We start from the raw sequence: 71,017 nt of genomic DNA, 5'->3' as shown, positions 1-71,017 counted from the left end.
AAAGATTGGGATTATTCCCTGCATATTTTCAGACCACAATGCTTTGAAACTAGAACTCAATCACAAGAGGAAAGTCGGAAAGAACTCAAATACATGGAGGCTAAAGAGCATCCTACTAAAGAATGAATGGGTCAACCAGGAAATTAAAGAAGAATTTAAAAAATTCAGGGAAACCAATGAAAATGAAAACACAACTGTTCAAAATCTTTGCGATACAGCAAAGGCAGTCCTGAGAGGAAAGTATATAGCAATACAAGCCTTTCTCAAGAAACAAGAAAGGTCTCAAATACACAACCTAACCCTCCACCTAAAGGAGCTAGAGAAAAAACAGCAAATAAAGCCTAAACCCAGCAGGAGAAAAGAAATAATAAAGATCAGAGCAGAAATCAATGAAATAGAAACCAAGAGAACAGTAGAACAGAGCCACGAAACTAGGAGCTGGTTCTTTGAAAGAATTAACAAGATTAATAAACCCCTGGCCAGACTTATCAAAAAGAAAAGAGAAGTGACCCAAATCAACAAAATCATGAATGAAAGAGGAGAGATCACAACCAACACCAAAGAAATACAAACAAGTATAAGAACATATTATGAGCAACTCTATGCCAGCAAATTAGATAACCTGGAAGAAATGGGTGCATTCCTAGAGATGTATCAACTACCAAAATTGAACCAGGAAGAAATAGAAAACCTGAACAGACCTATAACCACTAAGGAAATTGAAGCAGTCATCAAAAGTCTCCCAACAAACAAAAGCCCAGGGCCAGATGGCTTCCCAGGGGAATTCTACCAAACATTTAAAGAAGAATTAATACCTATTCTCCTGAAACTGTTCCAAAAAATAGAAATGGAAAGAAAACTTCCAAAGTCATTTTATGAGGCCACCATTACCTGGATCTCAAAATCAGACAAAGACCCCAACAAAAAGGAGAATTAGAGAACAATATCCTTGATGAACATGGATGCAAAAATTCTCACCAAAATCCTAGCCAATAGGATCCAACAGTACATTAAAAGGATTATTCACCATGACCAAGTGGGATTTATCCCTGGGCTGCAAGATTGGTTCAACATCCACAAATCAATCAATGTGATACAATATATTAACAAAAGAAAGAACAAGAATCATATGATCCTCTCAATAGATGCAGAAAAAGCATTTGACAAAGTACAGCATCCTTTCTTGATCAAAACTCTTCAGAGTATAGGGATAGAGGGTACATACCTCAATATCATAAAAGCCATCTCTGAAAAACCCGCAGCGAATATCATTCTCAATGGGGAAAAGCTGAGAGCTTTCCCCCTAAGGTCAGGAATGTGGCGGGGATGTCCACTCTCACCACTGCTATTCAACATAGTTCTAGATGTCCTAGCCACAGGAATCAGACAACAAAAAGAAATCAAAGGCATCCAAATTGGCAAGGAAGAAGTCAAACTCTCACTCTTTGCAGATGATATGTTAAAAGACTCCACCCCAAAACTGCTAGAACTCATACAGGAATTCAGTCAAGTGGCAGGATATAAAATCAATGCACAGAAATCAGTGGCATTCCTATACACCAACAACAAGACAGAAGAGAGACAAATCAAGGAGTCGATCCCATTTACAATTGCACCCAAAACCATAAGATACCTAGGAATAAATCTAACCAAAGAGGCAAAGGATCTGTACTCAGAAAACTATAAAATACTCATGAAAGAAATTGAGGAAGACACAAAGAAATGGAAAAACGTTGCATGCTCATGGATTGGAAGAACAAACATTGTGAAGATGTCAATGTTACCTAGAGCAATTTACACATTCAATGCAATCCCCATTAAAATGCCATCCACTTTTTTCAAAGAAATGGAACAAATAATCCTAAAATTTGTATGGAACCAGAAAAGACCCCGAATAGCCAGAGGAATGTTGAAAAAGAAAAGCAAAGCTGGCGGCATCACAATTCCGGACTTCCAGCTCTATTACAAAGCTGTCATCATCAAGACAGTATGACACTGGCACAAAAACAGACACATAGATCAATGGAACAGAATCGAGAGCCCAGAAATGGACCCTCAACTCTATGGTCAACTCATCTTTGACAAAGCAGGAAAGAATGTCCAATGGAAGAAAGACAGTCTCTTCAACAAATGGTGTTGGGAAAATTGGAAAGCCCCATGCAGAAGAATGAAACTGGACCATTTCCTTACACCACACACAAAAATAGACTCCAAATGGTTGAAAGACCTAAACGTGAGACAGGAGTCCATCAAAATCCTAAAGGAGAACACAGGTAGCAACCTCTTCGACCTCAGCCTCAGCAACTTCTTCCTAGAAACTTCGCCAAAGGCAAGGGAAGCAAGGGCAAAAATGAACTATTGGGATTTCATCAAGATAAAAAGCTTTTGCACAGCAAAAGAAACAGTCTACAAAACTAAAAGACAACCGACAGAATGGGAGAAAATATTTGCAAATGACATATCAGATAAAGGGCTAGTATCCAAAATCTATAAAGAACTTATCAAACTCAACACCCAGAGAAAAATAATCCAATCAAGAAATGGGCAGAAAACATGAACAGACTTTTTTCCAAAGAAGACATCCAAATGGCCAACAGACACATGAAAAAGTGCTCAACATCACTTGGTATCAGGGAAATCCAAATCAAAACCTCAATGAGATACCACCTCACACCGGTCAGAATGGCTAAAATTAACAGGTCAGGAAACGACAGATGTTGGCGGGGATGCGGGGAAAGGGGAACCCTCCTACACTGTTGGTGGGAATGCAAGCTGGTGCAGCCACTCTGGAAAACAGTATGGAGGTTCCTCAAAAAGTTGAAAATAGAGCTACCATGCGATCCAGCAATTGCACTCCTGGGTATTTATCCCAATGGTACAAATGTAGGGATCCGAAGGGTTACGTGCACCCCAATGTTTATAGCAGCAAGGTCCACAATAGCCAAACTGTGGAAAGAGCCAAGATGTCCATCGACAGATGAATGGATAAAGAAGATGTGGTATATATACACCATGGAATATTATGCAGCCATCAAAAGGAATGAGATCTTGCCATTTGCAATGACGTGGATGGAACTGGACGGTGTTATGCTGAGTGAAATAAGTCTTTCCGAGAGACAATTATCATATGATCTTACTCTTATGTGGAATTTAAGAAACAAAACAGAGGCTCATAGGGGAAGATAGGGAAAAATAAAACAAGAAGAAATCAGAGAGGGAGACAAACCATGAGACTCTTTTTTTTTCTTTTAAAGATTTTATTTATTTATTTGACAGAGAGAGACAGCGAGAGAGGGAACACAAGCAGGGGGAGTGGGAGAGGGAGAAGCAGGCTTCCCACGGAGCAGGGATCCTGACATGGGGCTCGATCCCAGGACCCTGGGATCACGACCTGAGCCGAAGGCAGACACTTAACGACTGAGCCCCCCAGGCGCCCCCCATAAGAGACTCTGAATCATAGGAAATAAACTGAGGGTTGCTGGAGGGGAGGGGCTTTGGGGGACGGGATAACAGGGTGATGGACATTAATGAAGGCGTATGATGTAATGAGCACTGGGTGTTATAAAAGACTCATGAATTATTGAACTCTACCTCTGAAACTAATAATACATTGTAGGTTAATTGAATTTAAATAAAAAATTAAAAAAAAAAAAAGAGCAAGACTGTGGAGTCAGAATGCCTGGTTTCAAATCCCGCCTCTGCCACCTGCTAATTGGGTGACCACAGACATACACACTTGTCTCAGGCTGACTTGCTGTCACCACTAAGTAAGGATACTAATAGTACTTTCGGCAGAGGGTCATGGTGATGGGATGAGCTCATTGCTGCGAAGGAATTAGCACACTGCTTGGCACACGCTAGGCACTTACTGATGTATGAATGTGGTGGTAATGATGGTGGCCCTCGTCATGCACTACATTAGGTTCTGGGGATACCAGCATCAGTGAGAAACGTCCCTTGCCCACAGGGGCTCACAAAACAACCATCAGATCTGGTAGGCAGTGGTGGAACAGAGAATTGACTGGAACAGGGATGGTGTTAGTGAGAAACCCATACCCTGGCCATATGTTCAGGTGAGGGCAGGTCTGCGAGCGGAGCACTCCCAGCCTCCTGGGAGAGGAGATGTGACCTAAGTGGGAAAGCTGTGAGATGCTGCTGCAACTGCCCATTCTCTCTGCGGAATGTCTTGCTCTGAAGGTGTGTTCTCTGCTTCTCCATGTATTAAGCCCACCTGACCTGCCGCATTCCTGCAGGGGGAGCTGTGTACTGGTAGGCAGCCTCCAAGAGGGCGCCAGTCATCCCTGGCTGCTGGCATTCGTGCTCTGTTGGAGTGCCGTGTTGTATCAGGGGGCCGTCTACGTGGCCATTAGCATATGGCAAAAAATGGTGGTGTCACTCCTGGGCTCTCTTTCTCTCTCCCCCTCTGTCATCAGTTGATTTGGGGGAAGCCAGCTTCCATATCATGAGCACCCTTAGGGAGAAGCCCACATGGCAAGGAATGAGGCCTCCTGTCAACACTAAGTGAGTAAGCTTCGAAGCAAATCCTCTAGCTTCAGTTGAGCTTTGAGCTGACCACAGCCCTGGCTGACCTCTTGACCGAAATCTCTTTTAGAGACCCGGTCTCATAATCACCCAGCTAATCTACTCTCAGATTCCTGACCCTCCAAAGCTGTGAGACAATGCATGTGTATTGTTGTTTGAAGCTGCTAAATGTGGGGAAAATTTGTCACACAGAAACAGATAAAGAATATAGTCTATTTCTCAATTGTTTGTACCCTCCAAAGGGAAGTAAAAGGTGTAATTGACTGACTGCCTACAGTTCTAACAGATGACAGGATCTGAGGGCTGACGCCCAGTAGACTCTGCTCTACTTTGGGAAGAAATAGCACAGGGTGCTTGAGCACACATCAGGCGTACCTGAGTTTGAATCCTGGTCCCTGCCATTACCTCCTGCCGCATGATCGTGGGCAACTCATGTGACCATGCAAAGTCTCAGCCTCTTCATTTAGTAAATGGAGGTAATTGCTACCTTGTAAAGTTAAGAATAAAATGAAATAATGCAGGTAAAGAGCATAAGGATAAGCGTCCCCTCATGTGCTAACTGTTCATGTGAATTCATGCCATCTCTTTTCTTTTCTTTTTAAAAAGATTTTATTTATTTATTCATGAGAGACAGAGACAGAGAGAGAGTGGCAGAGGGAGAAGCAGGCTCCCAAGAAGCAGAGAGCCCGATGCAGGACTCGATCCCAGGACCCTGGGATCATGACCCGAGCCGAAGGCAGACGCTCAACCATCTGAGTCACCCAGGCGCCCTATGCCATCTCTTTTCTTATCATGAACTTGCAAGAGGTGCTGAGGGACAGGCCTCTTCATTGCGCATCCCCCCACCTACCGTTCACCCACCATAGAGCGGGGGAGGGAGGGGGACCTCAGTTTTGCAAGCTAAGCGGGATGTGTTTATAAAATAGCAAATGTGTGGAAATCGCCCCACCCTCCACTTTAATTTGTGCAACCACAAAATAATGCCACACACGGGACACATGGACACCCAGCTCTACTCACTGATTTGGTTGGAGGACATTTGGGATAACGGGTCCCCTTCAGACCTTCAGAGCCAGTCCTTTTTTTTTTTTTTTTTTAATTTACAGGGAGGATAGAGTCTGATTATTTTATCGACAGTTCTTCTCAAGTGATGCCTCCCTAACAGACATCCAGGCGCTTGAAAGCAAGCATAATGCCCTGTATTAAGTTTACTTGGCTAATTTTAAATCTCTGGGCATCCATCATGTACTTAGCTCTAAATTATATGGTGGATCTGGGTTTTTCTTAGGCCTCATCCATGCAGCAGGTAAATAAAACAGCCCTGTGAAGGGACCATAAAAAGCCTTGTAAAGGCCCAGTGTTCTGTCCTCCCCTGGCAGGGGCTGCAAGTCGCCTGTCCAGGAGAGCTGTCCTTGTGCAGCTTGGCAGTCCTGGGATTTGGGACGATCCAGGATAAATAAGAGCCCAGGTTAGTGGAGGCCACGAGCCCAAGAGGCTTCAGCTCCCCGAACCTCTCTGGCAGCTCGCCCGTCCTCCTGGCTAAATCTTTCATCATCAAAATCATCCTGTGTTTCCCTCAGTCTGGAAAAATCGCTTCTGGGCCTATGCAATGTCCGTTCTGGCCACGAGAGGGCGCCGCAGGGCAAGATGCCGGGAGGACCCGTTTGGCCTGTCTTTCCAGTCCCCCACGATGACGCCTGGAGACAGGACAAATATAGCGTGAACAATCGTCGGAGGCTGCAATTTGGGCGCGACAGCCTCCGATGGCAGCCGGTTCTCTTTCTTTTTTTGACTTTTTTTTTTTTTAAGACCTCTAATGAGAGGGAAGCGTGCTGAATTTGGAACTAGAACCTCCTATTTCAGGTCAAGGTCTGGGCTCAGATTTGCTGGGTTCAAGGAGGGGCCCCGTTTCTTCTAACACGAATTAATAAACTCATTCACTCAACTGACAACTAATTATCACGCACGAACCACCAAGTGCCCCGCACTCTGCAGGACATCGGCAACACAAAGGATGCCCCAGCTGGGGAGGCAGTTACTCTCCAGGGGCAGGGGCAGGTGCTGCGGGTGGGGGTGGGGGTGCATAGGTGGGGCCCGCCTGCAGGGGGCTTCAGTGAGGAGGTGGCCTTTGAGGTGGAGCTGAGTGAAGAGTGTGAGTGTGAAAGGCAAATGTCGTGAGGATACAAGGTGTGCAGGAGTCAGGCGGGGAGGGCAGGGGATGAGTGAAGACCCTAAGGTGAGACTGTCTGCCAAGCCTTAGGGCTCTCAGACTGGTATTCCTTTTCTCGGGGCCCATTTCTCGGACGAGTGACCACGTAGTCACATGGAGCCTGAGCATAGATGGCCCCACACTTGGTTTAATGCTCTGCTGTCGCCATCTTGAAATGCTTCATAAGTTTGGAAACAAGCCCCACGTTCTCATTTCACCCCAGGGCCCCCTATATTGTGTGGCGGGTTCTGCCTCTTCCTAGAACACTCTGCTCTTGGCCTGTCTCCTTTAGTTACTGGAGTCTTCTTGGCTCAGATGTCACCTCCTCAGAGAGCCCTTCCCTGGGCCCCCTGTCCAAAGAGCCCCACCTGCTCTTTCTTGGTGGTGTCACAGGAACTGGGCCACATGATGTGAAGAGGTGGGCAAGTCCCTGTTCTTTTTAAATCTTCCCTGGACACTTGTGTGCAGGCTGGGCCAGGCATGCTCCTCTACCCAGCCGGCACTGTGTGTCCATAATGGGGCCCACTCCTTCCAGGCATGGCCAGTGTGAAATTCTAGACCAGAACAGGGGGTGTGAACTCCCCTCTGACGTCAGAGGTTGATCTGACCTGTGTCCTGAAGCCCGAGAAGAGAAGGAATGCGTGGCATTTTCTCTCCCTGTTGGCGCCTCTCCGAGGTGATCCCCGAGAGAGAGAGAGGGAGGACCTATCATCCAGGCAAGCCAGGTGATAGCTTCTGGGCACTTGGCAACTTGATTCAAGTTAAAACAGGCTTAAGTTATTGACTAAATGTTTGCACGTGCGGCTCCAGGTTGGAATTATCCAGAGCCTTCGAAGGGCCTCTGGAATGCAGATGCTGCCTCTGAGTCTATATTTTGCAGGTGGATGGGGTCAAGAATTGTGTTCTGAAATTTCTCCAGCATGAAAAAAAAATGTCTGAGTTAAGGCGCTGGCTTGTGAGACAAAGGGTCCCAACTGGACTGCATGCTTTGTCCTGTTCAGTTAAAAGTATGACTTTATTACCACGATTACTCTTACTGTTGTTGGCTGATTTGCCCAGAGCTGGAGGGCAGGGCTGTCTCCCTCTTGGAGAAATGGAGCCTTTCATTCAATGAATTGGAGAAATCCTTGCTGAGCACCTGCTCTGTAACAAGCAGGGGGTGGGGCTCGCCTGGGTGAACAGAAAGATGATCCTTGCTGTTGTTTAGGTGCCAGACACTGAACTTGGTACAATATGTGTGTGAACTCACTGTGAGCTCCAGCCACTCCAGAGGGGGGTGCCACTATGATTCCCATTTCACAGCTGAGGAATCTGAGTCCCAGAGGGAGGTAAAGCCCCCTACCGGCTGGCCCCACTAATGACATGGACCAGACTAGACTGTGCCACTCGTGTGCCCAAGCTCTTTTTTTTCTTTTTAAAGATTTATTTATTTATTTCAGAGAGAGAGAGAGAGCACTCAAGTGGGGGAAGGGGCAGAGGGAGCGAGGATTTCCAGCAGACTCCCCGCTGAGGCTCGATCCCACGACCCTGAGATTATGCCCTGAGCTGAAATCCACCCAGGTGTCCCTCCAGTGCCCAAACTCTTGGCCACCACACCGTCATGCCCTGCAGGTGTTTTCGGAGACAGGAAGAGAGATAATGACCTAAACCCTGGGGCTTTGCCTGAAACCCCAAGATGGGTCCACCAGCCCCAGTGAAAACCAGCCACCTTACCACCACCTCTGTCATTTGTAGTCTTTGGAGAGATATCTGCATTCCCTCATTTGTTCCATCCAGCAGAAAAACCTGGCATCGGGCACGTTTTCTGGTTCAGTCCTGGCAGGACCGCCACATAGAGCTGTGCGGGTTTTATACCCCACCGCAAGGGGGGCGCCATTCACATGGACAGCTATTCCCTGAAGTATATGACGGGCAAGCTCTCGAAAGAAAGCAACCTATATTAGTTTTCTTTGGCTGCAAAACAAATTAGCCCCAAACTTAGCACCTTGAAACAACTGTTTATTATCTCAAAGGTTCTGTGGGCCAGGAATCCAGGAGAGATTTAGCTGGGTGGTTCTGGCCCAAGACCTCTCTGGCGGTTACAGTCAAGATCAGATGGGGCTGTTGTCACCTGGGGCTGGGACGTCCAAGCTCACTTCCGTGGTTGTTGGCAGGAGGCTTTGCTTGCTTGCTTGCTTTTTTTTTTTTTTTTAAGACTTTATTTATTTATTTGACAGAGAGAGACACAGCGGGAGAGGGAACACAAGCAGGGGGAGTGGGAGAGGGAGAAGCAGTCTTCCCGCCGAGCAGGGAGCCCGATGCAGGGCTTGATCCCAGGACCCCGGGATCATGACCTGAGCTGAAGGCAGACGATTAATGATTGAACCACCCAGGTGCCCCCCCTTTTTTTTGAGGCTTTACTTTCTCACTGACTGTTGGTAGGAGACCTCAGCTCTTTGCCGTGGGGCCTTCTCTGTAGACTTAGTGTCCTCATTGTCTGGCAGCTGACTTCCCCAGAGAGAATGATTTGAGACAGAGAGCATGAGTGAGTGCCCGAAACAGAAATTGCAGTCTTTTCTTAACCTGGTACCAGAACCGACATGCTGTAAGTTATTGGTTGCAGAGACCACCTCGGTACAGTGTGGGAGGGGACTACACAAGGGTGTGAATCCCAGGATGGCTGGGGGGCGGGAACTACTGGGGGCCATCTTGGAGGCCAGCTGTCACAAGATGGCCAAATAGGAACACTGACATCCTTAGAAAGTCACATTTCAAAGCCAGTGACTGGATCCACCAGCTTGGGCTCCCCAGACTCTGTAGGCCTTTGGGGTTTTAGACGTGGAGATTTTGACTCCTGATATGTGCTCTGCAGATATGCCCCCACTCTTGTTCCTTTCCAGTTGAGCTTTGAGTGGGGGGGTCTTTGTCCTATCACCCATTCAGCATTGCCCAAGCTGTTAGGAAAGCCAACAGATTTCATACAAGGTTTGGACTCAACATCTGAGCAGCAAACGATGCTTTCTTACCCTTCTAAAGGACTCTTAAGAAAGAAACCTGTTAGAATCTGGGACTGAGATCTGTTTCATTTAGCAGCTGAGGTCGTTGTTGGGGTCATTTGAGTTTGGTGTTCTACTTTAGACCTTTAAACCAAGTACCTGCGGTGGAGGGGAAAATACACCAATCCCAGAGTGGCCAGACCTGGTTTGAATTCCCGCTTTGTCACTCTCAGTGCATGAACATGGGTAAGTGACCTATGCTCCGTAAACTTTCTTATTGCATCAAAAAGAAAAGAAAAGGAAAATAATAATAATATCTAGCTCACAGGTTGTTGTGGGAATTAATTTAGATACAATGTAAAAATGTCTCACCTGGTGCCCCAAACTTAGAAACTACTCAGGAGATGGTGGCTGACATGGAAGTTATTGTACCATATGGAGAAATAACCCTAGCATTTTATTTCATGTTTTTTAGTTTTTTGAAATGTATTTTTTTAATATAAGAAATTGGTCAGTTCCAAGTATAAATGTGATAATATTAAAAGATTTGCTGCAGTCTTAGCTGTAGTTTTATTACATCCTAGAGCTTTAGAATATTCCGAGGACCCATTTTGCAAGGAAAGTAATGGAAAAAAAAATGATTCAGGCTATAAAAATTCCAATTTGCAGTTGACTTCTCAGGAACACATCTCTTCCCTAAAGTGAGGGGCATGTGTATCCAGATGAGAGGAGAGGACCCCTTGTCCCCTTTCTGTTCATTCATTCCTTCATAATCAGACAATGAGAGTCTTTTGGCAAAATAGCTGCCTGTCTACAGGTACAATTTCTCAGAAATAGTCACCTCGAAACTTCTTTTCCTGAGAGTCTCATCTGCAAAGTGCTTTCTCATCAAAGATACATACCTATTTCCAAGGCAGCAGTGAGGCTATTTTCTTTTTTCAGTATGCATTGTCATTTGGTGCGGAGGGCTCTCTCTCTATGTTCTACACGTCAGGATATTGAAAGTTGCCGCAACTTCAAGGCAAGTGTCACCTATCAACAGCTCCCGAATAACTAATCAGGAGTGGGAGATGGAGAATCACAATGCAGAACACTCATTTTCTACTCTTACAGGGCTTATGATTAAGCTGAGGAAAAGGCCTTGATTCACCCTCTGTGCGTGCGTGCACAAGCTCGTGCCTTGCATTTGCTGGTGAAGGGTAGACCAGATGCCCAGAGGGACTTTGCCTGTCAGGCCGGGAAATAGGATGGGAGATGAGTAGTTAGGTATCACTTCCTATGAGGCATCCCCCTCACCTCTTCCCATCCTTTCAGGTGGTGAAATGTACCGTCTCCTGAGGTCATTTGCTCCCTAAAGAATCAGACGACTGGCCTCATAATAGACACTGGAGAGTTTCCAAATTCAGCATCTCCAATCTGATTTGAGTGGCTCTGCCTAAGTGCTTCCCCCTTAAACCCGGTGATGATTAAGAGCGTTTCCATGATGAGCCAGCCATGAGAAGATTAGAGTTTAGTGACTGCTGAGAACCAAGGACTCACGCCTGTGGTCCAGAATTGTGCCTACCACTGCCATCCTCTTCTCCCAGGTTCCTGGTCCAGGGCTAGTGCAGGGCTCTGCATGCACACAGGAGGTTCTTAAAAATTGCCAACTGACTGACATGTTTTCTTTATTTTTATCGACGAATAATTGACATACAATGTATTAGTTTCAGGTGTACAACGCAGTGATTGAGATTTATATACATTATGAAATGGTCACCACCATAAGTCTAGTTACCATCTGTCACCATACAAAGTTGTTATAGTGTTATTGACTATATTCCCTGTGCTGTACATTATCTCCCTGTGTCTTATGTATTTTTTAATTGGAAGGTTGTACCTCTTAATCCCCTTCACCTATTTCACCCACCCCCCCAACCCCTCCCATTTTGGTAACCATCAGTTTGTTCTCTGTATCCATGAGTCTCTTTCTGTTTTGTTTGTTTAGTTGTTTTGTTTTTTAGATTCCACATATAAGTGAAATCATATAGTATTTGTCTTTCCCTGTCTGACTTACTTCACTCAGCATAATATCCTCTGGGTCCATCCATGTTGTTGCAAATGGCAAGATTTCATTCTTTTTTTTTCCATTAGTATTCTGGGGTGTGTGTGTGTGTGTGTGTGTGTGTGTGTATCACATCTTCTTTATCTATTCATCTATTGATGGACATTTAAGTTGCTTCTGTATCTTGACTATTATAAATAATGCTACAATGAACATAGGGGTGTATATGTCTTTTTGAAAGCTTCATTTATTTATTTTAGAGGGGGGTGGGCAGAGGAAGAAGGAGAGAGAATCTCAAGCAGAGTCCTCACTGAGCATGGAGCCCAGTGTAGGCCTCTGTCTCATAACCCTGAGATCATGACTTGAGCTGAAATCAAAAGTCAGATACTTAACCAACTGAGCCACCTGGGTGCCCCTATATGTCTTTTTGAATTAGTGTTTTCATTTTCTTTGGATAAATACCTAGAAGTGGAATTGCTGGAGAGTATGGTAGTTTTATTTTTAATTTTTCAAGGAACTTCCATACTGTTTTCCATAGTGGCTGCACCAATGTAAATTTTCATCAACAGTGCACAAGGGGTCCCTTTTCTCCACATGTTCACCAACACTTGTTTCCCGTCTTTCCGGTGATAACCATTCTCACAGGTGTGACGTGGTATCTCATGGAGGTCTTAATTTGCATTTCCCTGATGATGAGTGATGCTGTTGGTCATCCGGGTATCTTCTGAGGAAAAATGTCTATTCAGGTCCTCTGCCCATTTCTTAATAGGATTGGTTTTTATCTTTATTTTTTGATATTAAGTTGTACAAGATTTTTATATATTTTGGATGTTAAGCCCTTACTAAATATATCATTGGTGAATATCTTCTCCCATCCAGTAGGTTGCCTTTCATTCTGTTGATGGTTTCCCTCACTGTGCAAAAGCTTTCTATTTTGATGTAGCCCCAATTGTTTATTTTTGCTTTTGTAGTTCTTGCTTAAGGGGGCAGATCCAGGAAAATACTGCTAAGACTGATGTCTAACAGCTTACTGCTTATGTTTTCCCCTAAAAGTGTTATAGTTTCAAGTTTTACATTTAAGTTTTTAATCCATTTTGAGTTTATTTTTGTATATGAAAATATAAGAGGTCCAGTTCATTCTTCTGCATGTAGCTGTCCAAGTTTTCCCAACACCATTTATTAAAGAGACTGTCTTTTCCCCATTCTATATTCTTACTGGCATAGTTCTTTACACACATAATTAGCTCATTTAGCTTAATCTATTCCTTTCCTTGAGTGATTTTAGGCTTACCTATGCTCACTCACCATTCCATTCCACCACCTGATCACTTCTGAGGTCATGCTCTATCTCATTCATCAACAAACTGAAATGCCCCTTGTCTGTAAAGTGCTAGGGAGAGAGCTAGTCTCTTGGCCACAGGAGAAGCCACGAATCACTGTCTCTTCCAGGCTCTGATAAGCTTATTTATTTCAAAGAAGGGCTGGGTAAAATGCATGAGCCTGCAGTGAAGCAGGCAATGCGAGGTTGAGGAGAAAAGAAGCTACCATTGACAGAACAAAGCTTTGTTTTGGGGCACGACCCTCCTAGCGCCTCCATGTGCTCACCAGTCCAGAAACTGTGACTCAAATTGTCCATGAGTTTTTACAGAGCTCAATCTGCAGCCTCCCTCCCCTCTCCAGAGTTCAGGGTTGGGGCTGAAAGTTCTTGGTCTTTCTGGTGACCAGTCCCATCCTGAGGCTGTCTAGGAGCCCCACCCTGAGTCACTGCATTGGCACAAATTCAGGTGTGATTTAAAGGGGTTAGTAATGGGGCGCCTGGGTGGCTCAGTTGGTTAAGCGACTGCCTTCGGCTAAGGGTCATGGTCCTGGAGTCCCAGGACCGAGTCCCGCATTGGGCTCCCTGCTCAGCAGGGAGTCTGCTTCTCCCTCTGACCCTCCCCTCTCTCATGCTCATTCTCTCTCTCAAATAAATAAATAAAATCTTTAAAAAAAAAAAAAGGGGTTAGTGATGAGTAACCAAATACACTCCTATCATTCAGGAAATGCCAAAGGTTTAGGAGCACTGTGCCAGGAAGCAGGAACAAAGACCAAATATATATTTTTTATTATACCACAGTGTCCAGAGGTGATCCTTCAGGTTACACAGGGGATGGGTTTTCTAATATTTCCAGTGGAAATCCCCAGGACCAGTGGGAATCCCCAGGACCTCTTCAGATCAAAGGCACTGACCATAGCTGGTCTGAGATGGAAGAAATAGTGAAACTCTTGTTCTCATAGAGTTGGTATCCTTTGTTTGCAGTTGTTTTTTTTTTTTTTTCCGAGTTGCATGGGACAGAAAACCCAGATTAAACTTGAAATTGGCCCAAGAAAAAAACCAGGATTTTATTGGCTTGTATAACTGAGAAGTCCAGAGAGACCACACATCTTTTCACAGGCCCTCCACTCTGCTTCTTTTTTTAAGATTTTTTTAAATTTATTCATTAGAGAGAGAGAGCGCGCAAGAGAGAGCACAAGCAGGGGGAGGGGTAGAGGGAGAGGGAGAAGCAGACTCTCCGCTGAGCAAGGAGCCCAACTTGGGACTTGATCCCAGGACCCTGAGCCAAGGGCAGACGCTTAACTGACTGACCCACCCAGGCGCCCCTCCACTCTGCTTCTTATCCATTTGCTCACAGGCTCCACACTGGTTCAGGGCCCTGCACACAGGAGGTGCTTAATAAATGCTTATCATGGCCACAAAATGGTCCCAGCAACAGCAAGCACTGTACCCTCACATCATAGCCTCTCAGTGGAGGGAGAAGATGCTTTTCTTTCTCAAAAGCCCCATCAAAACAGCTGCTGGCATCTTCTTGGAGCCAACTGGGTCATGTGTTTATATCTGACCCGATCACCTGCAGATGGGATGGGGTCTGTTAAAGAAAAAAAAGCCATGGCACTTGTTAAAATGGTAAGGCAGACTTTATTCAGGACTATAGAAATAAGTATCAGGACAGCTCCAATGGGGCTTTGCAAGAGAGGAGATAAATGGGGCTCGACTCCCAATACAACAAGAACAAGTGGGAATTTGTGGCCAAGGAGCAGTGGGGGGTGCAGGTGGGGGCGGTCAGTGGATGGAAAATGACTAAGAGGAAACATCAAGGTTAAGGGGGAATTCTGGCTAAACTGACTGGGCAGGATTCTTACTGAAGGCAGGCCAGGGTGGTCAGATGTCACCTGGGGGTTGGTGGGGGTGAGGAGTTTAGGCAGATACCAAGGGTAGGGATTCTAGCTAAATTGACAAAGCAGAATTCTTGCTCAAGTTGGACCCTTGAGGACATGCCCAAGGACGGGGCCCAGTGGAAGAAGAACTCAGAGGAACCTGCGTAGACTTTGGTCAAGGAGAGAATGTTCACCGGGTCAGTACCCCAAACACAGGGCTGAGAATGAGGAGGGGCTGAATCCACCAACAGGAAAACTGCTGGGAGAAGAAGAGAGGGGTGGAGGGGGACAATCAAAACATGTCCACCAGGGACATGGAGCCTATGGCCCTAACCTGCAGAAGCATGTTGTTCAGTCCCTGAACTGCCAGGGGGTGAGGGGGTAGGTTACTGTGGGTTTGTTTCACTCGTTTACCCAGCATGGCCGCTAATTAGAGAGAAGCTATACCAGGAGGGGACCTTAGACATCACCTAGCCAAGAGGCTCATTCTAGAGATGAGATCAAAGACAAGAGAGCTTAGTGACCCGCTCAAAATGACAAAGCAAGGAGGAGGCTGCACTGATCCCAGAACACAGATCTGCAGGTAGATGGTGACCACCAGCAGAACACTGGGGCCAGCTCCTGCCCACTCCCAAGGGCCAATCTTTAAATGTTCAGGAATGTTGCAGGTTGGTTGGCAACAGAAGCATTATCATCATCATCATCATTATTATTGTTATTATTTTACGTAGACTCCATGCCCAGCATGAGACTGGAATTCATGACCTTGAGATGAAGAGTCGCAGGCTCTACCAGGTGCCCCAACACAGGTGCCCCACACAACCATTATTAAAAATGAAATTGTATAAACTTACAATTAAGTAAATTATATTAAAAATTAAGGTCATCACAAATGTTCATAGCAATGCTATTCAGAATGGCTAAAAGGTGGAAACACCCCAAATGTCTGTCAGTGGATGAAGGGATAAATGGAATGTGGTCTATCTGAACAGTGGAATATTAGTCAGCCACAAAAAGGAATGAACTACTGATCCATGTTACAATATGGATGAACTTTGAAAACATCATCCTAAGTGAAAGAAGCCAGAAGTATCCAGGATCAGCAAATCCACAGAGATAGAAAGCAGACTAGTGGAGGGGGTGGGAAATGGCTACTTACTGGGTAGGAAGTTTCCATCTGGGGCCACGAGAAAGTTCTGGAACTGAGTAATAGTGCTGGTTGTACAAGACTGTGAATGTACTTAATGCTATTGGCACGTAAACATTAAAATTGTTAAAGTGATTTAAAACAAAACAAAACAAAAGAGCAGCGCCTGGGTGGTTCAGTCGGTTGGGCATCCAACTCTTGATTTCAGCTCAGGTCATGATCTCAGGGTGGTGAGATCGAGCCCCATGTCAGGCTCCACACTCAGCGGGGAGTCTGCTTGAGATTCTTCCCTCTGCCCCTTCCTCCCCTCCCCCACTTGCACAGTTTCTCCCCCCCAAATAATAATAAATAAAAAAGAAAGAAAGAAAAGGTAATAAATACTTAAAACCCATCATTTCCTAATTATATCACTACATCTTTTTATTATTTGTGCTTTTGGGGTTTTTTGCATCTACTGCGTCTACACGGTAGAAATTCTATTAAATGTTGTGCTCCTGCACATTTCTTCTCAATTCTATGCCCAGTGACAACATGTTGGTAGCTTGAAATCAGCTGTGATGCAAATAGTTCCACCACAGAAATTGGAAAACACTACCAATCAGGACTTAATTTGTCATTTTTAAATTGTATAGACTTTTAAAGGTGGTGGAAAAAACAGGGGTGTCTGGGTGGCTCAGTCAGTTAAGCATCTGATTCTTGGCTTCGGCTCAGGTCATGATCTCAGGGTCCTGGAATCTAAGCCCCAAGGTGGGCTCTGTGTTCCCCAGGGAGTCGGCTTGAGATTTTTCTCTCTCCCTCTGCCCCTCCCCCTACCTGCGTTCTCTCTCTTTCAAATAAATACACAAATTTTTTTTTAAAAATGGAAAAAACTTTAATAATGCTAATAAAATAGTTAATAATGCATTACTTAGTTATAACAAATACAGCAATGGGGGTGCCTGGGTGGCTCAGTTGGTTAAGCATCTGACTCTTGATTGCTGCTCAGGTCATGATCTCAGGGTCACGAGATTGAGCTCCGCATCAGACTCTGCGCTAGGCGTGGAGCCTGCTTGAGACTCTCTCCCTCTGCTCCTCCCTGCCCCAATCAATCAACCGATCAATCAATCAACATACCAATCAACTGATAACCTGAAAAGTGCGTTCTGTCTGTGACTATTCATTGAGACTAACACAAAGTACTGAGGAAATATTCTAGTATTTGAAAACTGATTCAGAAAAGAAGTTGCTTGCATCATTAAATGGAATTTCAACACGTGTGCATTGTTTTACTTTTATTTTACTCACTAATGCAAACAAAGAGCTCAATCAATAGTCATTATGTTGGAACTCCCGTCCATCATCAAAAATATAAGCAACTTCTTTGCTGAGTCAGATTAAGCAGGAATTTTGCCAACATGGTTGAATTGCAACCAGAGGTTTGCTATACATCAAGAGTTCTACAAAAATCAGTGAAAACATTTTGTAAGAATCAGTTGGCCGTATGGAATTTACAATAAAGTATTGTGGGATTCGTTATTTGTAAACTGTGTGCTATACATCCTTTCTGTCGGCAAAATTTTTACTTATTTATGTGCCTAAATATTGGTGTGTTTTTTCTGGAGAGCCAGATAATTAACATTTAGCAGCACATCACTGGCTGTAATACATTTCTAACATGATGGGGCCCAACTTAAATGGGCAAATTGCTTCAAAGATTCCCCCCAAATGTGACCATCCCACTAGAGCTGCCATAAATTATCATCAAGGCCCAGAAACAGAATTTTGGCAGCATTGAAGGTAAGGGGGACTGGCACTTCACGGAAAAGTAGGATAAATGGGCACAAGGCTTCTTGCTCAGAACTGGTGTAATTTATTTCCATCTGCTGGTGGAAATGAATTCATTTTCCCTGCTCAGAGACCAGGCTGCCGCAGAGTCTTCTAATCTTCTTGTCCCCCAGAGTCATCAGGGAACTAGGATGTTTGATGTTTGAAGGAATAAACAAAATGACACTTGTTTAGAGTACGTGGCAGAAAATTTAGAACAAAACCTTTTGGCACACACATAACCCATGAATGCCTTGCAGGCTTGCAAAGACATACCCGTCATCTTCTGGGTAAGTCAGCTGCTAGGATTTCCACAAAAGCACCGGTAGAAAGTGCACTTTCCCCAAACCCCAGAAAACTTGGGACTCATCTGATTTATCATGACATCCGAGAAAGGGAACATTCTTGGTGGAAAACAGGTGCATCTAACTTTTCTGCTCTTTCATACTCGAGTGAAGGATGGGTGTGTCATGGGCTTCAGAGGCATGGGAGAAAGAGGAGCTCACATTTGCAAAGCATTGCAGAGTTTACCAGGAGCTTCATAGATAATCATCCCATCTGATCCTTGCAGCAAACTTGAGAAGACAGTGTTCCTGAAATGCTGTGCTTGAGGCGAGCAGGGCAGGGCTCAGCAGGAGACCACTGGCTAGCCTCATACAACTTCAGGAAAGGTCAGATTCGAACTCAGCTGGAAAACAAGCAAGAGCCAACTGATAAAAGTAGGAAGGAGATAGCACCACGGATTTCCTAACTATTACTGATGCCCAGAGAGAAAAAGGGTTGCTTTGGGGAGTGATGGTTTGAACTGAACACCTGTATGGCTTAGAGAAGAAAGTGAGGAAGTGTAGTGTGTCCTGTTCAAGCTTGCCGGGAACAGACAGACAAAGGAGGAGGCATGAACGAGGAGGTAGTGGGGTTTGTGGAGGCCAGAAAAATACCTTCCTGCACCCCGACCTGTGTTCTGAATCAACTGAAGATAAGAGAACCATCAGTAGCCAGAGGAATGGAACATTCTCTTTATTACTAAGAAAGCTGACGTAGGAGAAAGGTGGCTTAAATTTGAGTGCACGTGGACATCCGATGATGGAAACAGGCAGATGAGCGTGCCCCTTTCTAAACCAGTGTTGAATCTGTGTTTGATTCATCACTTATAATATGCAGTCCAGTGAACCAGAGTCCCTTCCCACCCCCATGGCCCCATAAGTTAAAGAACAATTCTGTCTTTGCCTGCTCACCTTCTCCCTTGTCTTCGCCTTCTTGGGAGCGGGCTGTCTCTTCTCAGCTCTTGAGATACCAAATGGGGACAAGGAGTAGAGGAAAGCAGGAAACACTCAGGGAAGGACAGAAAAGGAAAGTGGGTGGAGGCCTCCGACAGCATTGAGGGTAAGGGATTTGGAGCAAGGGGTATTCTGGAATAGATTTGCAGATTTGAGAGAATTGGCCAGAAGAGAACCAGAGACAGATTTCTCAAGAGTTGCCCTGGCTTGTTACTTGCATCCCCTTTAATGCTATTTGAGAAGGGCCAGAGAGGTTGAATGTGTATTTTCATTACTGTAGGTTACCGGATGGCACTTCTTTGCATTTGACACCACAGAGACTCTTGACATGTATTCCTGGCTTATAATTGGGACGCCCTACATAGTAAAACAATGGGCTTTTCCTGAACGCCTAAAATGTGCCAGAGGCCAATGATCAGGGGGAGTCAGGGTCTCTCTCCGTACAGGTTTCATGTGGGAGACAGACCGGTAAGGAAATACTCGTAATTCAGTGAGGCTTGAGTTGCATTCACGGACCAGGTCAGGGAAAGGTTCACCGTGTCCCAGGGAGCAGTGGGGTTGGGAGGGGGCCCAGGAAGGAGGTGACACAGAGCAGGGAGAGGAGGTGCCTGCTGGATAAAGGTCCAGAAGGCGTATGACCAGCGTGTTTAGGAGCAGGAGGGAGGAGCTCCTGGAGATTAAGGTGGAAAGACTCGGGCTAAGGTCACCTCTGGACCCGAAAAGCCTTGGGAAGTGTCTGAACTTACTCGAAGGACAAAGGTAAGCCACTGGAAGTTTTCTATTTTGATTTTAGTATCTTTTCCTGCATGATCAAATCCCACTTAGAGATAAGCTCCGTGAATATTTCTTCTTTTTCTCTCGGTGCATATCTCTAAAACGAAGTTGGGACCACACTGCACGTAAGGTTTGTAACCAGCCCATTGCCACGTAATATTCACCTTGTCCCGGCAGAGTCTTCTGAAACAAGGTCTCTAAGCAGCACATAGCCGTTCATTATGTGGACATGGTGCACTTTATGTAACCAGTCTTCTATTGCCGGATATTTGCTATGGTCTGAATGTTTGTGTCTCCCCCCAGCAGATTCATATGCTGGAATCCTAACCCCCAAGGGGTTGGCGGCTAAGAGGTGAGGACTTTGGGAGGGCATTAGGTCATGGGAGTGGATTCCTCACGAATGGGATCAGTGCCCTTATCAAAGAGACCCCTTGGAGCTCCTCCACCATGGGAGGACACAGCAAAAAGACGGCCATTTATGAACCGGGAGGCAAGCCCTCGCCAGACACGAACCGACCGCTGACTTCCAGCCTCCCGAACTGGGACAAATAAACTTCTGTTGTCTGTAAGACAAGCATTTTGTTATAGCGGTTTGAATGGACCAAGACAATATTTCTGGTTGTGTTTTTTCTTTTCTTTCTTTCTTTTTTTTTTTTTGCCATTAAAAAGAATGTGATGAACATCTTTGTGCACATCTCCGGTCATCAGAAGGTTTTAGGCAAAGATCAGATCTCTCTTTGGAAGATCGCGGGGGTCGGAATGGTGAGTGAGATTTAGGTGGTGGCGAAGACCAGAGACGGGGAACCGGGGAGAAGAAATGTCTTACCACCGCCAGGATGATGAGGGGCACTCTCCCAGACCACGACTGTGGTCAGCTGAGGAAGGGGATCAGGACACAGGAAACACAGCGAGAGATCTCCAGGACTCAGTACCAGTGGCTGTGGGAGAAGCAGCAGCAGCTGGGGACACAATAGTGATAATGGTGAAGAATGATTATAATATTAGAACTCATACTTATCAAATACTGTTCTAAGCTCGTATTATTTTTTCTCATCCCCATGCAACGCTTGGAGGGAGGTACTATGGTTCCCACTGTGCGGAGGAGGAGAATGGAGCCCAGACCCTTTAAATAACTTGGGTTAAGTTCATGTAACTAGCAGGTGACGGAGCCGGGACTCGAATGCTGGCAGATAGCTGTCCCGTCTGCAAGCTTAGCTGAGCGCGCACAGTCCCCACCTGTCCTCCCAAACCCCCCACAGCATGGGGGCTGGTGGTCCTGCTTGCACGAGAAAGGAGGCATGGGGCAGAGCAGGCCTGTGGCCGTTTTGTCTCCGAAGGGAGCACAAAGTCTCTGGGGCCCCAAACAGCCCCGTGGGATACCTGTTTGTACTCCCAGAGCAGTGCTTAGCACCTGGAGGTTTGCACGGTGGGTAGGAAGCAAAGATTTGTCCAATGAATGCATGGCCACGTGATCAATGAGAGGCACTGCCGAGAAGCTGGGTGTGGCTGGAGCTGACTGGGACCAGTTGGGCCGTTTGCTTGGTTTGTGGGGTCCGAGTGCATCTGCAGAGCCCCATCCACTGAGTGCCCTTAGACTGGCAGCCACCTGGTCGGCCGACCCAGGGCCACGGCTCTCACCGTGATGGCAGCCCAAATGGGATACCACAGGGAGAAAATGCCACTGACTGGCTCTTGACAAGTAACTTCAGTGTCTCCTTAAATGTTTGCCTTCCTTTGTCATCTCTACCCCCTGCCAGGGAGGGGGTCAGCCATAGATAGAGGTGAAGTAGGCAGTCATCGGAAGTGCAGTGACCTCGAGGGACGCCCAGAAGCCCCCAGCCCCAAATCTGCCCCACCAGCCTCATGGCTGCCCGGGTCTCCATCCCCCACTGGCTTAAATCCTCCACTGTGTCCGCGAGGGTGCTGCTTCCCAAACTCATGCCCTCCCTCACCGCTGTCAGGAGTGGCCATCCCCTCCTATGCACTCCACCATTTTCTTTACATAAAAGTGTTTACGGACTTTGGCTTTGTGGTAAAAGCAGGAAGAGCTGTGAAGTGCCTAGCCACTGAATGCGGATGTCCTGCAGACCCACAGGTCAGTTCTGCAGGGGGCCGGTTGGTGCTGGGAGATACCGTTTGGTCAGCATCTCCAAAAAGACCTTATTTGTTGCAAAAAGCATTGCCTGCTAAGGGAAGCTTATTAATCCAATTTTACCCAGTAGCCGGATTCAAAAATGAGTGGATCCTCCCAAAAAGCAGGGACTGGTATATTCAGTCGGTTGGAATAGAGGATGGCCGTGGAGAGAAAGGAGGAGGAAGGGAGCCATGGAATATGGAAGGGGTATTGGGCATGCTCCTAGCTTCCAATGGCTGCCAGCAGACCTAGGAAAGCGAGCACCTCTGAAGTTTCTGGTGACCCATGAAGACAGATGGCTAGGGGGGAATGGTGGCTGTTGCAAAGGGTAGCCAAAAAATGGGAAGTCAAAATCTGGCACCTCCTGAGGATTTAATCCTTACAACGGTCATATGAAGGAGGGATGTTGGCCCATTTCATGGATGAGAAGACTAAGGCTCATAGTCTCAGCTAGTCTGCAGCTAGTAAATGGCTCTAGGGTACACACTCACCTCTCTGAAGCTCCAGCGCCCTGTGGTCTCCTGGGAAGAAGAGAGGACTGTGGACTGTCCACATGACAAGGTCTCAGCGCCTCCAGGCAGCCTGGAGCTGCACACCAGCCCAAAGTCCATTTGAGGTTAAGGCCAAGTCCCTAGAACTATACTCCCCTCTCCCCACGGTCCTCTTGGCTGCATCACGTCCCCCCGCACTAAGTCCTGCCCATTTCATCGAAGAATCCCATTTGAAGATGAAGTATTGAGCAGGGAGGACAAGAAAAGGCAGGGCAATGGGCTTTGGGGTTCCAAAGGCAGGTCAGTGGGACCTGTGGTGGGCACGTCCTCCACTCCACCCTTGTCTCTCACATCTGCCCCTTGAGAGATTTCCAGCCTCTCATCCCCCACTGTCCAGACCTCAGTTCCAAACCCCAACATCACCCTTGTTTTAAATAATGTTATTCAAATGTAATTCACATGCCACAAAATTCATTCATTATAAGTGTGCAACTCAGTGATTTCTAATGAATGTATAGAGTTGTGCAACCATCACCACAGTCGAGCTTTAGAACATTTCCATCACAAAAAGTTTCCTCCTTGCCTGCCTGTGTGTTAGTCCCCACTGCCGCTGTTTTCCATGGGCAGATGTGTTTTCTGTTTCTATAGATTTCTTATTCTGGACATGTCATGTAATCCTATAGTACATGGTCTTTCGTGTCTGGCTTCTTTCCCTGAGCATAATGTTTCTGACGTCTGTTCATGTTGTACTATGGATCAGTAGATCATTCTTTTTTTTATTGCTGAAATAGTTTTCTATTTTATTGCTAATTAGTTGTATGGTCACGCCAACTTTGTTGATCAGTCACCAGTTGGTGGACATTTGGGTTGTTTTCAGTTTGGGGCACTTATGAATAGAATAATGCTGCTGGGACCATTAGCCTAGATGGTTTGGGGTAGACCTACGTTGTCTTGGGTAGATTCTTAGGAATGCTGGTGACATCATCTTCCCCTTGAATTGCTGTGCAATTCTTCTAGAACCCTCTCTTCCGACTCCAGGCTTGCCTCCCTCCAATTCAAGCCCTACACTGTCCCCATAGTCATCTCTCTGAAAGGCATACCCAGTTATGGTTTTTGTCAGCATAAAACCTTGCAAGACCTCAGAACAAAGTCCAGACTCCTGACCTCGAAATATGCAGTGGTCTCCCTGGTGTAGCCTGTCAGCCCCTCTCTAGTCACCCCCTCACACTGGGGATCAGGCCAGCCCAAGGATGTCATCGTATCCCCAGTGTTCAAGTCCATTTAGAAGGTGCTTGGTCAGTATTATTGGATGAATGCACGGCACTAGTAGCTCTGTGATCAGAGCTTTTCAAATACTTACTCAACACCCAGGCATCTTGGGGGACTACATCCCATGTGCCTTCTTATCCCAGTTCCTTGGCACACAGGAGCTGGATACAGTTTACTTTTTAACTGAACTGAACACTCTCAAGCGTCAAGTTCCCTCGTTGTCAAAAGGGAATGACGATATTTGCCCTAGCCACTGTAAGGAATTTCTAAAATGAGAATAACATGATTAATAAATAAAAATACCTTGAAAAAAAGGCACGAGAGACTCCCTGAAGGTCAAGTCCGATAACCTGTGGCTTGGCCAGAGCCTCTGGTTACTCAGCGGGACATGACTTGGCCTTACTAGGTTCAGGAAGTGCTTGGGGCTCTCCTAAGCCTGCGGCACTGTCGCTGTGAACATGGGTGTGGTTGGCAGTCAGTTCAGCACAGTGATTAAGAGCTCAGGACTATGGGCAGATCTGTCCCCATCACCCTCCGGCCCCTTCCCCTGTTTCATTTTTCTTCATTGCCCTTATCACTGCGTGACATCATCCAATAGAGTTATTTGCTTGGTGAATGTCTTGCTGTGGCAAAGGCTGCTTGTTGCCCACCCAAATCCACTCTCCCGTCCTCCTCGGCCCCCGGACAGACCTTGTTCCCCAGCCCCTCTTGAAGTTGGATGTGGCCACGGAACTAGGTTTCATTCACAGAAAGGAAACAGAAATGATTGTTGCCTTTGCCCCCAGGGCTAGGCTTCAGCACACTGGGCTAGCCCCTCCATGCTCCCTCCCACCTTCCAACCAGGTGAAGACAGTGTCCGAGGTGCTGAGCAGGGCAAAGCCTTGGAAGGAGCCTGGGTTCTCCCCAGTGACCAGGTGGAGCAGGGCGACCCCCCCAACCTGGGAAACACACCTTGAATTACTATTCAAGAGAGAAATTCACTTCTTTGTTCTTTGATTTAATAAATTTTAGGGTATTTGTTACAGCGACCCAACCTCACCCTAACTAATGCACCCTAATGCTTTGTGACAGCTAGGACTCTCTTTTTTTGTTGTTCGCTTCAGTGTTTCCAGGGCCTGGAATAATGCCTGGCTCATAGTAGGTGCATGAGCTAAAATTTGCTGTATAAATGAATGAAGCCAGATATCTATGTTTGAATCAGTGACAAGCCATGTTACCCTAACCCTGTGGACCTCAGTTTTCTCACCTGTAAAATAGGGATAGTGATGGGACTCACCATTTGGATTACTGAGATTCAGATAATATAGTTACCAAAAAAAAAAGATGATATAGTTATAGCTCATAGAGCAATGCTTAACATATAGCAAGCTCTCCGTGTTAGAGACTATTATTATAATTATTATTATTATATAAATGTCATGTTTTCTGCACCCTTTGAGGTCTTCAGTAATACTGAAAATGATTTCTTTTTTTTTTAAGATTTTATTTATTTGAGAGAGGGAGATAGCGCGAGAGAGAGCATCAGTGGGGAGAGGCAGAGGGAGAGGGAGAAGCAGGCTCCCCGCCGAGCTGGGAGCCTGACATGGGGCTTGATCCCAGGATCCTGGGATCATGACCCAAGCTGAAGGCAGACGCCCAATCAACTGAGCCACCCAGGCGCCCCCTGAAAATGATTTCATGCTAAATTGAGAAATTTCAGGGAAAAAAATAGCCAGTGCAGCTAGGATAGCAGATGTATCTACCTCTGCCATTGGCTGGCATGAATGAAGCGGATTCACCCATTAATGGTTTGCTTCGTGAGCTCAGTGTGATGGCTTTGGGAAATACATGCAGATTTATGCAAATCACATACAAATTCACATAAAAATAACCTCCTGTGGGCCTCTGCATTTACTAGAAAGAATTCTGGAGGCTTTATACTATTTGTTTCAGGAAGACACACCTGGAACGAGGGACGTGCGTGGGAGCACGTGGAAGTGGGCACGTGGGGCACCCACAGGGCTGTGTGCACTATGGTGGGGGGAGGGCAGGGAGGCTCCTGAGGACAGCTTAAATACTGCTGTGCAATCAGAGATGTGTGGCTGGTCCAAAATAAACTTTGAAATGCCAGGCTCTGAGGACCTGCATCCAATCAGTGTCTCCACTTGGCAGCCACGGACTCATCTCCCGTCATTATAGAACCACACCTGAGGACACGGGAGGCTCAAAAGGAGCACAGGAAGCCTGTACCTGGTTTGAAGGAGCTCACCAGCTGTGAAAAGCAGAGCCATCTGAGTCCTGATTTCTGTAAAACAGACACAGTGACCCTGTGCACCTAACAATTGCTTTAAGGGCCAACCGAGATCCTGGGTGTAAGGGGCTTTGCAGTCTTATAAATGGTTAATGGTTAATGAGAGTGCTTGGGATCACCGTGCTTATGCTTGTGAGGGAAGGTGTGAGCGAGGAGCAGAAGCTACAGGGCCACTGAGCAGTCTGCAGGATTTCTGCAGTTGAACAAATAATTTGGTAGCATGATTGCAGAGATCCATACCTCTTGAGCTTTCCAAAGCAGTTCAGACTTCAAATACTTTGTTCCAATTATCATTCCATATGGCAGAATCACTCATTCATACATGTCTGCACTCATTCACTCATTCAGCAAAGACACTGAGCTGGGTTCAGTGTCTTCAGGGCCCTTCAGGGCCCTATTCTATGCTGGGTTCCAAGATTTTAAAAATGGAACAGACACGATCTTTGTCCACAAGGACCTTTTTCTGCTGTCCTTGCTCACAAGGACCTCTTCTTCTCATGCTAGAGCTCACTAACCATCCAGCAGGGGAGACAAGCATGTCATCAATAAATGTCACATTGCTTGCAAGGAACAATAATAGAAGCCCAGAGAGCAAGAGATGCAGAGGAGGAAATATCTGGCTGCACCTGGGAAGGTCAAGGGCCACTTGGAAAAATGCATGGCGTCTTCAAGGGGTGAGCAGGAGTCTGCCAGGTGGGCTGGCAGAGGGAACGCTGTGTGCCAGGGTACAGAAGCATGAAGCCACATGGCCATGCGCTCTAAGATCTGATTTGGAAAATATGGCCAGCAGTATCAAGACGTACCTTTCTCCACTCACACCAGCCCAGGCATCCCTGTCTCCTCCAAATGCCCGAGACATTTATGAACCCATGAGATTTTCTTGGCAGTTACCATAGACAGCGAGGGAGGTCAGTGAAGGCCAGTCTAAGTAAGTGGCAGTTGGGCTGAGTAAACCTGATGACCGGGATGCCTGGGTGGCTCAGTCGGTTAAGCATCTGACTCTTGATTTTGGCTCAGGTCATGATCTCAGGGTCGTGGGGTCAAGCCCCAAGTCTGGCTCCATGCTGGAGCCTGCTTGAGATTCTCTCTCCCTCTCCCCTGCCCCTCCCCAACCTTCACTCAGGTGCATGCACATGAGCTCTCTCTCTCTCTAAAAAAAATAAAAAAGAAAACCTGATGACCACATGGCACCAACCATGCTAAGAACTGGGGGGAGTGTTCCAGCCAGAGCACACAGAAAGTGCAAAGTCCATGGGTGCAAATGAACGTGATGAATTAGAGGTATCAAGGACCAGAGTGGCTGGAGGGTGGTGAGTCAAAGGAAGAGGGGTCCCAAATGGGGTGGGAGAGGCATGTGGGGCCAGACTGCACATGGTCTGGTAGGATTTTACTCCAAGTGCTGCCCTGTATTAGCTAGCTATTGCTGTGTAACAAATTACCTCCAAAATGTAGCAGCTTAAAACAGAACATATTTTTTATCTCACAGTTTCTGTGGGTCAGAAATCTGGGCATACCTTCACTCTGTCCTCTACTTCAGGGCTTTCACAGGCTGCCATCAAACCGTTGGCTGGTTTCGTGAGGTGGCTTGAAGCTCATGTGGTTCTTGGTAAGTTTCATTTCCTCACAGCCTACCAGTTTGAGGCCATCCTCACTTCCTCACCATGCAGGCCACGCCAATGCAGCAGCTTGCTTCATCAAAGCACCCAGGCCAAAGAGGGAACAGAGAGAGTCTGGTAGCAAGACAGAAACCACTGTCTCTTGTCACCAAATCTTAGAAACGGCATCTATCAACTTGGCCATATTCTATTCATTAGATGTAAGTGACAGGCCTTGCCCCGAGTCAAAAAATACCAGGGGTGGGGGCAATAACAAGGGGGGGTGTCGTTTTAAAAGTTTGTTTATCACACCCCAGAAAGTCATTGGAGGTGTCTAAACAGGGAGGTGAGATGATCTGAGGTCTATCTTCAAAGGATCCCTTCGGCTTTCTCGAGTGTTGGGAGTGTGGCCAGTGATTGGGCAAGAGTGAAAGCAGGAAGGCCAGTGGGGACTTCTGGGCAAGATGATGCTGATTTGGACTAAGGAGATAACAGTGGAGAGGCAGAGAAGGACAGCCAAGGGTGCCTTGCCAGTGCATAGGAGGGGGTGGGGACAAGCAAAGAGGAACTGGGGATGACTCCTCTGAGTTTGCTGTGACATCATGGCATGAGGGTGCCTTTGATTCTTGGAACATGTGCTCTGCATTTTTCTCCTCCTAGGAAAGACAGGGTGGCACTATCACCATCGTCCTCTGGCTCTACCCAAGGTCATACACTTGCTGGATGGCTAGCTAGCATTAGGAGCGTCGGCCGTGAGCAGAGAACAGATGTCTCCTTGTGCGGAGCTGAGGGACTGACCCCACGTCCTCGGTCTTATTAGTCTGCCCGTGCTCAGACCAATCAAGCCAGTGAACTGGGGGTGTGGTTGGGGAACCACTCACCTATGACCGTGCTAACAAAGTCAGCCAGAGCTGGAGAGAGCAAAGGTGCGCGTGAGTGCCTCCCTGCGTGCGTATGGGCATGCGTACGTGTCTGTCTGTCTCTCAGATGGTCTACAGTTGGAGTGGGGAAAATAGCTCAGGGAAGGGAGACTTCTGAAAACTGACCCTAGAACTTTAGGACATTCCGAACAAATAAATTCCAGACAGACAAGCACTTAAATACTTGACCTGAAGAACACCACCTCCTTGGGTGAAAAGATAGAGAAGTAGATAATTATGTGGCTGCCCTTTGTTGTGATAGTCTCACTGCTAAGCCCTTGATAGATACCTCATTTAATCCGCATAACAACCCAATGAAGTAGGCACTAGGATTATCCCATTTCACAGATGGGAAAACTGAGGCTTCGAGAAGTTAAGCAACTTGCCCAAGGTGATGGAGCCCATGAATAGGAGAGCCAGGATTTGATCCAGGTCTAACTCCAAATCCACGTTCCTAACCACGACCACTTCACTGCCTCTCATTTAGGCTGGTTGAAGATTCGTTTCCTGGTTCCAGGGATGAAACTAGGGGCAGGAGCTTTTCTTCTAAGTAGGTCCAGGCTTGCCAGAATTCTCGTCACCCCTAGACCTAGTGGTTAGGAGAGATGGATCTGGGTTTGGCTCTCACCAGTGCAGGCGGCAGATAGTGCCCCCTGGTGGTGGTGGTGAGAAAGGGCAGTGGGTGAGAACAGAGGAGCTTGGAGTTGGCCCATTAATTGGGGGGACAGAGTCACAGCAGGGTCCATGGAGCAGAGAGCTGGTTTCATGGATTCAGGATGTCCCAGGCAAAGGGCCAGAGCATCTCTCCTTGGGACCCTTGGGGTGTCCTCCTGCAGGTGCTCATCAGAGGTAATACACACCAGTAACACAAATGATGTCACCAAACACCAGCCACGCTCATCATTCAAACCTAGCATCTGCACCTAGAAGCAGACTTCTGCACATTCCATATCGGCATCATCTTGTTTATAATGTAGGGCCTAGGATTTTGGCTAATTTAGAGGTCAGTCTGCCAACCAAAGGGGGAAAACCTCGTGACTAATTGTTTCTGTATACAGGGAGCAGGCCCCACATAGGGGATTTCCTGGGGGCTGTCCACATAGCTTCCCAAGACCCAACTTCACAGGGAGACAGACAGGGGCCACTTATGAAACAAGACAGGAAGGGCTACAGAGCTGTAGCTTGGGAGCACCGGAGGAGTGGGGAGCTCTGCTTGGCGAGTTGGGGAAGGCATGACACCAGGTTTTGAAAACATCAGAATACCTTGGGTATTTGCCACACCAGGTTCTGAGCCTCTTGAATGGGAATCACAAAGAAGGTGCTGACAGTCTCTGAAGTTCTGTCCCTGTCACCGGCAACGGTTTCCCATCCGGCTGTAAGAGGTCCCCTTCCTGGGGCGGTGGGGGAGCAGGGTGAGTGGAGCAGCTGGGGAGTCAGGATGCCTGTGTTCTATTTCCAGCAGCTATCACTGACTCATGGTGTGACCTTGCTGAGGTCAGAGCTATGTTTTTCTTGCCTGGGAAAAATCAGAGGTGGCAAAGTTTGCATTTTCCCAAGGGATAGGAATCCTGGAACATCGGGGGCCCCTCCCTGCTCCCCATGAACCCCGACCGAGTCTTCTCCTGCTGATATTAATGAAAAATGCTGAGATTTCGATTCAAGGGACTTTGGGGGACACTCAAAGCAAGAAACAAGGAGTTCCTGCCATAGCGAGACTTATGGCCACGTTTACGTGCAGTGTTTCTCTAAATCCTCTTCAGATCATGTTTCCTACCAGTATTTCCCTACGTGGGCCTTACATAGTCGGTGGAAGAGGAGAGAGCCGGTATTTTCTCCCAAGTTCCAAGATAAGAAAAATCCAGGCCAGGAGTGCTATTTCTCAACATTTTCATTAGCAAGAGCCCCCTCGTTTTACCACCAAGCACCCCCTTTCGAAAGCCCTTGCTAAATACTCTGCATTTATTACGTAGAAATGCATCTCCATTTTCATTAATCAAAGTCATCCGTGAGTGCCAGTGTCTGCTCAGCACAGAAGAACTAGGGCTACCGTCAAGTCCATTACCAAGAATTGCAGCTTTTACTCTGGGTAGCCTCCTCGCAGTTAAAGATCTGGTTTTCACCAGATTTTTTTTTTTTTTAATTCTGAAAAGTGGGGGTGCCTGGGTGGCTCAGTTGGTTAAACGGCTGCCTTCAGCTCAGGTCATGATTCCAGAGTCCTGGGATCGAGCCCCACATCGGGCTCCCTGCTCACCAGGAAGCCTGCTTCTCCCCTCTGCCTGCCGCTCCCCCTGCTTGTGCTCTCTCTCTCTCTCTCTCTCTCTCTCTCTCGCTCTCGCTATCTCTCTCTGTGTGTCAAATAAATAAATAAAATCTTTAAAAAAAAAAAAATTCTGAAAAGTGTTCATCACCAAGGGGCCCAAGGACCCCAGGCTAAGAAGTGCTTCCCCAGAGAGATCAGGTGGCCCGTGAAAGTTTCTGTGACTAGCGGTGGGGCCAGGACCAGGTCCAGGAGCCCGACTCCCAGGCCAGGGCTGCAGGCAACCAGACTCCTTGGCAGGAAGGGCTGGTGCACACGAGACACATGGCGCACTTGTGAGATGGGAGCCCAACCAAACACAGACGTCCTGAAGCAATGATGCCGAGGGCTCCAACCAGTGATAAATGGGTTCTCCTTGGTACTGGAGTGAGCAGCTGGAACCCAGCCTGAGACTGGAAAAGCGGAGGATATCATGGATGGGTTCAGGGCGTTCCTGGAGAGTTACAATAGGGGGACCTGTTTATTCTGCCACCTGCCTGTGCTTTGTCTGACACTACAGTAGTACATCATTTATGCAGCCTGGGGTACTCTCACCCACTCTAGGAGGATTTAGATTATTCCCCCTGCCCTGCATCCGCCTCTTCAAGGGGATGATGCCAGAGTGGGGGCTGAACCCCTGCACCTGGGGATGATAAAGGCGGGGGGGTACCCTGGGAAAGTAGGGACACAGACAGAGGATTCGGAGGTCTGGCATGGTGGCCTGTAGTATAAGCAGGGAAAGAGCTGCAGGACCCCAAGAGCTGTTCATTGGAACTCTGTAGCCACCCCACCCCCCACCCCGGTCTTCTGCAAACACTTGTCATCTGTTGAGCTGTTGGCTTCGTCCCAGAGGCTCAGGTTTTTGATCCATCAGAAGGCATCAAGACTGCACGTACCTTTGGAAAAAAGCTGGGGCTTAGCTCTTATGGTTTTAGAATCTGAGCCTCCACCAATCTGTGTAGGGGCCAGGGACCCGGGCAGGGTCTCTGGGGGCCTGCTGCCCAACAGCTGTTCCCTGGGTTATTTTGGTTCAGTGGGAGCTTATCAATTCCAGGATATTTGGACCAAAATAGCCAGCAGCAGGACAATCTCTTGGTGGCTCTGTGGGGACCTCTCAGCCATTTCTGAAAGGAACCGGGGCCAGGGGAGGAGTTTGGCTTGAGTGTAGTTTCTCCCAGGAGGGAAATCTCCTGCCAGTATCATACTTACTACCCTTTCCCGTTCTACAGATGGGACACAGGGGGTCCAGAGAGATGGAGGCACTGGAACTGAGGCCACACCACTGGGAGCCAGGCCTCTGCCCCCAGGCCACAGTGCCTCTCCCTTGGGCCTCTGGTAGACCAGCAGCCAGGTCTAATCGTGCCCGGGGGGATTCCGGTTCCTGACAAGCTCGGGCCAGCATGGAAAGTGCTGACTGGCCCTGGCTTCCTTCAGGCCACAGCGGGGGCCCAGGCAGCTGCCCGCCTCACTTGACCCCGCGTGTCTCCCTGAGATGGGTCAAGTGCAGGTGGGCGGAGTGAGGAGGAAAAAACGAGCCACTCGGGAGCTCCACCCAACCCTAGGTCAGCAGCTCCTGGAGTGGCCCCCTAGAGCCCGCCGGGATTGCCCGGGGCGCAGAGCCAGAGGGACGCAGGTCGCATTCCTTTTGGCAATGGAGCTGGCGAACGGGGAGCGCGCTTCGGCACCAGGCGGGAGTCGGGGTGTGGGGCACATGCCCCCAGCACGCCCTCTGGCAATCGCTGGGGTGGGGGGCGCTCGATAACCGAACTTAGTTGTCGAGCGCTCCTGGCCAAGTCCGCGCGACAGGTCTTATTACCCTGTCTCAGAAAAAAGCTGCCCGGGCCACTCGGCCACCTCTATCGCTCCCCGCCCCTCCCTGGGATTTTCCAGAGGGTTAATTTCCTGTCCCGGTAAGTCCTTCGCGAGTCCTCGCCCTCCCTCCCGGACTCTCCCCTCTCGGTCCCTGCCGCCCCGGACTCCCCGAGTCCGTTGGCATCGCGCTCGGTCGCCCCCGCGCGCCCGGGCGCACGCCCTCCCCGCCCCGGCCGCCTTCCAGCTCCCAGCGCCCGGTCGCCGGGACCCCGCGCGCCGCACCCCTCCTCCCCCCGCGCCAGGGCTCGCCCCGAGAGCCACGTCCGCGTCGCCGCGGCTCGCGCGGGTCCTCCCCCAACCCACCCCACCCCGGCCCGGCCATGCGCCCCCGCGCCGCCCCCCGCAGCCCCGCCGGCCGCGCCGCCGCGCTCGGGTTCTGCAGCCTCCTCCTGCTGCCGCTGCTCCGGCCCGGGCACGCGTGCCCCGCGGGCTGCGCCTGCACCGACCCGCACACCGTGGACTGCCGCGACCGCGGGCTGCCCAGCGTGCCCGACCCTTTCCCCCTGGACGTGCGCAAGCTGCTGGTGGCCGGCAACCGCATCCAGCACATCCCCGAGGACTTCTTCATTTTCTACGGCGACCTGGTGTACCTGGACTTCAGGAATAACTCGCTGCGCTCACTGGAGGAGGGCACGTTCAGCGGCTCGGCCAAGCTGGCCTTCCTCGACCTCAGCTACAACAACCTGACCCAGCTGGGCGCCGGCGCCTTCCGCTCCGCGGGGAGGCTGGTCAAGCTGAGCCTGGCCAACAACAACCTGGCGGGCGTGCACGAGGACGCCTTTGAGACCCTGGAGTCGCTGCAGGTGCTGGAGCTCAACGACAACAACCTGCGCAGCCTCAACGTGGCCACCCTGGCCGCCCTGCCCGCGCTGCGCACCCTGCGCCTGGAGGGGAACCCCTGGCTCTGCGACTGCGACTTTGCCCACCTCTTCTCCTGGATCCAGGAGAACGCGTCCAAGCTGCCGAAAGGTGAGCCTGCCGGCAGACTGGGCTACACACCAGGCTGGGGGCGAGAGGAGGGGAGCAGGGAGCGTCCCCGGGCAGGGGGGCTTAGGTCCAGCCTGCAAGCCGTGGGGGGGCGGGGGTCTCGGGTGCACCAGGCACCCGAGCAACTGCCCCAGGAGAGTCGCTCAGGTATAAGCCTGGCAGGTTCCCAGCCTGAACTTTGCCTGGGAGTCGGCTGGGACAAGTGGGTGGGGAGGGTTACTATGGATTCTCTGGAGTTTCTGGGCCCTGATGCCTTGCTTCTCCACCTGTTTCTCCAACAGCTCCCTTTCTGGAGCTAGGGACCTCCCATTTCTGTTACCCATGTCCGAGTTCAACTCATCAGGTTTTGGGTCATAGGACTGGTGGGTGCAGGTTTTTTATGGGACCCTCCTAAGTGGAAGACACCCTCCTGTGTGGGAAAGAGCTGAGTGCCCTTCTCGCTACACTGAACATTGAAAGATCCAGCCAATTCTAGGGGCTCTCCAGCAGCTTCCAGAGCCTAAGCAGGCCTGTTTCTCAGCTCCCAGGTTTGTTCTCCTGTCCAAAAGGGATGAGAAATATTTCTGGTGAGGAATACTGGCAGCCTGCTAAAAGCCAGTGATGCAGTAAAGATTTGCAGTTCTGTGGTTTTTTTTCAGCCCAGATGTGAAAAGCTGAACACAAAAACCTTAGCAGGCTGGTGCACCCTTTGTTTTCCTGGTTTACTTTTCCTGTGGTGACACGGATGGATGTACAGATCCCTTTGGCAGATGGAAACACAGAGGGCACAGACGTTAAGGGGCCGTGCAAAGGCCAGCAGAGGGAAGCAGAAACAGAGCTGAGAAAAGGGGGACCCCAGCATCCATAGAGATGAGCCCCAGGACGTCCGTACCCTCCGTGGATTCCAGCCTTCCACCGGTAGGCATGTGAGCCTCAGTCCTAGCAGTGACCTGGCACAGCCAGACCTGCCTCCCGCCTGGCCCCCGAGGGTTTGGCAGAATAGGATCCAGAGCTGTAAGACACATGTTATAAAAAGTGACATAGATGTGGATTTAGCTTTGGTATATCTTTTTTCCACTTCCTGGATTTCAAGGATGTTGCTCATCTATGCCCTGAATTCCTGTGACCACTTCTTCACTCCATACTTTACTAAGCATGAACCCCAGGCGTCAGGGCCATCACTCCCCAGCAGACGCAGGCCCCTGAACTGGCATTTTCAGCCTGGGCTGGCTCTACCAGGGGAGCAAGTCCTAAAAAGATCTGACCTGCCCACCCCACCAGAAGATTGTCCCAGAGACAGGAATGTCCAGATAGAAGCCTCATTGTGGAATGGGGGTATGCCTTGGTTCTGATCGCTCTTGCCTTTGGTTTTTGATGGAGTTGGCATCTTTAACCTCTGTGGTTAGCTGAGTTGGTATAATTGGTTCCATGTGTTATTGCAGGAGGGCAAGGTGTTAGAGGAAGCTGTAGATTTCAGTCTCAGTTCTGCCACAGACGGATGGCTGTGACCTTGAACAGGCCACGTGTCCTGTCTGGGTTTCAGACTCCTCATCTTCTAAAGTGCTTTGGTTGACCTCTGAGGTCCCTACACAGTCCTGGTTGTAGAGTCAGAAGACAGAGGTTTGAGTCCTGGTGGAAAGCCTGGGTGAGTCTGGCCGGGACCCTTAACTTTTCTGAGCCACATCTTCCTCCTGTGTGAAATTAGGACACGGGTGATGCTGGATGGTCCATCTAACCCGGTGCTTGTCAGCATCAAAACCAGCTAATGTGGGTGAATGTAAAGAACAGTGAGACCTTAGGATGTTATTCCTCCTACGGCCTGTGATGTGGGGAAGGAAAGGGACACCAGGTGGAGATGTGTGGCCGGGAGGGGGAAAGGATGGGCAGGCTCAGAGCAAGGAACAGTGTCCAGGCCCTGGGTGAGGGTTGGTGTGGTCCAGTGGGGAGAGACGGAGGCAGCGAGAAGAGAGCATGAGGGCTTCGGTCACCTCACGGCAGGTGAGAGGGGGTGTGCCAAGAGTAGTGGTGGTCTCACTGCGGGCTGCCATGCATGTGTGGCCAGAGCAGTGTCCGGAGAATGTGAACCAGAGCAGGGTGGGTGGTGAGGGGACAAGCACGGGCCTTGATGCGAGACAGCTGAGGTCTGATTTCCACTCACGTTTCTCTCTGAGTCTCAGTTTCCCTGCCTCTGACTTCAGCACGCGGTACCAGTATGCCCCACCTTGTTTGCAGTGAAGTTGGAACGAGATCAGCTCTGTCGGGGGTGCAGGGATGCTTAGCACAGCCTAGGTGCTTGCTAGATGCCGGTCGCCCCCACCCTCTGCCTGCTGCCCTTGTGCTCCTTGTACCTTCACAGAGGCGCCGGGCAAAGCAGCTGAGGGCCCAGGCTCCGTTTAAATCCTGCCTCGACCTCTTGCTAGCTATGTGGCCTTTCTGCGGCCCCGTTTCCTCGCCCGTGAAATGGAGATGATGCCAGTGCCCACCTCCTAGGGTTATTGGGAGGATTAAAGAGGCGTTATTTATGAAGTTCTGAGAACAGTGTCTGATACGCAGCGGCACGATCGAAGCGTTAGCGCTGTTGTCACCCTCCTGTTTTTTTTTTTTTTTTTTTTTTAAATGTATCACACTGCATGAACTGCCCATGAGTGGTTTCTTTTTTTTTTTTTTTTTAAGATTTTATTTATTTATTTGAGAGACAGAGAACGAGAGATAGAAAGCACGAGAGGGAAGAGGGTCAGAGGGAGAAGCAGACTCCCTGCTGAGCAGGAAGCCCGATGTGGGACTCGATCCTGGGACTCCAGGATCATGACCTGAGCCGAAGGCAGTCGCTTAACCAACTGAGCCACCCAGGCACCCGTCACCCTCCTGTTTTAACTGGAAGGCCCAGAGGGGTGATGGCACAGAGGGTTAACAATCGCTGGGGGGGCAGGGGGGACCTCAGGACTTCCAGCCGTGGCCGCCCACTTCCTGCCAGGGAAAATCGGGCTCCGTGGGGCCCAAGCTCCAGGGGTTTGTAGGCAAGTGGCCCGCCTCTCCCAGGAGAGGGGATTCAAAGGCAGGAGCAAAGGGGTTCTGTCTTCATTGCCGTGTCCTTGGCTCCCCGGCCCCCCTCCCCCAGAGAAGCAGAACAGAGCAGAGCAAGTGACCTTGACTGGCTCCTTCGGTTACAAAAATGCCTTCGTCTGCCAGGCGAGCCTCCTGTGCGGTCACCGTGCTGATGGGAGCACTCCGCCACCGAGCACACCCCCGTGGGGAGGAAGGAACGCCTTGGAGGCGCCGGATCCCCTCCACCCAGGCTCCTTTGGGGGTTGGGCAGGGCTGGGTCTGGGGACGCAGGAGGATCTGTCCCGCTGGTGCTGGGGCTGAAGGAAGAGGGTGAGGGGTGGCCTGCTGGAAGGCCCATCAGCCAACTTAGCAACAAAACAAAGCAGACACACCTAAAATAAGAAAACAAACAAGGAGACCCGCCCGGACGCCTAGTTAACTCTGAATTTCAGATAAACAGTGAATCCTATTTTAGTATAAGTATGTCCCATGCAGTATTTGGGATATACTTGCACACAAAATTATTTGCTGTTTTCTGAAATTCAACATATAAATGTGCCATCCTGTATTTTACCTGGTGGCCTGACCTGGTGGTGTTTGTCACTCTGTAGTGTACTGGTGCCATCCCCTTTAATACAACTGTGCCTGGCAGGTACCTTAACCCACGGTTCCAACAAGGTGCAAAGAAGTGAGGTGGTTTGCACAAGGTCATGTGGTCAGTGGCTGAGATGAGTTTGCACTCAGGAGTGGCTGACCCTACACCTAATTCTTTTTGATGGGCATCGATCAGGAGGGAGGGTGAGGCCATCCCCAACACTGCCCCCTCCCAGTCTCCGATTGCTCTGGGTCACAGCTGGTGGACCTCCTTCCAGCCCCAGATCCTGAACCTGGGCTGGTGGTTCTCCCGTGAGATAGTGGATCCCAGGCAATTTGGGACAGTGACCATCCCACTTGAGGTAGAAAGGACTCCAGACTTGGAAGCAAGCGTCCTTGGAAATCACTCAGGTGAGCCATGGGGTAGAGAGGGAGAGGGTGGGAATGTCTGGGGAGATGGGGAGCAGCAGGGTGACACCCTTGAGCTTTAAAGCTTTTCCCTGCTGGCCTAGCACCTGGTCTCCTTATAGCCCAGGGAAGTGGGTCTGAACGAAGACACACAGGGAGCTTGGTTGAAATGCAGATTGAACCCCCAGGCCTACTGAATGGGTCTGCATTTTTAACACCGTACCCCCGCACCCCTGGCCCAGGGACTTGCAGTATACACGGAAGCTTGAGAACTGCCTGGAGGTGGGAGGGCCTTTTGGTGCATCTCTAGAAACCCAAGGTCTTGTCTTGGTTCAGTAGCTGAACCAAGAGAAACATCTCCGAGATTTTTCTCTTGCGAGCAAAGGAGTGTGAGTAGGAGCATTTTAAGGCTCCTCTAACTCTAAAAATTCTATGGTTTCAAGGGAAGGGAATATTGTCCTCATATTAAGGGTTGGAAAGTTGAGGCCCTGGGAGGCCAGGTCCCTCTAGAGACCCCTCTGCTGGAATCTCGGGGGGCCATGTCTCTGTGTAGCAGGGTGGGGGCAGAGCACCCAGACCACTCTGGGCTCATGGGACACCTCACTTGCACCTAGCGTCGCCCCGGGAGCTACAAGAAGGAAAGGCTACTGGGTGTGAGAAACCATAGCGGCAGGCAGGGGGCTGCCTCCATACCTGGCTTCAGAGGTGCGCGGAGCGAGCAGATGACCCGGGTGACACAGCCCACACCGTGTCTGAGAATGCGTCACAGGAGAGGCATATGTAGGTCCCAGAGTGGGAGGCCCAATTGCCCAGGCATCTTCTATCCCTTCCCTCTCTAACCACAACACACGTGGCCTGCAGGTCACAGCCCACAGTACCAGTGGAGAGATCTGGGCTTATCTTGCACCCCAAGACCTTGACACATGTAGCTATGGGGCGGGAAGGGTTGGGAGCAGGGAGGGGGGGACCGGGAGCCACAGGTCATGTTTTGGGTCTGTAACCCTGGCCCCTTGGGGGACAGCCTCCTAGAGAAGGTCCACTATAGTGCCTGGAGCCTCCAAGCATTTGGGGGCTCAGCCCCTGCGTGTTCCCGAGCCCCTCTCTAAGAAGGGGTGTCCTGGCAGCAAGGTCCTGGACGAGTTCCATGACTAACCCCTCCTTCCAGGCCCGACTGAGTGCTCGCTGGGGGAGCTGCCCCCTGCTTGCCAGTAACCCCACTTCTTTTTCTCATGTCAGACACAGTGAGGGCCTGGCTCGGTCAGATGAGTGGGGACATCTTGTCATAACGACAGTGTAAACCGTATTTCAGCCAAAGGGACAAAAGCTGATGCTTCCTGGAGGTAACACAGGTCCTTTCTCCCAGGTGACTCCAAGGTGACTCTCTTTTCCTTTAGAAATCAAAGCAGTTTTATTTCTCCAATTATAAAGTAACAGTCTCCTTGTATATGTGGGAAACATAGAGAAGTATCGTGAAGGAAACGGAAACCACCCAGAATCCCACCACTGTTAAAGTTTTGCTGTATTTTATTCCAGTTTTATTCTTATACGCATATACATTTTTAAACAATGTAGATGATACAATGTAGATCTTATTACTGATTTTATTTTCTCTTATTGAGCTGTGAGAATTTCCTGCCATTTCAGTTCTTTGAAAGTGTAACCTTTCACGGCCACGTAATACGTCATTTTGTGGATCTATTCGTTGAACCCGTCTCCTGTTGTTAGATGGATGTTTTGGGTGTGTTTATACGCCTAAGAAAATCATGTTCCCGGCAGAGGTGGGCTGAGGTCTCACCCCCTCTTGCAAGTGGCCTCCCTCGTGCCTTTGACAAGTCTGTACCCGTCCTGTGTGCACAGGCTAATGCGTTTTTAACTCGTCTCAATCAGAGCGGAGTGACGGGGTGTCACCTTTCCCATCATTACAGCGTCCGGGCCGAGCGTCAGCTCTGACGGGCCGCGGGGTCTGGACTGGAGTTCTGCTGGGGAGTGAGCCGCAAACGGGACCTAAGGCAACCTCGCCCTGTCTTGTTGGCTCCCAGGGGAGCCCGGCCGAGCCCTGCGACTCCGTCCCGAACACTGATGAAAATGTCACATTGGTTGTGCCATTCGGTCAGTTAACCCAAATTGCAGCTGGGTGACGTGGGCCAGTGGACCTACCTTCCTGCCCGTCCAGGGCAGCCCCGGGGGCACGCAGCCGGGGATCTGTTTTGGAGAGGCTCGTGTCCCTGTTAGCTGAAGCTGACGGGTTGCCAGGTGACTCACAGCCCCGGAGCGTGAGGCCTTGCAGTTTGCAGTTTCTGCTCTTGCGGTATTCGGTGTGCGGCGTTCGTTGTGGTTTGGAAGGAAGGGCTGGGCAGGCCTGGTCACCTCCAGGCTGGCAGTGCTGATGATGGAGACTGTGGGGAAGTCCTGGGAAGCTGTCCTGGGCTCCTGCCCTCAGGCCTCTGCCCTGGCTGTTACCAGGTGCCCGGATTCTTCCCTCCCCATCCCTGCCTTTACTTCTTTACCTTTCTGGTTCCTACTTAGCCTTCCAGCCTCCAACCGTCTGGGCCCCTGAGGCTGGGTGGGGAGCCTTTCCTGCGTGACCTCATTGGATCCTGTACTATCTCTATGACCACAGCTTGACATGACTGTGGTTCCTGGGTCTGTCTGGCCTGTTTGGAGGACACAGAATATGTCTTTTTCGTCCCTCAATTCCCAGAGGCTGGTACAGTATATGGCATGTTTGGAAACCTTCTGATGGCTTCCACTGCACTTAGAAGAAGCCAGCTCCCTCTCATGTCCCACAAGCCGTTCCCCACCTCCTTGTCCCTCCCTGCCCAGCCCCCCTTCCCCAGCCACACAGACCCCCATCTGTCCCTGGAACACACCAACTGCCAGTGTCCAACCAGGACCTCTGAACTTACGGCTCCCTCTCCTCCTAGGACATTTCCTCCTCGAGTGGCTGTGTCTTCCTCAGGCCCCCAGTCAGATGTCCCCACCTCCGAGAGGCTTTCCCTGACCACCCTGCCTGGGCAGTCCTGCACCACCCCCGACTCATCTTGGTGGAGTTTATGTCATGGCACTCACTGAGGGCCACATCACCTTGTCCACAAGATATCTGTGTCCCTGCAGAAACACACGCTCCCAGAGATCAGCCTGCTCGCTGCTGTGTCCCTAGCAACTGGGGTCACGCCCAGTGCGGAAGGGGCTCGGTGGGGCTGTGGGCACGTGTGAGCAGACGAAGGCACACCCCCCAAGGCCTCTGTCACACCACTGAGGAACAGGCCAAGATCACTGGCCTTGGCTTTTGTCCTCAGCAAATACCCCTCTCCAGCTGTAGTCAGCAAAGGATACCCAGAGCATCTTTCAGCAGAGGCGGAGGCCTGGCAGGAAGGTTTTCTGGAGCGATCCTGGTCAAACGCCATAGGCCCCTGAGCCTCAGGCTCTCCACTGTGAAGGAGGGAGGGAGCCAGCTGTGCCTGGCCCTCTGCTGGCAAGATGAAGGGGCAGCCATCCGGGAGTCTTGGGGTGGCTGGTGTGCTCGAATTCTCTGCCCTGCAAGGCACACCGTGAGTGGCTGGTGCGGGTCACCAAGGACACACATCTCAGTTCACCCCGCTGAACCAGAAACCAGCTCCACCTGGCATAAGCAAACAGAAAGGTTTCTGCTAAGCATGTGGGGTGTCACCAGGAAGCCTGGGTCCTGAACCGTTGGGCCCCAGGGAGTACTGCGGGTGAGACCTCCTGGGAGGCCACAGGGGGCACAGAGCCTCCCCCGTGCTCTCATCTCTGCCTCTCATGCTTCTTTATTCTCCTCTCCACATGCTGATGGACTTTCTTTACGTTCTCACCTGCATGGCAAAAGCACCCTCCTCCATTCAGGAGACCAGCTGAGGCCCAGAGACACTGGGCTCTGCTGGTCCCGATTTCCGGGTCCCAGGAGGAGGCTGCGTCTGGCTCCGTTTGGGAGATGTCCCTCTCGGTCCAGGCAGGGGAGGGGATGGCTGCAGTGACATGGTACACGGGGGCTGCTGGGGCGTGGGGCGGAGGTTAGGGAGGGGGCTGGGCAGGCCATCGCTAGGCGTCCGTGACCAGTAGCTGTGCTTCCAGTGAACTGTCTGATGGCAGGTACGTCCCCTAATGTTCCTGGGCCCCAGTGTCCCCCCAGTCCAATACAGGTGATAGTGTCGGCCCTTTGACCTCAAGGGATGTCATATGAAGAAGCTCAAAGTGCGGTTTCCTTCACCGCTGCACACAGAAGCGATTTTTTTCTCTTTATGCAAGTCATAGAAGTGCAGATGCACAGATCAGCCATGCACGCAGCCTTGCAGATCCCACTGGATTTCAGCATTGCCAGTCAAATCCCAAGTGTCTGATGATCCACGCAAACGGGCACTCTGTCTTCACGGCACAGCCTCCCACTGGCTCGCAGCCTGGCCCCTCTGCTTCAGAGGCTGCTGATCAGGGAGCCCCTGGTGCCCCATCTCCCCCATCCTCTGGGCTGGTTATGGGATGAGTGCCAAGGGCACGGGTCAGGACCTCGAGGGAACTGCGGGCCCCTCGGGATTAAAGGGAGGATTCTCAGAGGCGAACCCAAATCAAAGAGGCAGGAATCGGGGTGCTGGTCCCGGCTCCGTCCATAGCTAGCAGTGGGACCTGTGAGTCTCGTCCCTCCTTCAGTTGCCCTAGATCACCTCAGATGCCCCTTGGGGCAACAGGTGGGAGTCACTGGAGAAGGGGGGCAGGGGCAGAACTGAGAGCACATGTGCATGAAAAACAGTTTAGAGCACCACACTGGCCGAGCTCCCTAAAACATGTCAGTGGCTATGTTCCTCCTACTGGCTTCCAATTTTTGGCCCCTGGGTCAGGTGAAGACTCCTTCTAGCTCTGATTTTCGCTGATTCTGCACCCTCCTGAGCCAGCCTCCGCATGGGGTCACAGGATGAGCGGGTCTGAAGCCCCCAGCTCCTAGCAAGAGTCTCTGGGGTGGGTTCCCTTGGCACAGGTCCTACCCCCCAGCAGCTGTGTTTTAAACAAGCAGATGCAAGAGTATGTTCCCTTCTTCCTCTTCATATCAAGAAAAGATCCGCCCCCCAGTTGTTAGAATAGCCTTGCTTTTTATAAGACACCAGTGAGGTGAGATCTGTTTTAAACATAACCATCATAAGTGATTATTTGCATCAGAAATGAAAGCTGCCCATGGTCACGTTGAGGGGCTAGGAGCTTAGAACGAAGGGTCAGGACATTCTGCCTCTGCTGCCTCCTCCTTGACTTGGGCAGGTCACTAACTCTTCTGGGCTTTGATTTCCTCGCCTGTCACCCCCTGGTGACGGACACCTTGCATTAGTGCGGTCCATTGAGGAACCAACAATTGAGGAACCAACGTTGATACTATTACATTATTATTAACTAAAGTCCACAGCTTATGGTAGGGTTCACCCTTTGTGATGTGCATCCTGTGGGTTTGGACAGATGGACTATGTCATGCATCCACCATCCTGGTATACAGGTAATTTCACTGTCCTAAAAATGTCCTGTGTTCCACCGGCTTATTCCTCTCCCCTCCTCCTGAGCCCTCTCTGGGAAACACTAACTTTTTGCTGTCTCTATGGTTGGCCTCTTCCAGAATGGCATAGAGTTTTTCACTTCTTTCTTTTCTTCCGTGGGCTCTTCCATGTTGGTACAATGGGTAAGTACGATGTTGCCCCTCCCCGACCTTACCTTTATTTTAATATGACCCGAGCCAGACAAACAGGTGCACACATCTACCTGTTAGTCACAGCTCTGTCTTCCTGCTTCTTCAGGTTTGGATAACTGCCCACTCCCCTTATACCCCCAGGGAAGGCCGCCCCTCCGCACTGGTAGGGCTTTGGGGACTGCACTGACCCTTGTCGCCTTCTAAAGGCTGGTCCACATGGTTGTAAATAGCCCCTTTGTTAGACTCCCTTCAAATAACCGGGTTTGGGTGGGCGTGGGTGGGCCATGCTCGCCTGCTGGGACCCTGACTTGAGGAACTCTTGCAGACTCTTGAGCAAGGAATGAGGGGAGAGGGTTGCTATGGGTTAAATTATGTCTCCCCAAAATCATATGTGGAAGCCCCAACCCTCCTGTACTTCAGATTCTGACCTTATTTGGAGATAGGGCTGTTTTAAATGTAGCTGGGATTTGTTTTAATCAGGCATGGTAAGACATGCTGACACAAATGACCTACGAAGGAGGAAGTTTAACACTCACAGATCTCCAGAAACTCTAGAAGCGTGGACGCCATGCAGGGCCATGCAGGGAGGCTCCACGGATGGTCAGGGGGCAGAGGGACCGACAGGGCGTGCGGTCAAGAATCTTTATTGTGGTTTTTGCAGGAGGAAGGGGCACGGTAGATAGGCTGGGTAGGTTTGGGATTGGCTAGTTTGAATAATTTGGGCAGGCTATGGGCTAGACGGCGGGGGGGGGTCCCCTAGTGTCCAGTCCCTGGCCCTGGTGTCATTCAGGGCAGGAGAGAGTGTTCCAGACTGCAAGAGTCTGACAAAAAAAGGTGGGTGGCCATGTGGACTGGGAGTGGTCAGATTGCCTAGCAAAGGTGCACTTTCAAGCTGGTTGATTACTGTCTCTAGGAAGTGGAGAACCCTGGGTGAGGCCCCAAGATGTCGAAGCTAAATAAAACACAGAAAGTCCAAAACATGATTAATACAAGGGTCACTGCCGATGTAATTAGTTAGGATACGGGCGCTAGGGCGGGCCTTAAACCAGAATGATTGATGTCCTTATAAAAAGGGGCAATTGGGACACGCTGACAGGGAGAAGGCAGAGGTCAAGGTGAGGCGTCCACAGGCCAAGGAATGCCAAGGATGGCCCCCAAGCCCCCAGGAACTGGGGTTCAGTAGCCTCCAAAATGGTGTCCAGCCGTCAGATTTTATGATGTCAAAGCAAATTGCCCTGCTGCGTTTGATTAAGGGGAAATAAACACTAAAGGTACAAAGCAGGCTTTGGCTTATTTGATCGGGGGTTGTCCCTACTCTCTGCACGAGCAGGCTGCTCCCGTGGCTCATTAACTGAGTGTCTGACTGTGTTCCAGGCCCTGAGCTAAGCACCCCAGGGCAGCCCCACCCTGTGGAAAGACAAAGAAGACACAAATGAACCGGTGAAATTAATTTTAATATTTTATTGAACCCAGCAGATCCAGAAGGTTATTTTTTTCAACTTGTCATCAAGAGAAAAGTCATTCATGAGATCTTTTTTCATTGTGTTTTCACACCAAGTCTTCAAAGTCTGGGGTGTATTTGACACCTACAGCACATCTCAGTCCAGACTGGACATATATGAACTTGTCAGCATGTGGCCAGAGGCTACTGCAGTGGACAGCAAGAGTTCCAGTTCTGTTAGTGTCATCCAAGGAGGATGTTTCCAGCCAACATCACCCCATTTGACAGGTGAGAAAGCCAAGGCACAGACAGGTTACATAACTCAGCTCGGGTCACCAGCCAGAGTGGAGGTGTGACCCAGAGAGACTGGCTGCAGGATCTTTGTCACGAGCCGTTGTGCAGCTTCCCAAATCTCATATCAGAAACTGGGGTCCTTTAGTGGCAAGCCTATCCTCTTGGGTCCAGAGCCTCTGCTTTGGGCTCAGAACCTAACCTAGTCAATGAGCTTTCCAGATTCGGAACCTGGCCTGAATCCAAAGATGCCCTGAATGTCTTCGTAGAAACCAGAGCAGACTAAACGTGTGAAAACAAGTTCAGCTCCAAGTGTGAAGGATCTGGCAGCGATCTGGACAAAAACTCTGCTCTCTTGGAGGGAACATTCCAGAAAACTCAAGTTTAGCTTATAGGGTGATCTAATTTATCCTTCTTCATGTACAGATAGGAAATCATGGCTCAGAGAGATTGAGTGACTTGTCCAAAGTCACACAGCAAACTAGTGAAAAGCAGAGGAAGTCTAGCCCAAACCCCCCAGTTCCAGGCTGCGGCTGTGCCCTCATATTGCTCATCAGTCACCAGACGGGGATATGGCACAGTGGCTGAGAACTCAGGCTTTGCATTTAGAGCCCCCACCATTTGAACCCCGTTCTTCTACTTACTAGCTGTGTGAGTCTGGGCAGATCACCTAACCTTTCTATGCTTCAGTTGTCCCATGTGTAAAATATGGACAATGATATTCGTAGCTCGGCATGGTGCCTGGCACACAGAAAGCCCGTAATAAACACCAGCTGTTATTATCATCAGCTATAAATCAACACCCGGGTCACCTCCCCAAGGACCCAGTTCAAGAGGCTCACACTGAGCCTCCGCTGTGTCTCAGTGAGGTACTCCTGCAGGTGCTCAGGACGGAGGGTCCGCTCCCAGGCGGGGCTCTGCCCCTGACTCGCTGTGTGATCTCGGGGGCTGTGTTAGTTTCCTGTAACACATTACTGCAACACTAGGGCCTTAAGCTCACAGAGATCTATAATCTTACAGTTCTTTGCGTCCGAAGTCCAAAACAGGTCTTGCAGGCTGAAATCGAGGCGTCTGGGTTCCTTTGGCCTTTCCCGGCTTCCCCTGTCTCCCCACCTGTGAGAGTAGAGGCTCAGATAAAGGTGAGGGTCTCTCTGCCCGCCCAGGTTGTTTCTAGGGACGTCCCCTGCCCCCCTCCAGCCGCCGCCCCTGCGGTCCCTTCCAAACAGTCCGTAGCTCTAGCCCCAAAGACAGCAACTGTCCCCAGTGCTGGGAGCTTCTGAAAACTGCACGGGCAGGCGTCTGCTTCTGGGACCCCAGGTCTACCCGTGCCCCACCCCCCCCCAGCTGCCGAAAGAATCATAAACATAACAAAAACCCAACCTGATTCCTGACCTTCCTGGAAAATCAGAATTGCTGTGTTGGCTTCATGAAGAGACGTCTGAGGCGGGAGAGAACTTAGGGGCTGAGAGGGACGGCCGGCGCTCACGGACAGCTATCCCGGGGTGACTGTCAGAAGCAGCGCAGATCCGGCTAGTCACCAGGGTCTCCAGAGAGAGGCAGGCCTCACATGCTGAGGGAGCACGATGGACGGGGTCTGGAGGAGAGAGGGAAGGTGGCACCACTGAGCAGACCCGGGGGACACGGAGGCCGCTTTCACCGCTGGGATGAAGTTGTCCCCTGGAGAGTGGCCCGGTGAAGTCCCACAAATGGCCATGGGGTGAGCCCCCACAGTACTGATGGTGCCACGGTGTCAAGGAGGGGGGATGGGCTTTGGTGACAGCCAGGCCTGCCTTTACATCCTCATCCTGCCAGATGAGCTGGATGACTTTGGGCAAGTCACACGGCTTCTCTGAGCCCCGGGGCTCTGCATCTAAAAAATACCTCACGCCCATGTCCATAGCAGTATTGTTCACAATAGCCCAAAGCAACCCAAGGGTCCACTGAGGACTGGAGAAGCAAGATGGGGTCTATCCATACAATGGAATGTGAGTCAGCTTTATTTAATTTTATTATTTTTTTTAAATTTTATTTGTTTATTTGTCAGAAAGCACAACCAGGGGGAGCAGGAAGCAGAGGGAGAAGCAGGCTCCCCACTGAGCAGGAAGCCTGATGCAGGACTTGATCCCAGGACACTGGGATCATGACCTGAGCCAAAGGCAGATGCTTCACTGACTGAGCCTCTAGGTGTTTCATGATGTCCCATGAGTCAGTTTTAAAAGGAAGGACATTCTAGGGCGCCTGGGTGGCTCAGTTGGTTAAGCATCCAACTCTGGATTTCAGCTCAGGTCATGATCTCAGGATCATGAGTTCAAGCCCCACATTGGGCTCCTTGCTCAGCAGGGAGTCTGCTTGAGATTCTTTCCCCCTCTCCTTCTGTCCCTCCCCCACACAAATAAATAAATAAATAAAATCTTCAAAGGGCTGTTAAGAAAGAGGACCAAGTGAGTTGATAATGGTGAAGTCCTCATCACAGTTCCTGGTAAATAGTTGGAGCTTCAATAAATATTACTTCCTTATCGAATGTCATCTCAACAGTGTAATTGGATGGGGCCCACTTCCCATGCACACCCCTCCTCACCCCCAACACACTCGACACATCACGTTTTGCACCTGGCCAGTGATGAGAACTCCTAAGGACAGGTCCAGAGAGAGAGCCACATAGTAGGTGTCTCTGAGTACTCCACGGCAGCATGGAACATTGATCACCATGAGTATGGGAGGTAACCAGTCTTAGACTGGGGCCAGTCTTAGACTTCCTCACACAGAGGAACCTGCCAGAATGTTCTCTTTAACCAGATCATCAATAATAACTAGACACAGATGGGTATCCCTAGCACTGGCAAATAACTGGTGTCGATAACTGAGGTGGCAGTGATGGTGGTGGTAGAAATGGTGGAGGTGACATCATGGTGCAGATGGTACTCATGGGACAGGTGGTGGCCATCATAGTGGAGATGGTGGAACCAGGACAGGTGGGGGACATCATGGTGGAGATGGTGGAACCAGGACAGGTGGGGGACATCATGGTGGAGATGGTGCACATGGGGCAGGTGGAGGGACATCATGGTGGAGATGGTGCACATGGGGCAGGTGGAGGGACATCATGGTGGAGATGGTGCACATGGGGCAGGTGGAGGGACATCATGGTGGAGATGGTGCACATGGGGCAGGTGGAGGGACATCATGGTGGAGATGGTGCACATGGGGCAGCTGGGGGACATCATGGTGGAGATGGTGGAACCAGGACAGGTGGGGGACATCATGGTGGAGATGGTGGAACCAGGACAGGTGGGGGACATCATGGTGGAGATGGTGGAACCAGGACAGGTGGGGGACATCATGGTGGAGATGGTGGAACCAGGACAGGTGGGGGACATCATGGTGGAGATGGTGCACATGGGGCAGGTGGGGGACATCATGGTGGAGATGGTGCACATGGGGCAGGTGGGAGACATCATGGTGGAGATGGTGGAACCAGGACAGGTGGGGGACATCATGGTGGAGATGGTGCACATGGGGCAGGTGGGAGACATCATGGTGGAGATGGTGGAACCAGGACAGGTGGGGGACATCATGGTGGAGATGGTGCACATGGGGCAGGTGGGGGACATCATGGTGGAGATGGTGGAACCAGGACAGGTGGGGGACATCATGGTGGAGATGGTGCACATGGGGCAGGTGGGGGACATCATGGTGGAGATGGTGCACATGGGGCAGGTGGGGGACATCATGGTGGAGATGGTGCACATGGGACAGGTGGGGGACATCATGGTGGAGATGGTGCACATGGGACCGGGGGTAGAAGTAATAATGGTGGTGATGGTCAAGATGATGGCAATGATGATGATGCTGGTGGTGGTAGCAGAAACGTGTGCACGCCTTCCCAGAGAATAAGATTTTCAGCCCTCAGTGATCATCTCTGCTCATTTCTTACCAGGAGGAGGATAGGCTGCGAAAACTATACTGTGAGTCTGTTGATGTTCTATCCTCCTGCAGTGACTGATGTGGGTGTCCTGAGGTCCAGGGCTCAAGTCAGGCTGGAGTGTAGGATAGCGGATGCAAGTCCCAACCCTGGTGTAGGACCAACTGCACTCTGCTGCCCATTCTACAGAACATGCTCTGTGGAGCCAGCACCAAGCAGGAACGGTTGACCCGATGCTGCCAGTGCCTCTTCCTCGGGTGGAAATCAGCTGATTACTTAATCAGACAAAGTGTCTGCGGCTGAGACAGGGAGCACAATTGGGAATTTCCCCTGATGCCACAGCCCATATTTAATGAAAGTCATGGTGGAGAACAAAGGCCAGCACTATAGGAAATTAGAGCTGACGTTCCCAGCACCCCGCCCCCCTGCAGTCCATGCAGGGTTGCCTCCCTGAGAAGTCTTCCTCTGTGACACCAAGAGGCTGCAGCAAGGGGCCATGGGACCCGCACCTTCAGGTCCAATGAAGGGGAGATGTGGGGCGGGGCGGCACGCACAGATGCCTTTGGATCTAAACTTCTAAGCTGCTGTGAAAGCAGGAAGCCATGACTGGAAGTCTGGCTGTGCATCTGAAAGAACACCATGTTGCTTCTGTCTCATGCTCCTTTGGGTTTGGAGTTCTGGGGGGCTGTTGGGGAGTCCCAGGCCGGGTTTCAGCAGCCCACACCAAGCCCTCCGACTCCAGAGAGCGGGAGGGGAGACTGATAGGAGGGTGGACTCTGGTCAAGAGCAGTGGGACCAATGCCCAGGGGTCCCTGGAGGACCTTCGTGCTGGCCTTTCCTCCCGGGGGTGGGAGGAGAGGCTCCTTCCCTGGGAGCTGTAGCTCCAGCAGTGGTTTGGGTGGAGAGAATCGGCCACCTTCTCCCCCCAGCCCTCCTTGACACCGGGGCCCTCTCATACCTTGATAAGACATGTGAAGCATTTAGTACAGGTCTTGAGCAGGCAGTTCACAGAAAAACCACTCCAAATGGTCCACGAGTCCGTGATACAACATTTAGCTCTACTCGTAATCAGAGAAATGCAAATTAAAGCAGCAATTATGCTTTTTTTTTAAAGAGTTATTTATTTATTTGAGAGAGTGAGAATGAGAGAGAGAGAGTACATGAGGGGGGGAGGGTTAGGGGGAGACGCAGGCTCCCCGCTGAGCAGGGAGCCCGATGCGGGACTCGATCCCGGGACTCCATGACCTGAGCCGAAGGCAGTCGCTTAACCAACTGAGCCACCCAGGCGCCCTGCAGTTATGCTCTTTTACGGCTTATGAGATCAGCAAAGATGGAAGAGTGACAAAACCCATTGTTAGCACAAGTGCAGGGACAGTCTTCAGCTTGTGGGAGTGCATCGTGCGGAGATAATTAAGAATGTGTATATAGATGCCCATAGTGGCCTTGCTTCTAGTGAGGAAAAAACTGGAAGCACCGTGGGATTGCAGAAGTAAATCATGGCTCATCTACACAATACAGGGCCTGCAGCCATTACAAATGATGTTTGGAGGGAGCGTCTGGGTGGCTCAGTCAGTTGAGCGTCTGACTCTTGACCTCAGCTCAGGTCTGGATCTCAGGGTCATGAGTTCAAGCTCCACCTCAGGCTCTGCGCTGGGTGTGGAGCCTGCTTAAAAATAAATAAGTAAATAAACAAGTGACATTTGGCAATGACGTTGGTAGGATGGAAAGATGTTCCCAGTATGGTTATCCAACAGAGTGGCAGAGTATATTTCTACTTGGGCGATTTCTGTACAGAGACGCACAGAAGAAATCTAGAAAGGTGTGAGCCAGCGTGTTAAATATGTATTTATGGGTCCTTTTATCCTCCATCTTTTTGTTTATTTCTGTTCTTTCAGTGTATACACGGGCTTTGCGTAAGCGGAGTTGGGAAAACAAAAATACACTTTTAATGACAAGAGTGCTTAGAAGAGCCTGTCATTGATGTGGATTGGCGGGGGGTGGGGGCCGGTTCAGCGGGGAGGGCCCCAGAGATCCTCTGGCTGAAGGCCCATTTGTTGGCAAGGGGCAAGAGATTAATCTCAGTCTACCATCCGCTGTGTCACCATCTATTTCGGGAGAGTGGCAGCTCTTCACCCTCTCCAGCTCAGGTGTCAGCTGCCGGGGAGAAGTCATCAGTCAAGGGGACAGAGCAGCAGCATGCCGGGGACCAAGCCACCCTGCAGGAGCAAGGAAGCGTGTCTCTAGCTGATGGTTCCCGTAGGGCGGGGCTGCCGGACTGAGTGGGCTCTGGCCACCTTCGTGGTCAAGCCACTCAAGGCTCAGTGTACCAGGACAGAGAGACTGTGGCCCATTGTTGGTCACATGCTGACCCCCTGGCCAGGGGAGGGCCATGCATTTTCTAGAGTTACCCAAGTGGTGGAAGGCGATGGCCCCAAAATGCAATCTGGGAGCAGCCTCCAAATAAGGAGGGAGGACGAGAGGCCAAAGGGCAGCAGATGACTGTCACACCTAAGACACCCGGAGTGGGTTGAATTGTGTCCCCTCCAAGAGATATGGCCAAGTCCTAAAGCCTGGAACCTGTGAGTGGGGCCTTATTTGGAAAAAGAGTCTTTGCCGATGTAACTAAGGATCTCAAGATGAGCTGAGCCTGGATTTTGGATGGGCCCTAAATCCAATGACAGGAGTGTTTTTTATAAGAAGGAGATTTGACAGAGGCAGAGGGTGGAGTGATGCTGCCATAAACCAAGGAAGCTCTGGAGCCACGAGAGCTGGACAAGGCCGGGATGTATTCCTTCCTCGAGGCTTTGGAGGGAGCCCCACCCTCCTGGTACTTCATTCCAGGCTCTGGCCTCCAGAACTGGGAGGGAATAAACTTGCTTGAAGCCACGCAGTGTATGGCAATTAGTTAGGGCAGCCCTAGGAAAGGAAGACAGCACCCAGACCCTTGAGCATGACCTTGGGTGTTCTTTCCTCTGAGTATCCTGGGCGGGGGGCCACCACTGGAGGTAGCACGGGTTCCAGATCGGGTCAGCACACTTACTGTGCAGCCTCGGCATAATGATATGACCCACTGGGGCTTAGTATCCCATGCAATGGAATTATCATTCAGCTTAAACAAGAGGTAAATTTTGATAGACGCTACAGCCATGGAGGGACCTTAAAAACATTGTGCTTGGTGAAATAAGCCAGTCACAGAAGGACACATATTGTATGGTTTCACCTCTACGGGTAGGCAAGTTCATAGAGGCAGAAAGTAGGATAGCGGTTAGCAGGGTTGGGGGTGGGGGAAGGCGAGTTATTCTTTAATGGGTACAGAGTTTAGGGGATGAGAACGTTCTGGAAATGATAGTGGTGATGATTGTACAACATTGTAACTATACCTCATGCCACCAAGTCGCACACTTAAAAACAGTTAAAACAGTACGTTTTTATGTCCTGTATGTTTTGCTGCAATAAAAAGTACACGGAGGAGGGGCACCTGGGTGGCTCAGTCGGCTGAGCGGCCAACTCTTGATTTCAGCTCAGGTCATGGTCTCAGGGTCAAGAGATGGGGCCCCTGCGTTGGGCTCCTCGCTCGCTAGGGAGTCTGCACGAGGATTCTCTCTCTCCCTCTTCCTCAGCCCCTTCCCCTGTGTGCTTTCTCTCTCCAAAATAAATAAATAAATCTTAAAAAAAAAAAAAAAAAGGATGGAGGAGAAACCACCGCTCCCTCTGTAGTCAAGAATGACTGTCGACGTGCAGATCGTCCATTTTCCACACCGCTAAATCCCGCTTTTGCTCTGAGCTCTTTCTGCCTCCTTTCAGGTATTCTGAGCAAGTAGAGGAAAGAAGACAATTTCTTCTGAATTTTCACCTCAGACCCATATAACTAAAAACGTCTCTCTTGTTGCTGCGGAAAAGCATGGAGAGCACTGTGATGGCGGAGTTTTGACTGCCTGGATATTTAGGCAGACATTATTCTGGGAGCACCTATGAGGGTGTCTTTGGATGAGATGAACATTTGAATCTGTGGACTGGGTGAAGCAGAGTGCTCTCCCCAATGTGGGTGGGCCTCATCTAATCAGGTGATTAGAACAAAACAAAACGGATCCTCCTGTGAGTAAGGGGGAGCTCCTTCTGCCTGACGACCTGGAGCTGGATCATCCGTTCTTGCCTTCTGATTTGAACTGAAACATTGGCTCTTCCTGGGGGTTGGGCCTGCCAATATTCAGCCTGAAACGACACCATCAGCTCTTGGGGTTGCCAGCTTACTGGTTGCGGACCTTGGGACTTGTCACCCTCCATAATTGTGTGAGCCAATTCCTCATGATATTTCTCCTTACACACACACACACACACACAGACACACACACACACACACACACACACCCCTCCTGTTGGTTGTGTCTCTGGAGAACCCTGACTAATGCAGGCAGCCTCCTCAGATATCTGGAGTCAGGTGTGGGCACAATTTGAAACCTTGAAAATCTGAATAAAATGAATGCTGTTTTTTTAAGCATGAATGGTGGCCAGGCACCACAGTTCAGAGTTTCCAGATGTCCCCTATGTCATGCTCACAACACCATCACCAGGCCAGGGGAGGGGACGAGGGGGAAGATGCTGTTCCCAGGCTCACGGGAGGGTGGTCCCTCCACATCTGCATTCAGAGCTCTGCTCCTGACAAGGAAGGGAGACCTCTCCGGTCTGCCTAGGTCAGGGCTGGAGATAGGAGGGTCGAGAGTTCTAGAGCATCTCTCTAAAAGACAGTCTGCCTGAAAGGAACTTGTTGTGAAATGCTGGGTGAGGCTGGGCCGCTCTGGGAAAGCAGGTGAGCCAGCGTGCTCAAAATGCTGTCTCAGTATTGGCTCTTGTTTGCTGACCTTAGCTCAGATAGCCGAACAGATGGGGGTCGGGAAGGGAGGGAGAACATTCCAAATCAAGTAGGGACATCCCAGGGACGCCCTTCCTCCCCTCATGTGCCCGTGTCCCCCCACCTTTCCACTGACCCTGCACTGGTGCCCCTCCTGTTAGACCAAAGGTCCTGAGGCCAGAACTGTGTCTCTCTTCCTCCTTCCTTCCCTCCTCTCCTTCCTCTTTTGCGTCCTTCACAGCCTCTAGCACAAAACCTCACCCGTTGTGTTTAATGCATGAATCAAAGAAAGCCATTTAATAGCTAAGCTCAGTCACGAAGGGTAGCCCTGCCATAGAGGGTAACTTACTTTGCCGGGCACTTTCCCCTAAAGTTCTCAACCAGAAGGACTTTATCGCCCTCTCCCAGGGGCCACGTGGCACTGTTTGGAGACATTTCTGATTGTCCTCCTGGGTGCCGGAATGCTGGCAAACACCCTGCCCCACATAGGGGTAGTGCCCTGATGACGCAAAACATCACTAGTGCCAAGGGTGAGACACTCTGGTCTAGAGTAAGATCGTGCAGGAGAGAAGAGATACCCAAAGTCAGATTACCCTGACTCCTGAGTTCCACAGCCAGCCTGGGACGCGTCTCCAGAGCACTCTGGCAGCGAAGCCCTGCCCCCTCCGCTGAGCCTTGTCTGTTCGGCTGACGCTCTTTGACTCTTCTTATTTCTCTGCCTTTTGTGAGCTACGAAAACCCATTAAGACAGTGTTTCTTATCGTGCTAGCTCCATCAAACGTGGTTCCAGAGTCTCCCACTCCTGGTGGGCTTGTGTGTGCTGGTTTGCAAACAAGCCTGTTTCTTCTAGCCACAGAGAAATGTGAGGTGACATTCTCTAAAAGTGTCACTTTGTAAAAATGCCAAGCCTAATCTCCAGGCACAGACACCATCATGGAAATCGGAATTGACTCAAGGAGTCTTGGCAAGCAAAGGCAGGATTTAAATGGCAGGCTCTGTAGGCTTGCGTTGCTGCATTGCGGTTGTTTTCCAGTGAATACAGCTTATTGAAGGCAAGAACGGCTAGAAAGTTTCTCTAGGCAAGAGTGACCTGGTATAGGTTTGGGGATTGCAAATATTATCTTGGAATTAGAAACTTCCTGTGCTTCCTTGGAGTCCATCTTGTTTATGTTCATAACACCTGTGGCTGTGGGGGAAGTGTTTAGAGGAGGCAGGTGAATTGATTTGTCCACTTTCCATTGAAGAAAACAAGGGAAGCCCAAGGGAACCCCAGTATAACTCTGTCTTCAAGTTCTCCTAATTCTGTTCAAGGGCATTGAAAATGCTCATAAGTGGTCAACGGAAGTTAGGCTTCTTTAAGAAAAAGAGAGTCAAAAACGAGTCCAGCATAAACCGGAGAAACATGCAGAGCCCTCGCCCAGCTCGTTCCCGGGGTATGTGAGGTGGGCATGGGATCAGGGAGAGGAGGGACTGGGAGTGTGGTTGCCACGGCAACGGCTCCCTCGGGGAGGGGAGCTTCGGCGGGTTGGCTGTACACTATGTAAAAGATGGGCCAGGACAGAAGGAAGGAGGAAGGCTCTGTGTCTGAGCTGGAGAAGGAAAAATACCCAAATAAAGACCCAAAGGGTGGTTGCGGGGTTGCTGTGCACTTAGCAGCTGCTCTTCACAGGATGGAAGCCAGCTCCTTAGGGAGGTGTGAAGAAATCATTCTGACTTTCGGATAATTCTGGAGATGGATTGAGGGCCAGCTCTTTGAAACCTGGAAGCCCTGAAAAAGAGAGAAATTGCAGGTTTTCCTGGAAGTTGAAAGGAAGGCGCAGGGAAGAAGAGATTGTAGGCAGCTGAGCTTCACGTCAAAATGGTGTCCTCACATTTCTGGGAAGCCGTGTCGCTGAAGGCAAGCTATGTAAACTCCCTATGCTTCAGTTTTCTCATCCATAAAATGGGCATGCTAATACTACCTACCTCATAAAGTTGTGGCGAGAATTAAGAATTGGTATGTTTGTAGCACGTGGAAGAGAGTTTGCACACACTAAGTGCAATATGCATGCTAGTTTCTACTGCTTTATTTTTCTCTCCTCTTCCAGGTCAGAAACAGAAGATCTGGGTCTCACTATGCATTTTAATATTACACATTTTCTTATATCTGAAGTTTGTGAAATCATGGTAGTAACTTGACTTTGTGTATAGTTTGTACTATGTATCAGTCAGGGTGTGTAGATTTTGCTTGGTAACAAACAACCTTTGGTTGCTGACTTCTCACACAAGTCTACCTTTTGTTCATGTCCAGCGAGGGTTTGTATTTGTTTTCTAGGGCTGCCATAACAAAATACCACAGGCTGGGGGGCTTCGATAACAGACATCGATTTTCTCACAGTTCCGGAGGCTGGAAGTCCCAGATCAAGGTGCCAGAGACCCCCTGGTGGGGTCTCTCTTCATGGCTTATAGATGCCACCTTCTCCTGGAGTCCTCACGTGGTCTCACCCTCTGTGCACATGCAGAGAGAGAGAGAGAGAGAGAGAGAGAGTTTCTTCCTCTTCTTCGGAGGACACCAGTCCTGTGAGATTAGGGCCCCACCCTTCTGACCCCATTTAACCTAATTATCCCCCTATTATTATCTCTAATTACAGTCACACTGGGGGTTAGGTCTTCAACATATAGAAGCAGTGAGGGGCACAATTCAGTCCATAACAGGGTTGGTGGTACAGGTGGGGCCTCTGTTCATGATATTCATTTGGAGACCCTGGCAGGTCGGGGGCTTCATCTCAAGCCATGTCCACGTGTCCCACTTCAGCTCATACTAAATGCCCCTTTGCCCACTCTGCTGCCCCTGGCTACACGGTGTTCCCGGAACACTGAGCTCTTTGCCAACTTCCTGTCTCCTCTGACTCGACTGTTCTTCCGTGACTGGTTCCATCTCATTCTTTGGATCTTCGCTGAAACAGTACCTCCTGAACACCCCATCTAAAGACACTCCTCATTTTACCCTAGTGTGTCATCTTCACATTTATGTATTTCTTTTTTTTTTTTTTAAGATTTATTTATTTACTTGAGAGCAAGAGCAAGCACGCATGTGATGGGGGGGGAGAGAGAGGGAGAGAAGCAGACTCCCCACTGAGCACAGAGCCCAACAAGGGGCTTGATCTCACGACACTGAGACCACGACCTGAGCTGAAATCAAGAGTCAGACACTTAACCAACTGAGCCACTCAGGCTCCCCAACATTTATGTATTTCTTGATCTACTCATTAGTTGTCTACACCTAAGCTGCATTAGGGCAAGAACTTTGTTGTGCTCCCTGCTCTATCCCCATGGCCTAGTATGGAGTAGATACTCAGTAAACATGTGCTGAGGGCATGAATGCGTGTCTGTCTTCTAGAATTTATACCCTCTGAGACTAGGGACCTTTTTTGCCTTGTTTGTCATCAATCCCTTGGCACAGGATAAAGTGCTCAGTAAATGTGTGCTGAGCGAATAAACGAGTGTCTGGAAAACCATCCTCATGGTGCTCAGATCTTCATGCCTTGGGCAAGTTTTCCTTCAGGCTCACTAGGTAACTGGAGGGTATGGAATCCACCCAGCTACAGTTGTACGAGCTGTCCCCCTACTTCACTTGATGGCACCACGAGGGTGAAATGCATGATTGTATGTGAGGCACTCAGAACAGCGTCTGGCCCCTGGTAAGTTCAAGTTAGCATTTATTGTTACTATTGTTTTAAAGCACTTTCTCACGCGGACTCAGATGTCAGATTTTCCTGGACTGGAGTCTTTTTAAGTCAGCCAAACACTCTTCAAGTGAAATCTTAAGGGGAACGTGACTATATAAAACAGAGGGTACCAGGACTCCTCTGGGCATCGTCGGAGTGAGCGTCCCAGAAGCTCGCCAACTCCCTGGGGAACCTGCATTTTAAAGCTCTCTTCAGGTGATTCTGAATCACACGGAAGCTTCACAGAAGCTTCGGTAACTGCTGTTGGAAGGCCACCTTCAGATAGAGCCTATTTTCCCCACTCCCATCGAGGGAAAACCCTTCTAGAGTAGTGGAGTTACTCCAGTGCTGTGCTAATCCTCTGTTCATTTTTCGCCCTGAGGACAAGGAAAAGGAGGATGGCATCCAGCTCGGGCGGTGGCACGGCACGCTGGATTATATGGCAGCTGCGGGCACTGCCCCCGGCCCCTTGCATCTGCGGCCCGCCCCCAATCCTGGGTGGTACCCAGGTCTGGATCAAGGTCAACAGAGGCCCTGGCCCTGAATCTCCTCTTGCGTCACCACCAACGTGGTTCAAAACCCAGAGTTCCTCAGCTTAGGGCAGGGCAAGGGAGACCAAGGCATTCTGATTTTCCCCATGGGGATTACTCCGGAGCTTTTAAAAAAGCTTCAATTCCATTATCCATCAACTTTCTCCCCCTTTCGCTCGGGGGCGGGGGGATGCCCGCGCCCCACACTTCGCAAGCTCTCGGCCTGCCAACTTGTAGGCCATCCTGCAGACCTCTGTCTCACCCTGCCTGCCGTTTCCACAGGCCGTGAGGAAATCCAGTGCTCCGTGCCCCCGGGAAACAGGCGGATATTCCTGCACGAGCTGTCCGAGGCCAGCTTCAGCGAGTGCAGGTTCAGCCTGTCGCTCACAGACCTGTTCATCATCATCTTCTCCGGGGTGGCCGTGTCCATTGCTGCCATTATCTCCGGCTTCTTCCTGGCCACCGTGGTGCAGTGCTGCCAGAGGTGCGCGCCCAACAAGGACCCGGAAGACGAGGACGACGATGAGGACGACTGAGCCGCCGCCTCCCTTCCTGGCTTTGCGGGAGCCCAGGCCCGGCTCCCCTCCACGCGGAGAGGGAAGAGGGGAGGCGGGACGCGGGAAGGAGTCAATCTGCCGCAGCCCAAAGCAGCCCCTGCCCCTGGCCGTCCGCCTGGCTTGCCCCTGGCCACGCCCCCTGGGACCTCCCATCTCGGAGTTTAGAAGCTGCGGGGGGGGGGGGGGGCGGAGGAGCCCAGGAGGGATTCGGGGGGCGGGGGAAGGGGGGAGGGGGGGAAGGGGGGACCTGCCTTCCGCCTGAGGTGCGAGAACGGGGAAGGAGACGGCCGCGTCAGGCTTCCCGGCTGATGGCTGACCACCAAGCCAGGGGGTGCGGACACTTGCAGTTCCCACCGCTAAGCTGGTTTGTGCACCTGTTCTCTGGCCTGGACTGGGAGACGAGCAGAGGCCTCCCCCTCCCCGGATGCAGCGGCTTGATGGGGACCGTGTCCAGGGCCCTGTCCCCGGAGCGGGGCTTCTCCTGCTGTAATGGGCTTCAGCAGCCTCGGGAGGTTGGCTACAGGGGCACCGAGGGGAAAGCTCAGGCCCGGCCAAGGGGTGTTTGTTGCTGTATTTTGGTGAGCAGGTGAGGAAGACTTCTGCCGGCAGGACTCGCACCCTCAGCCTCAGCCTCAGAGGAAGCAACTCGTACAGGAAGGACGGTGGGTCGATGTGTACAGTCTCGAGGGCCTCTGCGCCCCGTCTCTCCGCCCCCTGAAATGCAAGCAGCTGTGCCCCTTCCCCGGCCCCCGCCCTGGCCCCCCAGTTCGAGTCCCTCCTCGGCCAACTAATGCCTGGCCGGTCTCTGCTGGCCCCGCTCCGACCTGTCATCTCTAGAACTTGCAGCGAACTGTCTCCGAGGCCAGGATTCCAAAAAAGCAGGTTGCTCTGGACCAACAAAGAAACCTCCCTCCCTCAGTGGCCTTAGGGTGTGTGTGACATTTCTTGGGAGCACAGGTTGTGACAGGCACTGCTTTCCTGGATGTGCAAGAAGGCACTTTGGGCAGAGATAATACGAAACCATGTCATGTGCCCGGCGGGTTGTTACCAAGTGACAGTGTCCGCCACATCAGACCCCGTTGGGGACTGAGACGTAGACGGGGCCTGAGAGAAGCCCCTGGGGTGTTTCTGAGAAACACCTCTCCATTGTTTCTCACAATATATTCCTTTATGTGTCCTTGCATTGCTCCCTGCTATTTCTGCGCTTGCGAAGGGCCAGGCACTGGGGGTCCGGGCAGTGTGGGGGTGCACTGAGTAAGAAGACAGGGCCCCCGGCTCGCTTGGCCTCAATTCTTATGGTGGGGGACGGGGGGGGGGGACACAAAACAAACAAGGAGACAGAACTGAAATTACAGGTAGAGATAAGCACCGTGAAAGATGTAAATGAGATCCTGCGAACGAGGAGTGGGTAAACTCAAGAATGGATAGTTGGGTGTATTAGCCAGGGCTCTCCAGAGAAACAGAACCCCCCGGAGATAGGTATTCTATATAGCTGTTACTGTCTGTCTGTCCGTCCGTGCATCCATCCATCTAGATTATAAGGGATTGGTTCACGTGAGTATGGAAGCTGAGAAGTCCCCCTATCTGCAGTTGGGCAACTGGAGGGAGACCCAAGGAAAACCAGTGGGGTAGCGCTAGTCTGAGTCCAAAGGCCTGAGAACCAAGAGAGCCATGAGTCTAGGTTCTAGACCGAGGGCAGGAGAAGACTCAGCTCAAGCCGTCATGCAGACAGAGAAAGGTGGGGGGAGTAATTCTCCCTTCCTCCACTTTCTTATTCTATTTATTCTATTGAGACCCCCAACAGATTGGATGCTGCCCACCCACACTTTTATGCAAGTTGATGCATAAAATTAACCGTCATATGGGGGGAAGGCCTCAGCGGGTGGCTTCAGCTGAATCCTGCATCTTTCTCTCCCTCGCTCTTTTCCTCTGCACCTACTTTCTTTCCCTACTCTTCTCCCCCCTTCACCCCTGAGGAGACTCAGTCACCCCTGCTGGCCCCCAGCATTGTCGGCTCCAGGGGAGGAGACCCCTAGCTCAGGGAGCTGTCTTGTCACAGAGTCCCTGGGCAGGTGGGGAGGTGGGCAGCATCTTTGCCACACTCCACGGCCCCTCCGCACTGGAGGGAGTCACCTCTGGGCGCCCCCCCTCAGTGCAGGTACCACTTCCCTTGAGAAAATAGTACAAGCTGCCTGAAAGTGGTCGTCAGGAGCGTGAGGTGCTGTGTGCATGCCAGGCCTCAGCTTCCAGCCACTGTGTGCGCCTTACTGTGAATGAAGGCTCATGGAAGTTTTCAGTCAGGAGAGGGGAGCTCTGCTGCTGGTGAGCTACTGGAGGGACTGAGGAAAAGACCATGGCGGGGGGGGGGGGGGTGTGCATCAAGGGCTCAGAGGCTGAGAGTTTGAGCCACAAAACAATCTCACATCAGCACCTCCCCAGCCTGGCCACAGACTCACTGAGACTTGTGTGGGGTCAGAATCGCTGCCCGTTGTCACAGCGTCTGATCCCCACCCCCCAGGAGCACCCTATGAGGGACACCGCTAAAGGCCCTGCGTCCAACTGGGCCCCCGCCAAAGTCACAACTTGTTTCTCTCAGAATCCTAGGGAAATGGTGCCCCAAGCTGTGATATTCCTACCACAGCCTTGTTCTAATGGGCCTCAGGGGGTGAATTCCCACCTCATGAGTCTATTTTATTCCTAATAGTGAGTGGACTCCCGCCGTTTCCTTAGAAACACAAGCCCTGCACAGCATGGGGGTCATTCACTGAATGAACGAGTGGGTGGAGGAGGGGCAACCCGGAGCCAGAGATGAGTGCTCGATGGGTACCAACCAACCCCCATGTCTGCCGGCTGCACCCCAGAGATTTGGAAGGAACGTGACTCTGGGGAAGAAGAGCTTTAAATTATTGCCAGTTGAAACCGTTACTGCCTGGGTATAAAGCCTGTGAAACACTCAGGAGGTTGGGGACAGGAGGGACATCCAAGCCCGAGAAAATATACTGGCCAGGAGCCCTGGCTCAACTGGGGAAATGCCTTTCGGGAAGTGGGGTGTCAGCATGATCCGTTGTCACTAACAACAAGGATGATGCAATAAATACCCCTCTCAGATCTCTACAAGTGTCACTGAGTCTCCAGTGTCACCTCCCCAGAGTCTCCTCATCACAGCACCCCACACTGTTCTCTGCACAGCACGTACCCAAACCCTTTGTTTACATGTTTACGGTCTACCTCTCTGGCCTGGAACATGAGCTCCCCAGGCGCCGGGACGTGGGCCATCGGTGTCCCCAGGTTTAGAGCCGTGCCTGGCACACTGTGGTGGCACAACCGATATGCATATTGGGTAGAAAAAGCAAACAAATGAATTCCACGCACCATACCAGAAACTCTACCAACACGAGCTCTTTTTAAGCATCCTCGTAAGTCCAGGTGAGAGCAGCTATTATCCCCGTTTTATAGATAAGGAAACTGAGGCCCAGAGAAGGTGGGTGGGTGACAGGACATGGCAGGGCTAGAGCCCATTCACATTTGGACTTCGAAACCTGTGCTCCTGCTTATGATAATAGTTCATGCGCCTTGAGGGCACTGTGCTAGATGCTGGGCCACGCCTGTTACGTGGCTCATAAACCCTATTAGGCGGTGTATTTATCTGGGTTGCCCCGAGAAACAGAACCAACAGTGTGTCGTAGAGAAAGAGACTTATTCTAAGGAACCGGTTCATGTGACTGTGGAGGCTCGCCAGCCCAACATCTTCGGGGCGGGTTGTCAGGCTGGAGACCCAGGGAAGAGCCCGTCTTGCAGTTCAAGTCTGAAGGCTGTCCCCTGCACAATTCCCCCTTGCTTGGGAGAGGTTGGTCTTTTGTTCCGTGAGAGCCTTCAGCTGATTCCATGAGGCCGCATTACGACTGGGCAATCAGCTTTACCCAGAGTCCACCGATTTAAATAATCTCGTCTAAAAACCCTCTTGTAGAAACATCCAGCATAGTGTTTGACCACACATCTGGGCACCGTGGCCCAGCCAACTCGACCATGAAGCAAACCATCCCAGATGAGGTACCATGATCACCTCCTTTATAGATCCATCACCTCCATGTGGCCATAGAGAAAACTGGTTCAGTCCTGGGAGTCACTTGCTTGCCCAGACAGGGCCAGTAAGAGAGCGGGACCTGGCCACAGGTGCTCTGACCACTGCATAATCTCTCTCTACTCGACTGCACTCCCCGCTCAGGCCAGCAGGGGTGGGCTTGGCAGGGACAGCGTGGGGAGGCACTTTCCTTGGAGCTGTATCCTGGGCTCCAGGAAAAGCAGCTGGGTGCACCCGGGATGAATGTATTTTGAGTCTCCAATCCCATGTCTCAGACCCCTTCAGGAGAGTCAAAGCCAACAAAATATTTTGCCTCCTTGTCTTGCTCTCCCTAACGTCTGATGACCAGAGGATTCTGGCAGCATCACAAATGAATTCATCTTATTAGGCTGACCATGGCTACCACCAGTACAGCCCATGAACCTCAGCAAGGGGCCTCTGGTTTGGGTCCAGCCCTTTAGAGGGCCCTATTCCAGCCTTCCTCTAGCTGTGCTCCTCCCCCCTGGGATGAAGAATCTGTGGGGCCCAGGGTACATACATACTCAGAACTGGTGTCCTCTTCTAGAACAGTCTCTGGGTCTTTATGACTCCAGAATTCACTGCACAAATGACGTCCAATGAGGTACACCCACCATCCCTCCTCCAGGACAGACTGAGTGGTCAGGCAGTAGAGGTTGGGGGGATGTGAATGGAGGTTGGATGTGCATAAGTGTGCCTAAGACCCCTGGAGGCACAGGATGGAGCCAGAGCTGAGAAGGGGGAGGTCTTGGATGCTCAGCTCTCCCCACACGCCACATTCTGGTGCAGATTTCTAGGAATGTAAGAATCATCTGAAGCTGGTCTTCCATTCATGAAGAAGGGATTTCTGTGAAGGTTGCTGGGTGGAATATTTTCTTTAGCACTTTATCTTCATTGATGACTTATGATGGTTTCAATGTGGGTATGTGAAGTGTATTTTTAACGCTTGTCCTGGCTTCATGGATTGTTACAGGTGGGCCTGGGTACCACACGAGGGGCCAAGAGGCAGCCACGGGCCTTGGCTCTGGCCCTAGGGCCCAACACTGCTTCTTGCTCCACGGGGCTGATCCACAAGGGGCTTTGTACAGAAAGCATGGAAAATGCACACATACCGATTGCTTTCACCAGCCACAGAGAAGCCTTTGCATGGAACATCCATGCTTCGGCCTCCCCCTTCTTCCCCTTGTCCTCCCCCCACCCCTGCAATGTCCCCCTACAGGCTCAGATGGCCAAAGCTACAGGCACAAATTCTAGATTCTGACAGTGGCTGGACGCGGGTGTTTTTTCTAAGCTATGAAATTTAACTGGACCCTGGAGCACATCACGTCTCTAAGCCTCCTTTACATCCCACCCCCACCAGCTGAGTCAGCCACCAGCCCTGGGCCTTGGCCGTTAACCCCTTTTTAGTGGCCCCCAGTAGCCTTGAGGGTTAAGTAATTCATTATTTGCAGAAGTGGTCTGTTGATTCCTGTACGGTAAAACCACCCCAAAGCAGACCCCTGTGGGTTTCATTTGCCTGCAACCAACAAGGTAGCTTTTGTTCTTTCAGACTCCTGACTAATAAACACACATCCAAACTTTAAATTGTTTTTTCCGAGAAAAGATTTTTTAAAAATGAACAAGAACACTCTTCTGCTATTTGCAAATGGGATCCTTTTTTGGAAAACGCATCTTTTCAGGGTGCAAGTTATTATATTTTGACCTTGGGAAAAATACAATGTGCTTTTTGTTAAAACCTCATACTCGTGCTCAGGACTGTTCATCAAGAACTTATTTGCTGCTTGGGGCTTCGTTGGTATCCGAGCTGGGAGTTGGTTGACCAAGAATCATTCTTTCAAGGTGTGTCACTCAGTACAATACCACCATCCCCATCCAAGCCTCTAACTGAATAATCAGAGCAAAGCAACCATGTGTCTACCAGCCTCCAAGAGAGTCCTGGGTGGTGGAGGGTTAGCCCTCCAATGGGCTGTCCGTCCACTCTGCCCTTGTAGCCAAGTGCCCTTGGCCACACTGTGGACCCTCTAGAGCCACAAGCCTCCCCCGCCCCCCACTGGGAACAGAGTAATACTTCTTGGCAGAGTTGATGAGAAACGATGAAATAATGGCCCCACAAACATGGTCCCTTCCCTCCCCCCTCAGAATCCCAGTGGTACCTCCTTGAGCGCTCACAGGTGCCCAGAAGAAGAGGCCGTCTCAAGAGAACGATGGAATCAGAGGCCAAATCCCAGCATCGGGTAACAGGAGCCAAGGGCCAGCAGTCTGAAGACCTCTGGTGCATTACAAAGGAGCTCAGTTGTCCTTTTCACCCTTTTGTAAGCAGCCCCCAGCCCCACTGCTCACGAGTCTGCATAGATATCAGAGGCCACGTTTACAGGTGCAACCTGCGCATCCCCCGGGGTCCACGCACCAGCGATACAGATGAGGCCCCAGGAAGATTCATTCAAATTGTGTTGTCCTGGTGGATCCCACCGGCCTGACTGCAAGTCAGTGAAAGGGTGCCCCTGCCCACTCCCCGGCCCACAGACACTATTTCTGAGGATGGAGAGTCTCTCTCAGGCTTAAAACCCACCCTGAACTGACGTCCATGGAGCATCCTTCATGTCGGCTGCGGGTTCACCCTTGTCCCAGGCAGTGTGGCCTTCATCTGCTCTGCTGGGGCTCCTTGGGGACCCCTCCCCAACGATGGGTGCCCTGCCTGGGGGTTATTCCCACACCACCATCCCTGAGCACACTCACTCAGCCCACAGAGCCACAATGTGTTTCTCATGGAAATGGGGACAATGTACGCCGAGGAACAAGGTCGTGAGAAGGGGAGGACTAGGTGGTGCTGCCATTTCTACGGTCTTAGGGCTCTGCCCCTTTCGCAGAACTTCCAACAGCGCCATGTCGGGACAGAGCGTCCGGAGGTTCACAACCTCTGTGGTCCGTAGGAGCCACTATGAGGAAGGCCCAGGGAAGAATTTGCCATTTTCAGTGGAAAACAAGTGGCGATTACTACTTATGATGACTTTGTACTTTGGATCTGGATTTGCTGCACCTTTTTTTATAATAAGACATCAGCTGCTTCAGAAATAAGGATGTTTTAATTAATCCATCAAACAGATGTGAAAAGGAACATTTTAAGAGGTGCAGTCTCTTTGAAAAATGGATCAAACTCTTGTTTTCAGCATACTCCATACGTTTGTAAATAAAGTTATGGCATGCATCCTTAATGCCTCTTCTCTGAAACATGGAATGTAATAGTTGTGCTTACTTTTTTATTTGGGAAATATTCCAGGATTAGTTTGTTTGGTCAAATTAGTGTGTGATTTAGCCTGTTTCTTGTTTTTAGATTTTTGAGGTTTTATTTAATCTTTGATACTAGGTCAGGACCTTGTTGGTAATTTATGTTATTAAAAATGCAAACTTGAAAAAAAAAAAAAAAGAAATGGGGACAATGTCCCCTAGTCCCTAGGCGGGGCTTAGAAGCAGATCCCCTAAGATCCTCCCATTTTCCTCATCTCTTGGGCTTCTTCCTTGAACACCAAAACCTGCCTTTCGTCAGGCCTCCCTCCACTCAGGTTTATCAACGTGAGCAAACAGATTCTCCAGGCGGGGACAGCACCACCCATAGCCGTGGCAACCAGCCAGCCTCTGAACCAGATGAGGTTCCGGTGGGACAGGAGGGGATATGGACATCAGTCACATTCAGCACCTGATTGATGGGGGAAGCTGCAGGGATCTGCTGAGGCGGGGAAAGCCATGGGCTCTCCACACCCTTGCAAGCTGCCTGGGAAGGCAGGAAATGCAGGGCAAGCCGTGCCCGCCACAGGGCTCCATGTTGGCACCATGGACGTCTTCCCCTGCCCCATGCAGTCCCCTGCCCCCAGAAATGCCCATGAGACTGTAAGCTCCATGAGGTCAGACCCAGCTGGTCTCCATCACTAAACACTGACCCTTCAACAGGCCTGTAGATAGGAGCCCCCAAAGGTTGCACAAACAAGGAACACACACTCTTTCCCATCTGAAGAGGCCATACCAGGTGGCCTCCCTCAAGGAAGGAAGTGCAAGGGAGTGAGGAGGCAAAGCAGATCCCAAGCTGGGGTCCAAGCCAGCCTATTGCACTTGACCCACGGCCACTGAGATGGTTCTAACGGAATATTTGTGGGTAGTACTACTGGAGCATTGAAATAGAGTAATAAAATATTTTGGTATGTGAATTGTATTCACATTCAGCCTGAGTATTTGGAAGGCCGCTGGTCTGTGTGATGCTGCCGTGGGTGATCCTGGCCTTTGCCAGCCTGCTCCTGCCCCTCTCCCCACCGCTCATGCTGGCGGCCCCTTGGCATGCAGGCCTTGCTTGCTCCAGCTATCCTCTCCGCTTGGGAGGCTCTTCCTCCAGATCTTTGCTCCTTCTTGTCATTCTGGTCTCAGCCCAAAGGTCACCTTCTCAGTGAGGCTTGCCCTGCCCATCCCAGCTAAAGAACCATCCCCTGTCCACCTCTAACACACATCACTCTGTTTCATTCTCTTCAGAGCACTCGTCGCTGTGTGGGCTTCTTGAGTTGTGTTTGCCTGTCAGTTGGCTCTGTCTGTTTCTTCCTCTCTTGATTGTAAACTGCGAGAGCAAGGTCCATGCTTATCTTGTTTATGCCCAGAGTCTAGACCTGTCATGGGCTTGGCAGGAGCCTGATAAATATTTGTGAAGTGGATGGATAGGTGGGTGGATGGGGAGATGGATGACGGTTAGATGGATGGGTTGGTGGTTGGATGGGTGGCAGGTGGATGGGTGAGTGAGTAGGTGAGTGGGTGGATGGGTAGATGGGTAAGTGAGTGGAGAGATGGGTGGATGGATGGGTGGATGAAGAGATGGATGATGGTTAGATGGATGGGTTGGTGGATGGATGGGTAGGCAGGTGGATGGGTGAGTGAGTAGGTGAGTGGGTGGATGGGTAGATGGGTAAGTGAGTGGATAGATGGGTGGATGGATTGATAGGCAGGTGGATGGATGGGTGAGTAGGTGTGTGAATGATGGATGGGTGGGTGAATGGGTAGATGGGTGAATGGATGGATGGATGGATGGATGGGTAGATGGGTGGATGGATGGATGGATGGATGGATGGATGGATGGATGGATGAGTGGGTGAATGGATAGATGGGTGGATGGATGGATGGGTAGGCAGGTGGATGGATGGGTGAGTAGGTGAGTGGGTGGATGGGTGGATGGATGGTTGGACAGATGGGTGAATGGATAGATGGGTGGATGGATGGATGGGTGGATAGCAAATTTTCTACCCTTTCCAAAGACTTGAAAGCCACACATAATGTGTGAGGGATCTAACCAAGAAAGGATTTACAAGCCATACAGAGTGTGTTAAAGGAACATGCCTCTTCACCTTGCAGGGGGCAGAGTTCCAAGCCCAGGGTTACAGCCATGTCGGGGACCACTTGTCGTGTTTCCTTCCTTAGCAGTTGCCCATCTTGTAGCTCAGGAGCCTTCCCTCCTGCCCCAGGGCGGGCTGCTGATTATGGATGCAACCCCCAGACTTTGCACCTTGCCTTTTGTCTGAGAGCCCCAGGAAAACAAACCCGATCAGATGATCAGATCATCAGATTGCCATGTCCTGTTAGGCAGTGGCGGCCACCTCTTCCCTCCCCACCTCTTGGAGTCCCGCTCCCCCTTGCTCTTCTCTCCTTGGCTCTGCCAGCCTTGGCATCAGTGGCTGGATACTGAGTGATCTCCATCCGTGACCATCTGACCCCTAATTGCTTCCGTTAATTACTTGGACAGGCTTTCCCTGCAAGAAGGGCTTAAAACCCAGCGATGACGAGAGGGCCATGTTCTTCACATGTCCTTGTCCACCACCTGCCTCTAGAGGGAGGAGACTGTGCACCAGTCAGGTTATTCGATTTTCCAAAGATTTGCTCTCAGTGGAGGTCAGTCTGTCCCTTTGATGAGCTCCCTCTAAGAGCTTATTCTCTTGCTAATCCTGAATCTTCTAAAAGTGCCTGATTGCTTGTTGGGAGAAACAAGTGTGAGAGCAGGAGAGAGGGGGAGAGCTCTCCTCATGGGTGCATTGTGGGATTAAGTCTCTGGATGATTTCTGGTCCCCACTCTAACTCCCTCCCCTGGAGCTCCCCCCCCAGCTCACAGCACAGAAGCCCAAGTGGGGTATAGACACCCCTCAAACCAGTTCTAGGGAGGTTGTGTGGGTCTACACTTTCTTCTCATTTTTTCCCCCATTTCCCCATTTTTACCCCGGGCCAGGCCCTGTCCTATAGTAGCAAACAGGACAGACACAGCCTCTGACGTCAAGCACTTTACTATCAGCGAAAACAAGAAAAACAATGGCCACAACAAAGGTAAGGAGTTACCCTGCAGGGAAGTGCCGCTCCCTGGGGAGCCCAGAGCAGGGGCCATCTCAGGGTGAGGGGCCAGGAGAAGGGTCCCCAGTTAGAACCAAGGACTGAGCCCAAACCCCTGCTGTAGGAGATGAGCAGCGGGAGGCTGTGTCCCTAGGACCTCCCCAGCCCCCTATGAAGTGCCTGCCTGAGAAAGCTTATCACTGCCAGAATTTACTGTTTGTTCTAGCCAACACCTGACAATGGGCCCTGACTTCCCTTTCTTAGAGCATTTACTAAACAGGGCTTTCGGGGCGCCTGGGTGGCTCAGTTGGTTAAGCAACTGCCTTCGGTTCAGGTCATGATCCTGGAGTCCCGGGATCGAGTCCCACATCGGGCTCCCTGCTCAGCGGGGAGTCTGCTCCTCCCTCTGACCCTCTTCCCTCTCGTGCTCTCTAATTCTCATTCTCTCTCTCTCAAATAAATAAATAAAATCTAAAAAAAAAAAAAATTTCTTTAAACAGGGCTTTCAATTAAGAAAGCTTCCTCTGTCCGTTTGAGATAGACCCCTATGTCCTGTAACTCAGGAGTTTTTCTCCAGGGTCTGAGAACCATTCCTCTGAAATGCAGTCATTAGGAAGGTGGGACCCAGTCTCCCAGTCCCTGTGGGAGGACAGACTCCTAACTCCTGCAACTACCGAGCTAGCAAACCCAGTTGGCCTAATCGCATGCACGCTGACCACCCTCTGTGGTTTTTCTGGCCCCCCCCCGGCCCCACCCATTCTCCCCCTCCTTCATTCTCCCTTTCAAATGCCCAGTCAACTCTGGCAAGTCCGCCCTTCTCCTACTGTCGGCCCTCCCCGAATAAAATCTGTTTTCACCGCTTTAACTAGCATCCTGCTGTATTTACTTTTGACACTGCAGAAGGCATGTTTCATCTGAAACGAGAGAGTTAGCCAGGCTGAGGGGGTGGGCCCAGGACAAGGAGGTGGAGGAGAAGGTTCTAGACAGAGAATAAGAGAGAAACTAGAATTAGGGGCTGGAGATGGGAGGGGTGAGGTCTTTGGTGCCTGTCCTGCCCTGGGGAGAGCCTGGGGCGATGCGGGAGGCTGCTCCTTCCCACCCCGCCTCCTCCCCTTTCCCACTCAGCTCTGCCCAGCCCTCCCTGCTGCCGCCCCATGGCTGCTTCCTTCCTTCTCATTAAAGCAAAACTCGAGATAGGACACACCGTCCAGTCCCCCTTTGAAGGGGACAGCCAGGGGTGTGAGTGCACTCGCAAGATTGTACAGTCGTCACTACTCTCTGACTCCGGAACATTTCATCGCACGGAGAGAAGCCCCATACCTATCAGCAGGCACTCGCCTTGCCCCTTCCCTCACTCCTGCAACCCTTAATCTACGTCCTGTGTCCACGAATTCGCCCATTCTGGACATTTCATGTAATGGAATCATACAAATGTGGCCTTTGGTGCCCGACTTCTGTCGCTCAGTATCATGTTCTCAAGGTTCATCCCGTGGTAGCGTGGGTCAGCGGCAGCGCTCCCTTTTCATGGCCAAATAATATTCCACCGCCGGGCTAGTCTGCACGTTGTTCATCTGCTCCTCAGTCCACAGACATTTGCATGGCTTTGCTCCTTGGCTATGATGAATAATGCTGCCGTGAACACTCACATGCGCACGTGGGTTTTTTTAAACGAACAAGTGTTTTTGATTCTTTCGGGCGTATACATGGGGGTGCGTTTTCTGCATCACCACGGAGAATCCCCTTCACTGGC

General features: G+C 50.6%; 2 protein-coding genes across 2 annotated transcripts; both read left to right on the top strand.

The window, feature by feature from the left end:
- The first annotated feature begins 33,153 nt into the window (after positions 1 to 33,153).
- LRRC38 (leucine rich repeat containing 38) lies at positions 33,154 to 59,017 on the top strand. Its single transcript, XM_027574285.2, has 2 exons — positions 33,154 to 33,802; positions 58,549 to 59,017. The coding sequence occupies exons 1-2, from the start codon at positions 33,154 to 33,156 to the stop codon at positions 58,800 to 58,802; spliced, it is 903 nt and encodes a 300-aa protein (XP_027430086.1). The 3' UTR covers positions 58,803 to 59,017.
- A 6,702-nt stretch (positions 59,018 to 65,719) lies between these two features.
- Positions 65,720 to 66,046, top strand: LOC113913901 (cytochrome c oxidase subunit 7C, mitochondrial-like). The gene has a single exon (XM_035727360.1). The coding sequence runs from the start codon at positions 65,806 to 65,808 to the stop codon at positions 65,995 to 65,997; it is 192 nt and encodes a 63-aa protein (XP_035583253.1). The 5' UTR covers positions 65,720 to 65,805; the 3' UTR covers positions 65,998 to 66,046.
- The last annotated feature ends 4,971 nt before the right edge of the window (positions 66,047 to 71,017 follow it).

Source organism: Zalophus californianus, chromosome 4, assembly GCF_009762305.2.
Source record: "Zalophus californianus isolate mZalCal1 chromosome 4, mZalCal1.pri.v2, whole genome shotgun sequence".
Taxonomy (NCBI): Eukaryota; Metazoa; Chordata; class Mammalia; order Carnivora; family Otariidae; genus Zalophus; species Zalophus californianus.
Note: the sequence above shows the minus strand (reverse complement) of the source record. Positions and strands in the feature narration are given on the sequence as shown.

Coding starts and splice junctions, on each gene's coding strand:
- LRRC38 (XM_027574285.2), top strand. CDS start 33,154: ATGCGCCCCCGCGCCGCCCCCCGCAGCCCCGCCGGCCGCGCCGCCGCG. Junction 33,803..58,548: donor CGCGTCCAAGCTGCCGAAAG/GTGAGCCTGCCG, acceptor CCGTTTCCACAG/GCCGTGAGGAAATCCAGTGC.
- LOC113913901 (XM_035727360.1), top strand. CDS start 65,806: ATGTCGGGACAGAGCGTCCGGAGGTTCACAACCTCTGTGGTCCGTAGG.